Source organism: Hordeum vulgare, chromosome 2H (genome assembly GCF_904849725.1).
Source record: "Hordeum vulgare subsp. vulgare chromosome 2H, MorexV3_pseudomolecules_assembly, whole genome shotgun sequence".
Lineage (NCBI taxonomy): Eukaryota > Viridiplantae > Streptophyta > Magnoliopsida > Poales > Poaceae > Hordeum > Hordeum vulgare.
The window spans coordinates 643058038-643129580 of NC_058519.1; the positions used below are offsets into that span (position 1 = coordinate 643058038).

General features: G+C 44.1%; 4 protein-coding genes across 6 annotated transcripts; 3 read left to right on the forward strand and 1 right to left on the reverse strand.

Annotated features, from left to right (window-relative positions):
* Positions 1-7983: 7983 nt before the first annotated feature.
* On the forward strand, positions 7984-12425 carry LOC123428264 (G-type lectin S-receptor-like serine/threonine-protein kinase B120). Its single transcript, XM_045112455.1, has 7 exons — positions 7984-9310; positions 9859-9948; positions 10044-10225; positions 10494-10704; positions 10837-11074; positions 11691-11841; positions 11924-12425. The coding sequence occupies exons 1-7, from the start codon at positions 7996-7998 to the stop codon at positions 12224-12226; spliced, it is 2490 nt and encodes an 829-aa protein (XP_044968390.1). The 5' UTR covers positions 7984-7995; the 3' UTR covers positions 12227-12425.
* A 2237-nt stretch (positions 12426-14662) lies between these two features.
* LOC123428263 (putative G-type lectin S-receptor-like serine/threonine-protein kinase At1g61610) lies at positions 14663-18231 on the forward strand. Its single transcript, XM_045112454.1, has 7 exons — positions 14663-15916; positions 16323-16433; positions 16515-16696; positions 16794-17004; positions 17118-17355; positions 17452-17605; positions 17712-18231. Exons 1-7 carry the CDS (start codon positions 14683-14685, stop codon positions 18012-18014), a joined length of 2433 nt encoding a protein of 810 aa, XP_044968389.1. The 5' UTR covers positions 14663-14682; the 3' UTR covers positions 18015-18231.
* LOC123428261 (G-type lectin S-receptor-like serine/threonine-protein kinase B120) lies at positions 18092-23989 on the forward strand. 3 transcript variants are annotated; one of them, XM_045112453.1, is made up of 8 exons: positions 18092-18164; positions 20761-21696; positions 22109-22234; positions 22318-22481; positions 22611-22821; positions 22938-23175; positions 23251-23404; positions 23496-23989. In XM_045112453.1, the coding sequence occupies exons 1-8, from the start codon at positions 18092-18094 to the stop codon at positions 23796-23798; spliced, it is 2205 nt and encodes a 734-aa protein (XP_044968388.1). In that variant the 3' UTR covers positions 23799-23989. The 3 variants fall into 3 exon arrangements, with proteins under 3 accessions (XP_044968388.1, XP_044968386.1, XP_044968387.1); XM_045112451.1 differs by lacking the exon at positions 18092-18164 and having other exon boundaries at positions 19545-21696; XM_045112452.1 differs by lacking the exon at positions 18092-18164 and having other exon boundaries at positions 19545-21696; positions 22321-22481.
* A 13849-nt stretch (positions 23990-37838) lies between these two features.
* LOC123431159 (protein FLOWERING LOCUS T-like) lies at positions 37839-39484 on the reverse strand. The gene is made up of 4 exons (XM_045114996.1): positions 39284-39484; positions 39103-39164; positions 38447-38487; positions 37839-38065 (listed from the first exon to the last, which is right to left on the reverse strand). Exons 1-4 carry the CDS (start codon positions 39473-39475, stop codon positions 37839-37841), a joined length of 522 nt encoding a protein of 173 aa, XP_044970931.1. The 5' UTR covers positions 39476-39484.
* Positions 39485-71543: the final 32059 nt, after the last annotated feature.

Below are 71543 nucleotides of genomic sequence, written 5' to 3' on the forward strand. Positions count from 1 at the left end.
AGATGATGATGAGAGATCACTTTGTGTTGGATGATGATTATGATGATGACATGATTTGATGAGACTATTTGTATGTTTATGCGATGATTACATTCGTGGTCTTGCAGCCATTTGTACGTGTATGATGATGACATTTGTCTGTGCTAAAGATTCTTGTATAAAGCATGTTCATATACAAAACAAATATGCAATAAAAAACAGAAACTAATAAAGTTAGCAGTAGCGCGTGGAGTAAACTTAGCAGCACCGTGCCATTACCAGTAGCGCGGTCTACTACAAGGCACTACAGATATTAGCAGCAGTGTGCTGTTCTGGAGCTCGCTGCTGCTACGCATGTATAGTAGTAGCGCGGGCCAACACGCGCTACTGCTATAGGTTAGCTGTAGCGCCATATCAGTAGCGCGGGTTCCCGCACTACTGCTATATATAATACCCGCGCTACTGGTAGGCTTTTCCCTAGTAGTGATCGGGCACACATGAAAACACTCAACATGATATCAGGACGGGAGGCACATAGGTATAGAAATGAACCAATCATTGATTGATAAACTCTTTGATCAACGGGTTTGTCCTCCTTAGTCAGGTCAATATGTCCACTAGTAGGCATGGGAGTTCTCATACATTTGCACTCTTGCATACTGAATTCTTCATTAAGTCCTTAGTGTACTTGGTTTGAGAGATAAACGTACCTTCTCTTGATTGTTTGATTTGCATTCCAGGGAAGCATTTCATCTCACACATCATTGACATCTCATATTTCTCTCACATCAACTTTCCAAACTTATCACTAAAATGTGGGTTGGTAGAATCAAAGATAATGACATCCACATATATTTGGCATACAAATAGTTCGCCATTAACTCTTTTAGTGAATAAGGTAGCATCAATTTTACCAATTTCAAAACCCTTTTCAATGAGAAACTTTGTTAGGCATTTGTATCAAGCTCTAGGGTCTTGTTTAAGACCATATAAAGCTTTACGAAGTTTGTAAACATGACTAGGTTTCCTAGGGTTCACAAATCCGGGAGGTTGATTGACACAAACCTCCTCCTCAGCTTCACCATTTAGAAAGGCACTTTTGATATCCATTTGGTAAAGAGTAATATCATGGTGATTGGCATAAGCGAGAAGAATGCGAATGGCTTCAAGTCTAGCAATGGGGGCATAAGTCTCACTATAGTACATACCTTCGACTTGCGTGTACCCTTGGGCTATGAAACACGCCTTGTTGCGTACAACCTTTCCATCTTCATCTTTCTTGTTTCAAAACATCCATCTTGTACCAATGTTGTTTTGCTCGCCTTCGGGATTTTCAACAAGTGTCCACACTTGATTCCTCTCGAAGTTGTGTAGCTCTTCGTGCATGGCATTCACCCAATCCGGGTCTTGAAGGGCTTCTTCTACCTTCAAAGGCTCAATGCTAGAGATGAAAGAATAATGCTCACAAAAGTTAGCTAAACGGGATTTAGAGCAAGTGATTCTCCCGGTTTGTATGTCACCGAGGATTTGATTCAGCGGATGATCTTTGTCCACTCTTGCTCGAACTCGTGACAACTTCTTCTTGTTGGATGGTGGAGATTCTTCTTCATCATCTTCTTGCATGTTGTCATTGACGATGCCATCTCCTTAAGGTGGGGGTGAGGAAGGTTGAGGTGGATCATCATGATGTACTGTTGGAAGTATGCCCTAGAGGCAATAATAAATTGGTTATTATTATATTTCCTTGTTCATGATAATAGTTTATTATCCATGCTAGAATTGTATTGATTGGAAACTCAAATACATGTGTGGATACATAGACAACACACTATCCCTAGTGAGCCTCTAGTTGACTAGCTCGTTGATCAAAGATAGTCAAGGTTTCGTGGCCATAGAAAAGTGTTGTCACTTGATAATGGGATCACATCATTAGGAGAATGATGTGATGGACAAGACCCAAACTATGAACGTAGCATATGATTGTGTGAGTTTATTGCTACTGTTTTCTGCATGTCAATGTATCTGTTCCTATGACCATGAGATCATGCAACTCTCGGAAACCAGAGGAATACCTTGTGTGTATCAAACATCACAACGTAACTGGGTGACTATAAAGGTGCTCTACAGGTATCTCCAAAGGTATCTGTTGGGTTGGCATAGATCAAGACTGGGATTTGTCACTCCATGTGACACAGAGGTATCTCGGGGCCAACTCGGTAATACAACATCACAACAAGCCTTGCAAGCAATGTGACTAAGGAGTTAGGCACAGGATCTTGTATTACGAAACGAGTAAAGAGACTTACCAGTAACGAGATTCAACTAGGTATAGAGATACCGACGATCGAATCTAGGGCAAGTAACATACCGAAGGACAAAGGGAACATCATACGGGATTAACTGAATCTTTGACATAGAGGTTCAATCGATAGAGATCTTCGTAGAACATGTAGGAGCCAATATGGGCATCCAGGTCCCGCTATTGGTTATTGACCGGGGAGTGTCTTAGGTCATGTCTGCATAGTTCTCAAACCCGCAGGGCTGCACACTTAAGGTTCGGTGACGTTTCGGTATAGTTGAGTTATAATTGTTTGTGACCGAAGGTTGTTCGGAGTCCCGGATGAGATCCTGGACGACACGAGGAGCTCCGGAATGGTCCGAAGGTAAAAATTGATATTTAGGAAGTCCTCCTTTGGTCATCGGAAAAGTTTCGGGCTCATCGGTAGTGTACAGGGAGTGCCGGGAGGGTACCCGGGGACCACTCCTTGGAGGATGTGCCAAGGCAGCCTCCTCTCCCCTTCCTCCTATATATACTAGAGGTTTTAGAGGTGAGGGCTAACCCTAATTGCCACGTGCTCCCTCTACTTCATCTATATCGGTTTCTCCTCTAGTCTAATTCGGCGGTGCTTAGGCGAAGCCCTGTTGGATTAATTCACCACCACCACCACCACGCCGCCATGCTGGAGAACTCATCTACCTCTCCACCCCTCTTGCTGGATCAAGAAGGTAGAGATCGTCATCGAGTTGTACGTGTGTTGAACACGGAGGTGCCGTCCGTTCGGCCTAGATCGGGATGGATCGTGACGAGATCGCGGGACGGGCTGCGATTTGGATCGTGAAGATGTTCCACTACATCAACCACATTATATACTCTTCCTCTTAGCGATCTACAAGGGTATGTAGATTCACTCCCCCCTCTCATAGATGATCATCACAATGGATATGTATTGCGTGTGCGTAGGATTTTTTTTGTTTCCCATGCAATGTTCCCCAACATGTACTTATTCTTCTTTTTCATCATGTCGTGTACCGCTTGTGGATGCCGCCATGTCGTTTTGTGGTTCGCCTTGACGCGAAGTAGGAGCTTCCACTTGAGGTGATGAATTACTTTACTTCATCTCCATGGGACGAATCTTGCTGATAGGTAGATCTTGGATGGCTTCCGAAGGTTCCTTATCTCCTACATCATTTGGCAATTGTTCGACTTGTGAACCATTAGATTCATCAAACTTCACATCTATCGTCTGTTCAACTTTCTGAGTGAAGTTGTTGTAGACACAGTAAGTGTGAGAGTTCAATCTGTAACGAAGTAGGAAACCTTCATGAGATTTAGGAGCAAATTTAGCATGGTGATGCTTATCAAGAATGTAGCACTTAGAGCCGAATACTCAAAAGTATCCAACTTGGGGTTTGTTACCGGTGAGTAGCTCGTATGTCGTTTTACCGAGAAGCTTGTGTAAGTAGAGTCGGTTTATGGCATGGCAAGATGTTTCCACGGCTTCTGTCCAAAAGTGTCTTGGCATCTTGTATTCGTCAAGCATCGTTCTGGCCATCTCTATGAGAGTCCGGTTCTTCCTCTCAACAACTCCATTTTGTTGAGGTGTGTACGTCACCGAGAACTCATGTGAGATACCCTCTTCATCAAGAAAAGTATCCACATTCGTGTTCTTGAACTCCATTCCATTGCCCCTCCGAACCTTCTTGATCTTCACCTCAAACTGATTTTGAGCTTTCCGAGCGAAGTTCTTGAAGATCTGTTGTACCTGCGACTTATCATCAAGAAAGAATACCCACCTGAATCTAGAAAAAGCATCAATAATGACTAGACCATAAGAATTTCCACGGAGGCTCTTGTAAGCATTGGGACCAAAAAGATCCATGTGTAGCAGATCGAGTGGCCTTCTTGTAGTCATGATGTTCTTCACGGGATGACTTCCACCAACTTGCTTTGCTGCTTGACAAGCACTACAAAGTCTATCTTTGTCAAAGATAACATCTCTAACACTAAGAATATGATCACCTTTGATAAGCTTGTCAAGGTTACGGATACCTACATGTCATAACCTTCTATGCCATAACCAACCTTTAGAAGATTTTGCCATAAGACATGTACGGGGTTTAGATTTTTTAGTGAAATCGACAATGTATAGATCACCTCTACGGAAACCAGTAAAGACCATGTTATGATTATCACGGCGAAACACTTGGCAGTCAACTTCCGTAAATAGCACATTGAAATCAAAATCTGCTAGTCTAGATACGGAAAGCAGATTATAGCCAAGAGATTCAACAAGCACAACATTTTGAATAGAACTGCCATGAGATATGGCCACCTTACCGAGACCAAGTACCTTACCTTGGAGTTATCTCCAAAGGTCACATACCTTCGAGGTCCACAGTTTGGTGTGATCTCATGGAACATGCCTTTATCTCTGATCATGTGATCGGTGCATCCACTATCAAGAACCCATTCCTTTCCACCGACCATGTAGTCTCTAAGGTTAGCCATAAGACTAAGGTTCCTCATGGTCTTCTCATTCTCGATGCCAAACTCTTCATCTTCATCGTAGTAGCCATGCTCCACATTATCGTCGTGGACGAAATACCCTCGTCATAGGAAACAAGAATTTCATCATAATTTTGACTATGACAATGTTCATATTTATGCATGCGAATGGCTTCAACAATGACATTTTTAATGGTAATTACATCTCCTTTAGCACGCACGAGGTCAGGAAGCTCAAAAAGGCATTTATCAAAATTAGGATCGGGTGGCTTCATTTTGTGAAAGGCAATGCATTATGGAAAATGATCTCAAGATTTTTCAATGAATAATCGGGATATCTTTTCTCTAAGTCTTTCCACAAAGTGTGAGCACACTCCAAATTTTGCAATTGATTAAGCACATTACTTGGCAGTCCTCTAATGATTAGATTAACAGTTTTGAGATTACCAAGCATATCATGTTCTTCATCATGAGAAGGATGCAAATAATCAATGGGAGGCTCATAGGGATATTTAACATACTTGCGCAAATGGAATTTATCAAATATATCAAGAATTTCTTATTTTCATTGTCTAAACTATTCCCCATCAAGAATAGGCACTCTACAACTAATATTCCCCAAACTAGTCACATCCATCTTCCTCCAATGGCGATTAAACCAAGGTTTTGGAGACCTTGCTCTGATACCAATTGAGGGATCGATAGAAGAGGTGTCTAGAGGGGGGGATAGACTACTTGCATAATTAAAATCCTAGCCTTTTCCCAATTTAATGGTTGGCAGATTTTAGCGATTCTAAAAAGTCTAGTGCACCCTACACATGCTACTCAACAAATATGGCATCGGAAAATAAAGACTTTGCACATTTAGTAAGAAGTGGAGTTTAGGAAGATCAAACGCGAAGAGTTGACACGGTGATTTTTGGCATGGTTCCGATAGGTGGCGCTATCGTACATCCATGTTAGTGAAGACTTCAACCCACGGAGGGTAACGGCTTTGAGAGTCTGATACGTCTCAAACGTATCTATAATTTTTGATGGTTTCACGCTATTATCTTGTCTTCTTTGGTTGTTTTATGTACCTTTTATATATTTTTTGGGACTAACTTATTAATTCAGTGCCAAGTGCTAGTTCCTGTTTTTTCCGTGTTTCTGACTCTTTTCAGATCTGATTTTGGAACGGAGTCCAAACGGAAGAAAAACCCCGAAATGTTTTTTCCCGGACGGAAGAAGATCAGGGGGCCTTTGAGCCAGGCCAGGTGGGCTCCAGGGAGCCCACAAGCCCCCACTCCGCCACCAGGGGGAGGCGGCGGTGGGCAGGCTTGTGGCCTCCCTGGCCACCCCTGACCTAGGTATTTGGCCTATAAATTCCCAAATATTCCGCAAAAAACCAGGGAGCCTCGAAAATACTTTTCCGCCACCGCAAGCTTCCGTTTCCGCGAGATCTCATCTGGAGACCCTTCCCGGTGCCCTGCCGGAGGGGATTTGGAGTTGGAGGGCTTCTTCATCATCATCATCGCCCCTCCAATGACTCGTGAGTAGTTCACTTCAGACCTACGGGTCCGTAGTTAGTAGCTAGATGGCTTCTTCTCTCTCTTGGATCTTCAATACAAAGTTCTCCATGATCTTCATGGAGATCTATCCGATGTAATCTTCTTTGACGGTGTGTTTGTCGAGATCCGATGAATTGTGGATTTGTGATCAGATTATCTATGATATATATTTGAGTCTTTGCTGATTTCTTATATGCATGATTTGATATCCTTGTAAGTCTCTCCGTGTCTTGGGTTTTGTTTGGCCAGCTACATCTATGATTCTTGCAATGGGAGAAGTGCTTGGTTTTGGGTTCTCCCATGTGGTGACCTTTCCTAGTGACAGTAGGGGAAGCAAGGCACACATCAAGTAGTTTCCATCAAGGGTAAAAAGATGGGCTTTTATCATTGGTTTGAGATTATCCCTCTACATCATGTCATCTTGCTTAAGGCGTTACTCTGTTCTTATGGACTTAATACACTAGATGCATGCTGGATAGCGGTCGACGTGTGGAGTAATAGTAGTAGATGCAGAAAGTATCGGTCTACTTGTTTTGGGACGTGATGCCTATAGATATAATCATTGCATAGATATCGTCACGACTTTGCGCGGTTCTATCAATTGCTCGACAGTAATTTGTTCACCCACCGTCTACTTGATTTCATGAGAGAAGCCACTAGTAAACACTACGGCCCCTGGGTCTATTCACATCCATCATTTACACCTCCGCTTTTACTTTGCGTTGTTACTTTGTTGCTTTCAGTTCTCACGTGGCAAACAATCTATAAGGGATTGACAACCCCTTCATAGCGTTGGGAGCAAGCTTTTGTGTTTGTGCAGGATCTTGAGATACTCCTCCACCGGATTGATACCTTGGTTCTCAAACTGAGGGAAATACTTACCGTCACTGTGCTACATCACCCTTTCCGCTTCAAGGGAACACCTACGCAAGGCTCCAAGGCCACGGGGGAAATCCTTTACATACTTGCCTAGGAAGTCCCTTAAGGCGTAGCCGCAGCTGAAGATGAGAGGCGGGCAGAAGATGGTTTTATCTTCAACTCTGTCCTTCCAGGTGTATATGCTTGCAGAGCCAATTTCAAGCACGAATTTAAATGGCACTCACAGAGCTAAGAGGAACAAAAATACTCTTCATTTGAGGTTTGTGTCCTGGCTTTTCGTTGATAACTAGTCCAGCCTCCTTCAGTCAACCTTACTCTCATCTCAGTCTCTCCAGGCTTATCTCTTTCTCTGTTTTAGTCTTCCGTTCATTCTTTTGAAAATTATGACAGTAGTAAAAAAACGCAGTAGGGATGACTATATAATGTGGCACATCTGATCTGAGAGATGCGCTCGTGCGTTTGACAAAAGTGCAGTGAGGTGTCGCCTTCGCCGTCGTCTCACTCCAAAGTCCACCAAGAATCCCCAATGTGGATTCGTAGTAGCGGTTTTTTCTTCTATCTTGCATCACAGTTGAAGACTTGGAGCACCATTTGAGATTGTCAGCAGTGATTTGGTCTAGGTCCTTGCTGTCCATCCATTACACGCCAAAACATGAATCTGGACTTTGACATCCTATACATTTCCTATGTGATGAACTGATGATAGCAGGGTTTAGCATTTTGATTGAAAAACATCGGCTTGACTGACGGCTCCCAACTATACACCTAGGTACTTCGTGTCTAATCAAATCATGGTTGTATATGTATGTATGCTATTTTCTTCACTGGGGGCTGGCACACATAATGGATATGTCCTGCTTCCCCATTTTCATCCTCCTCTTCTTGTTTCCTTTCAGCAAATCTGATGACCAACTCACACAGAGCAAGCCACTCTCCCCTGGTGACATGCTCGTCTCCAAGGACGGCATCTTCGCTCTCGGCTTCTTCTCCCCCGCCAACTCCAACAGGAGCTTATATGTTGGAATTTGGTTCTACAACATCCCGGAGAGCAGCCACGCCATCGTATGGGTCGCCAACCGCGACAACCCGGCCACCACCACTTCACCTGCGACACTCGCCATCAGCGTCAAATCCGACCTCGTGTTGTCGGATTCCGAAGGCCATACACTTTGGATGACAAAGAACAACGTCACAGCCGATGAAGACGCGAGAGCCTTTGCGGTGCTGCTCGACACGGGGAACTTGGTTCTCCGGTCCCCGAACGGCACAGTCATGTGGCAGAGCTTCGATCACCCGACGGACACCATCCTTCCCGGCATGAGGTTCCTGCTGAGCTACAAGGGCCATGTGGTGGGGCGCCTTGTCGCTTGGAAGGGCCCGGATGACCCTTCCTTAGGTGATTTTTCGTTCGGTCTTGACCCAGACTTGGACATTCAGATGGTGACTTGGCACGGAGCCAAGCTGTACTGCCGCATCAGCGTGTGGAATGGCGCATCGGTGTCCGGCGGCACATACCCAGGCAGCAACAGCTCCGTCGTGTACCAGACCATCGTCAACTCAGGGGAGAGGTTCTACCTAATGTACTCGGTCTCCGACGACTCACCGTACGCACGCATCATGCTCGACTACACCGGCACCATGAGGCTCCTCACCTGGAACAGCTACTCCTCATCGTGGATAGCCACATCGGAGCGCCCCTCCGGCAGTTATGGCGTCTATGACTCGTGTGGACCGTTTGGCTACTCCGACTTCACGGGTGCTGTTCCAACGTGCCAGTGCTTGGATGGGTTCGAGCCTGACCCAGTGAACTCCTCGAGAGGGTGCCGGAGAGTGGAAGCGCTGAAATGTGGCAGCAAAAACCATTTTCTGGCCTTGTCTGGAATGAAGGTGCCTGACAGGTTCAGGCACATCCGAAACAGAAGCTTTGACCAGTGTGCGGCCGAGTGCAGCCGCAACTGCTCGTGCACAGCCTATGCTTATGCCAACCTGAGAAGTGCTGGGGCTCTAGGGGATCAGACAAGGTGTTTGGTTTGGACAGGGGAGCTTGTCGACACGTGGAAGACCAGCAACTATGGCGAGAACCTGTACATCCGCCTTGGGGACGACTCTCCTGCTGGTATGGACGACATTGCTGTTTCGGATCAATAGTTTTTCTTTTGTTTACTTGGATGCACCACAACTTCTTTCTTTTTTTCTTTGAATCATCCAGCAGAGATAAGTACGAAGACACAAGGGAGGTTGTGCTGGGAGACTGGTTTATGCTTTAGACTATTGTTGTGCCGTCTGGAAAATAGATATTAAATAGGGAAATTTTAGGCATAGGATAACTAGGAGAACATAGTACTCCCTGCTTCCCCTACATAATTAGCCAGTTCCATTTGTGTATGTAGAGTCAGGAAATGACCAAGTATTTTTTTTTATTCACGAAATGGCAAACAGCTTGCCTTTTCATTTATCATAGAGCTCTGTTATACAGGGAAACTGCAAGTATTTTGTACTACTGCACCCTCAGTTTTACCACATGCCTAGCAGTACCGCTCGAGGGGTTACTGAAACTAAGAATACCTAGGTACACAGAACAGTCATGGTACTTCAGCAAGTAACTAAATCCATACTCTTGCAAGTAATGCTTGATGCAATAAATTCTGTTGGCATACATTTCAGCTGTTCACAAGAATAGCCATTTGGTGAAGATTGTACCGCCGGTTGTAGCATGCCTGCTGCTACTCACGTGCATAGCCATTGTCTGGAAATGTGAGTACAAAAATAGAATAATAATTACCTTCCTTTCCTTCATACCAAGTTATTCTTCAAGTTCAAATCAGTTAAGTGGCAATGCCAATCAGCAGTGGTACAGCGAAAGAAGGAAATCAAGAAGAAACTGATGCTACGATACTTGAGTGCTTCTAGTGAGCTTGGAGGCAAAACTTTAGATTTTCCGTTTGTTAGTTTCAAAGATATCGTGGACGCAACGGATAATTTCTCCGACTCCAATATGCTTGGAATGGGAGGTTTCGGCAAAGTTTACAAGGTAACAATAAGCTTAATTAACATCGGCAAGGAGGGTACAATATGTCCCCCATAAATTGTGGTGTGATTTTGTAAATATGTTTTTTTTATTTCCTTCTTAATTGACATTTCACAACATAATGGTCCTGTCAATCTGTTGAAATTATCTTCAGTATAATATGTCAAAAAACGCAGTAGTTTCAGTGGAGAAAAAAAGTTGTTGCTTTCATTGTTTCTCAGTTCAGAATGATGGAATTGAGCACCTCACAAAAATGTATACAATTACATAGGGAATACTGGAAGGTGACAAGCAAGTTGCTATCAAAAGGCTTGGCAGTGGTTCTGGGCAAGGTATAGAAGAATTCAGAAATGAAGCGACTCTAATTGCCAAATTGCAGCACAGAAACCTAGTTAGACTTCTTAGTTGCTGCATTCATGATGATGAGAAGTTATTGATCTATGAATACATGCCTAACAAAAGCTTGGATTCCTTCCTTTTCGGTATCTTCCGACTTCTGATCTCATGTTGCAGAAAATTCTCAATGTTGACCATAAAGTGTTTTTTTGGTCAGATTCCGAAAGAACATGCATGATGACTAACAACAGGTTTTATTGAACTGTTCATGCTGCAAGATAATACAAGAAAAGATGTCCTTGATTGGCTGACACGGTTCAAAATAATTAAAGGGGTGGCAAGAGGCCTTCTTTATCTCCACCAAGATTCAAGATTAACAGTAATTCATAGAGATCTTAAAGCAAGCAACATTTTGTTGGATAAAGAAATGACTCCTAAAATATCAGACTTTGGTATGGCAAAGATATTTGGTGGAAACCAGCAGCAAGGAAACACTATTAGAGTTGTTGGAACATAGTAAGTAATTCATGTGCTGAGAAGTGTCTAGGATATTGTTTCAGTTTTAGGGGTAGAATCAAGTGGGCAGGGATGAACACCTTTACTCCCATTGCTTGGTACATTTTTGGTTTAGCTAAGTTCAACTTGTGTTCTCAATGCTAGTGAAATGCTTTAATGAGTTTAGTTGGGATACTGTTTTCGATATATCAATTCAAAAAATAAAGGCTGTTGTTAAAAAATGAGGACAGCTATGAGAAAATTTAAACAATTAACAAGATTTGTTGGATATCTTTGCTTCGTTGCCCTGTCGGATACAAGTTAGAAATTGGAATATTATGTTTGTTCAGAGATTCAGTAATTTACGATGATCTTAGATAAGAGCACTTTCACTTTTGTACTTTAATCTCTATTATCTTTGCAACTGCCAATTCCAATATAAGTCCCCCAAAGCCACAGATCTTCACTCGTGTTTGATTAGGATGTTTCATGCTTCCCTGCAAGTCATGAGAGAGATATAGATGGTTTTGGATAAGTGAAAACTAGACGATTTAATATTGTGATCAAACTGCCCCTTAGTAAGACCCACACTATTTTATTTAAAACGTGCACTGAGGCAAACTTAATGTTTAAACAGCGGTTACATGTCCCCGGAATATGTGATGGGTGGTGCCTTTTCTGTTAAGTCAGACATCTACAGCTTCGGTGTTCTTCTCTTGGAGATTGTAAGTGGCTTGAAGATCAGCTCACCTCAGCTCATAATGAACTTTCCAAACCTTACAACTTATGTAAGTATCATGGAATGCTCAAATTTTGGCGACCTTAACAAAACTAGAGTTAATTGGTTGAAACTTGAATTTATTCCGTCAGGCGTGGAGATTATGGGAAGATGGAAATGCAATGGAACTGGTGGACTCAACAATTGCTGGTAGTTGTCCAATTCATGATGTTGTACGGTGCATTCATGTAGGACTCTTGTGTGTTCAACACCATTCAAATGCTAGGCCAATCATGTCATCAGTTGTGTTTATGTTGGAGAATGAAACCGCTTTGCTTCCAGAGCCTGAGCAACCTGCATATTTTGCAACAAGAAATCAGGAAAATGGACATACCGGCGAAAACATGGATAATTCACCAAATACCATGAGTATCACAACACTAATAGGTCGGTAGATGTTTAATGTCAACTTTTACAATGTATTGGAACCCCATAATAGATGTAAAGTCTCCAATTCAGTGTACATAAATTCAGATTTTCAGCATAGTGGTGGTAGTAACCTCTGTTAGTTTACAGTTTGTAAAGCACCGAAGTGGACTTTACTGTATATGAAGAAAATGTGGATAATGGATTACTAGTGAAGGTTTATACTAATTGTTTCTCATCTTAGAGAAAGGTGTTTCTATTCGGATATGCTTGTGTTTATCTTCATTTGTTAAGAGTAATGTTTCCATCATACCATCTCAGTATGCCCTGCATCTCACTCCCTCCGTCCTAAAATTCTTGTCTTAGATTTGTCTAGGTATGAATTCATTCCAAAGATAATTTAAAAAAACGAAGATGGAGAGGCAGGGTGAACTGTTGTTTTTGTGAGCAAAATGAAACGATTAAACATCTTTTCTTAGAATGTCCGCTTGCAAAACTTCTTTGGCGCACACTACACATAGCTTTTAATATATCTCCACCTACATGTATGAATTCGTTATTCACAACGTGGCTCAATGGAGTCGACGGCAGAATATCGAAACTTATTAGAATTGGAGTATGTGCGTTATGTTGGGCTATATGAAATACTAGGAATGACATGATTTTTAATAGCAAGAATTTCAACAACTTTTTGTAGGTTATTTTCAGAGCAACGTCCTGGATCCGTATGTGGTCGTTACTCAGTCATGTGGACTCCAGGGATCTTATGAATATTGGGTGCAACCGATGGGAGACGGCCGCTCGGGTTATCTTCAACCGATTTGGATGGCGTGCTAATAATAGACTAGGTGTATAGGCATCGTAGTCTGTTATCAGTTGAGCCGGATGGGCAATTTATTTTAATTTTTGTACTCACATTCAGAGATTTGTGGACATCACATACTTTACGTTTATTTTTAATAATATGGCTGCATGCATCGATTGATGCAGAGGCCGGGGGCTCGGTTCCTCCTTTTCAAAAAAAAATGAATGTATCTAGTCATATTTTAGTATTTAAATACATCTATTTCTAGATAAACCTAAGACAAGAATTTTGGGATGGAGGGAGTATATCTTTACCCTGGGATTGCTCTGTGTCAGCTGTTTTTTTTCTTCTCAATAAAGGGTAAAGATCCAACCTCAGTGTATGACCAAGTGCCATCATTAACAGGGCATCTCGATGCTCCGTCCCTATTTGAAGGAAATACGTAGACACTTTTTCAAAATACATGAACCAATTTAATTTCCCCAAGTGCATGGTTTAAAAAATATATGAATATGTTTTTTGAGAGTATATGAATATATTTTTCATGCAGAGCACATTTTTTAACGTGAGATGAATATTATATATATATATATTCTGATATATTATCATTTTATATATTTTTTTAAATTCTCTCCACTTTTTAAACTAAAATATGAAATTACTTTTATAACTTATTAGCAAAAGAAAATACTCCTATATTGTTGATTCTTTATGGGAGAAACACATTAATGGGCCGCGATAGTGGCGAGCTTTGAGCGGTGCCAAGTAAACCTGCAGCCCGCTTGGTATTGGTATTACTAGATAGAAGGGCCCTAGCCCACAAGCAAGTAGCGTCCATTTGCGTTCGCTGGCTCGCCGCAGTACCCTCCACCCCCACTCCCGCCGCCGGCTCACCGCAGTCCCCACTGCCGCCGCCGGTCCGCCAATCATGGCGCCGCCTCCACATACGTCTCCAGCGCCTCGCCTTCCCCTCCCCTTCCAGGCGACCATAGCAAGCGGCCGGCACCTCATCGGGCCGTCGCGGCCACCCTCCCCTAATTTCCCCTGCCAGTCACCTCCAGCCGCGACAGCCCGCTCGCGCTCGCCGTCGGTACGTGCTCGTCCCACTCACTCGAGATGAAAAGTCGGGTGCTGCCTGATTTTTCTTTCTTCCCGAAGCAAACGGATGATGGATGATAAGGGGACAGTGTGCCGGCACGTCGCCGGAGCTCCATCTGACGGTAACCCGTTCCTATGCAGTTACTCCACGCACCTTTCGTCCAGCATCTACGGAGCACCTCCCAAGCTTCCCGCACAAGGGCGGCGAGTCGTCAACGGTGCTGAGATCTGGACATTAATTTCTGCACCATCCTGTTGCGGTGTTGCGTCAGTTTGTCTGATGGCGTGGCTCTGCAAGGTCCATGTCCCCGGACTACCATGGCACATTTATGCCGCGGACGACGACCTGGGTAAGATTCCGGTCACCAGATGGTTGCGAGTCGACCTCGGCTCCTCGGTGTGTTTGATGAAGTCAACACATCCAAGTCTTTGAAATGGAGCATTTCTTGGTCCTTTAATTCCCCACATAGGCCAGCAGGCGGCAGCAGTTTCATATCTGCAAGCAAGCAAGCAAATACAGACCATTTCACTCATACCATCTCATTACCTTGCTCTTCACAAGCATATGTGAAAAAAGGCTTGATGGGCATCACTCCGCTCCCCCTTTTCATCCTCCTATTATTGATTTGCTTCTGCAAATCCGATGACCGCCTAACACCCACAAAGCCACTCTTGCCCGGCGACAAGCTCGTCTCCAACAATGGCATCTTTGCTCTTGGTTTCTTCTCCCCAGAAAACTCCGCAAACTCATATGTAGGCATATGGTACCACGGCATCCCGGAGCGGGCATATGTGTGGGTGGCCAACCGCGACAACCCAATCGGCAGCGGTTTGTCCGGGAATTTGGTTCTCACCAACAGCTCTGACCTTGTCTTGTCTGATTCCAAGGGCAGTATCCTTTGGAGGACGACGATCAACGTCACCGCCGGGGGTGATGGGGCTGTGGCGCTTCTGCTTGAGGCGGGGAACTTTGTGGTCCAGTTGCAGAATTTCACGCAGATATGGCAGAGCTATGATCACCCGACTGACACCATACTCCCCGGCTTCAAGTTATGGGCGAACTACAAGACCCATACAGCAGTGCGCATCATTGCTTGGAATGGTTCTCAAGACCCATCCACCGGGAAATTCGTCCTCAGTCGTGACCCCAGCACGGGCCTCCAGATCCTCACCTGGCGCGGGACAAGGAAGTATTGGCGCAGCGGAATGTGGAACGGTGCGGAAGCCTCGGACGAGAACGGATACATGTTGTCCGAGAACGTCGATGATGGAAAAATGATCTACTCGACGTTCAACACTGGCAACAGCTCCTCCCGTAGAACGCACTGGAAGCTGGACTACACGGGCGACTTGCTGCTCAGGACCTGGAGTGGCCAGTCATGGGTGGTTCTGTTCAAGCGCCCAGATGATGGCTGCCGTCACTACGGCTCTTGTGGTCCGTTTGGTTACTGTGACATGCCCACCGGGGAGTGCAGGTGCCTTGATGGGTTTGAGCCTGCGGACAGCTTCAGCGCCAACTTCTCCAGAGGATGCGTGAGAAAGGAGGCGCTGACATGTCGTGACTACCATTTCTTGGCCTTGCCTGGGATGAAGGTGCCTGATGAATTTGTGTATGTGAGGAGCAGAAGCTTCGAGGAGTGCACTGCTGAGTGTGAGCGTAACTGCTCCTGCACCGCGTACGCTTATGCCAACTTGAGCAGTATTGTCGCAACCGGTGGCCCATCAAGATGCTTGGTCTGGACAGGCGAGCTTGTTGACTTAGAGAAGACAGGCGAACTTGGTGGCAATCTGTACCTTCGGCTTGCTGGTTCTCCTGGTATGTATTGTTCCATACTTCCATGGTTGCTTTAATTATTTTAATCTGCAGTAATAGTCTGCTTGTGAAACTAGGAACAACAACCTTTCCTACCTGGGACTTATAGTCGTTATCATTGAATATACTCATCAGTTAGCATTTCTTTCAGAATTGTGTCGGTAGGCTAGTTTTCCATCTCACACATTTGTAACACTAGTTAGCCACTTTTGGTTTCTGCAAATACTCATTTCTGAAACAAAATCTGTAATTATATCTGAGATTCGAGATGCATTTTAATTTTACTACCATCTTTCGTATTATATGCAAGTGAATCAATATCTTGTACTCGTTGAGAAAAAGTTAATGTGTACTCTCACAAGCTATGCTTGATCTTGATGCAGTATTCTTTTCATCGTTTTCTTCACAGGACACAACGGGAAGGGTGATGTTGGTGTTGTATTAAAGATTGTGCTCCCAGTTATATCATTCCTGCTGATACTCTCGTGCATATATCTTGTCTGCATATGCAAGCGAAGAGGTAGAATAAGGGACTCCAGTTTCCTGTAATATGATGTTCATGTAATAGTGCTGAGCGGTTAAGTTACTGATATTTCTGCAGGGAAACAAGTAAACAAAGAAAACCTGAAAAGACCGACCCTGGAACACTTGAGCACTTCGCAAGAAGTTTGGGATCAAAATTTGGAATTGCGTTCTATTAGTTTTGAAGAAATTGCTTCTGCAACAAACAGTTTCCATGACATGAACGTACTTGGAAAAGGAGGTTTCGGCAAAGTCTATAAGGTTGTAAAGCTTTGATCTTGTCAATTAATTACAACATTGGAAAATCTGTATAATTTCCTCCTTGTCAATTTGTTTCAATAATTATGAAATTACACAGGGAACATTAGAAGATGGAAAGGAAGTTGCTGTTAAAAGGCTTAGCAAGGGTTCTGAGCAGGGTATAGAGCATTTTATAAATGAAGTGGTTCTTATTGCCAAATTGCAGCACAAGAATCTTGTTAGACTTCTTGGCTGTTGTATTCATGAGGATGAGAAATTGCTTATTTATGAATACTTGCCCAACAAAAGCCTAGACAATTTCCTTTTTGGTATGTTCTAATCCCATACTCTAGAAAGCAATCTTGAATTAACCAAGCAAATTTACTTGCCTGAACAGCTTACTAGACGACCTACTTGTATTTACACATCCTGTTCTTGGCAGATAACGAAAGGAAATCCATGCTTGACTGGCCAAGACGGTTCAACATAATCAAAGGAGTAGCTAGAGGACTTCTATATCTCCACCAAGATTCGAGGACGACTATAATCCATAGAGACCTCAAACCAAGCAACATTCTCCTAGATATGGAGATGAACCCGAAAATATCAGATTTCGGAATGGCAAGGATCTTTGGAGGCAATGAGCAACAGGAAAGTACCAGACGAGTTGTTGGGACTTAGTAAGTATCCTGCACCAGCTCTTTGTCTCAATTTTATTTATGCGACTGAAAGAACTCAAATTACACATATACTTACTTGTGGGATGATTTAAACAGCGGCTACATGTCACCTGAGTATGCGATGGAGGGCATTTTTTCCGTCAAGTCTGACACCTACAGCTTTGGTATTTTGCTACTAGAGATTGTAAGTGGATTAAAGATCAGCTCACCTCATGATCTTGTGATGGACTTTTCAAACCTCATATCATGTGTAAGTGTTACGTATGGTGTTTTGAAATGCTTCAGATTCTGATAAGTCAACCACCAGAAAATAGTATTTGCAAATATAAATTACGAATTTCACCGTGATGTTTCAGGCATGGAACTTGTGGGCAGATGGAAGAGTGAGGGATTTCGTGGACGCAGCCGTCACGGAGAGCTATTCGCTCGACGAAGTGTCCAAGTGCATCCATGTTGGGCTCTTGTGTGTCCAGGACAGCTCCAGTGCTAGGCCGCACATGTCATCGGTCGTGTCCATGCTCGACAGTGAAGCCATGCCTCGCACAGCACCAGAGCAACCTGTGTATTTTGCACGGATAAACTACGAAACCAGCGAAGCGATGGAAGACACAGAGAACTCTGCCAATGGTATGAGCATTACGGCGGTAGAAGGACGATGACTCCCGTTAGCTGCTGCATGTATGTGACGGGAAGTAGGACAATTGAGTTGTCTCAATAAGGTGCTGCTTGATAGACAATGCTATCTGAGGGACTGCCCACCATAAGTAGATTATTGCACATATGTGGAGCGCTGCCATCCACGTCAACGGGTACAACTATCCCCCACCTTGACATCACTTTGCTCATCTAAACATCACATTAATCTTTTTTAGTTTATTTGTTTGTCTATTCTAGTGTTTATTTTGCGTTATAGTAGTACTTAGTTAAACTATCTCCTTTTACCATTTTCCCTAGCAACTGATTAGTGTAAACTATTCCCAAACTCAGGCAAATTAGGCATATACTTCACACGCGAATTGTGCCCCCCCCCCCCCCCCCCCGACAGCCGAGAAAAAACCCGCTCAAATGGACCCGTCAAACCCAACACAAACATATTGGTCGTCCAGGTACCCTCAAGCTCAACCCATATGTTGGTGGATTTTGGGTCGTCCAGACACACACGGGCGCGTCTGTCACATCAGACCGGCCATCGTGATCCTATAAATACCTTGTCCCTATGTGCACCCCTGACCAAACCTTGGCCATTTGCCATTGCACTTTCACTTCACTTTCATTCTGCTCCGCCCAACACCTCTCCGGTGATCTCCTGCCATTTCTGGCATGGCGGGCATTGGATATGAGCCCAACAACACTGGATCCAGCAACTATCCAGCGACTGGGATCTCGCCCCCTTCACAGACAAGGAGAGATAGTTGTCCGACTGGCTCGCCATCGGTCCTGGGAGGAGGCTTCAGGTCCGGTGGGGCTTAGATCCAGTGGTGGCAATGCGCCTGTCGGTGGCTCGAGGCATGTGCCCGCTCTGGATTTGGAGCAATGGTTGGAGGTATATGCGCACCTATGAGGACAGTTGCATGATATCCGAGTAACCCCGATGCTAGGTCCTTGTTCCCACGACACTGGGCTCTAAGCCTGAGGTCAATGGCTCCAATGTGCATGACCATGCATGCTCCGGATGCCCCAACTATAGCAGAAAAAGCGAGTCGTGACACGGTGTGCCCACCGTGAGAGGGCAAAGGTGTGCCGCTTCAGACAAGGTCATGGATGACCCCCGAGCCCGGATCCTTGTGAAGAGGCAAGCCCAGGAGGCATGTGCCTTCCTGCTGGAGCAAAGCTGGTCCGTCTGCGCCCTTGACACCCCCCCTCCCCAGAAAGAGGAGAAGAAGGACATCCGCCTCAAACCACTATGTCATCTTGGAGCACTACCATCGCGACCAAGAGGGCAAGGGCATTCGTGGACGAACTTGCTCTATAACCCTATTTTACTAATAGAACATGCCTAATTTTGATAGTCTGATGACGTGTGATGATGAACTACCGTATGCTATATGAACTATGTGCTACTCCCTCCGTTTTTAAATATAAGTCTTTTAAAGATTTTATTAGAGGACTACATACAAAACAAAATGGATGGATCTACACTCTAAAATTTGTCTATATACATCCGTATGTAGTCGTCTAGTGAAACTTCTTAAAAGACTTATATTTAGGAACAGAGGTAGTATGATTTATATGAATTATAAAGTACGTCTTTTGATCTATGTTGTATGAGATTATATGAATTTGAAGATTTTTTTGTGTGGAAAAGGCTGTGAAAGCTGGCAAATGAGAGATGGCCGTCGGCGGACTATATATTGTGGGCCAAATCTGTGAAGTGTGATCGTAGGTGTTGTTATCGTAGGTCTACGTAAGACTTGATCAATGATTGAAGACACTGCAGTGGCGAGCAGCAGCCCTAGAAATGACCTTGCAGCGTGTAGTACACTGGCGAGATGCAGGCTCTGGAGCATGCATTGATCAGGGTCAGGGTGGGGTGGTAGCTGTCTGTAAACTGTTCCTACTGCTATATGCATTCATATCACTGGGTGAACTCCTCTTGGAAGATAAAATTACTGGGTGAATTCTTCCGTGGCACATGTTGCTATTATTTGCGGCTCACCCTCTGCTTCTCTACTTCCTCTCCCATCGTCACTCTCCCTCCCGAGCTCTGCCCCCTTCCCCTTCTAGCCTCCGCCGCTCTATCCCGGCCATCTTCCCCGCCTCGCTGCGAGCGACTGCCCTGCCAGGGCTCCACCTGACGGTAACCCGTTCCTTTCGTCTTCTGTGTACACTTGTCAACTATGGCAAAATATTTCTGCCCATGACGACTTTGACGGACTCTGGTGTCCGGTCAACCCCATGGTTGAGAGCCGCAAGAACACAGTTCCTCGATCGGTTTATATGGTACTTCTTGATCTTTAATTCCCCACGGTTAATTTCTGCAGCTGTTTCCTATCCTTGAGCCTGAAATTACCTGCGCCAAAAGTGGTTGTAAAACTCATGCTGCTGTGAGCTTGTTACTTTGCTCTTTCACAAGCATATATGTGGAAGAAGTCTCAATGGGCAAGACCCTTCCTGTCATTTTCACCCTCCTACTGTTGATTTGTTTATGCAAATCCGATGACCGCCTAACACCGGCGAAGCCACTCTTGCCGGGCGACAAGCTCGTCTCAAACAATGGCATTTTCGCTCTTGGCTTCTTCTCCTCGGACCCAGAGAACTCTAGGGCCGCAAACTCTTACTTAGGCATATGGTACCACGACATCCCGGAGAGGACATATGTGTGGGTGGCCAACCGCGACAACCCGATCGGCAGCGGTTTGTCGGGGAAGTTGGTTCTGACAAACACCTCTGATCTCGTCTTGTCAGACTCCAAAGGCCGTGTCCTCTGGAGGACGACGAACAACATCACCACCGGCGGTGACGGGGCCGTGGCGCTGCTGCTCGAGGCGGGGAACTTTGTCCTCCAATTGCGCAATTTCACACAGATATGGCAGAGCTATGATCACCCGACCGACACCATCCTCCCCAGCTTCAAGTTATGGGCCAACTACAAGGTACACACAGCAGTGCGCCTCGTCGCTTGGAAGGGTCCTCAGGACCCGTCCACCGGGATGTTCTTCCTCAGTCGTGATCCCGGCACGGGCCTCCAGGTCCTCACCTTGCGCGGGAGAAGCAAGTACTGGCGCAGCGGGCTGTGGAATGGTGCGGAAGCCTCAGACAAGAACGGGTTCATGTGGTCCCAGATTGTCGATGACGGGGAGACCATCTACTCGACGTACAACACGGGCAACAGCTCCGCCCGGAGGTCGCACTGGAAGCTGGACTACAATGGCGACTTGATGCTGAGGATCTGGAGCGGCCAGTCATGGATGCCTCTGTTCAAGCGCCCAGATTCTGGCTGCCGCCGCTACGGTTCATGTGGTCCGTTCGGGTACTGCGACATGTTCGACAAGATCTGCAGGTGCCTGGATGGGTTCCAGCCGGCAGATGGCTTCGGCGCTATCCCCTCCAGAGGATGCGTGAGAAAGGAGAACCTGACATGCCGTGGTGACCATTTCTTGACTTTGCCGGAGATGAAGGTGCCTGACAAGTTTGTGTATGTGAGGAACAGAAGCTTCGAGGAGTGCACCGCTGATTGTGAGCGTGACTGCTCCTGCACCGCGTATGCTTACACCAACCTGAGCAGTATCGTCGCAACCGGTGGCCCGTCAAGATGCTTGATCTGGACAGGGGAGCTTGTTGACTCTGAGAAGGCCGGTATGCTTGGTGGCAACCTGTACCTTCGGCTTGCTGGCTCTCAAGGTATGTTCTATGTCGTTATCACTGAACAAACTCATCAGTTGCATTTATTCCAGAATTATGTCAGTGCACATTTGTAACTGACAAGCTAACCAGTTACTTTTGCTGTCTGCAAATTCTTACTTTTGAAAATAAATCTGTAATTATATTGAGAACAAAGGTTTAAATAGCAAGATATGGCGAATAGCGGCAGCCTCAGTAGCGCGCTTGATGTCGTTAGCGTGATGTCCCTCCAAACGCTACAGCGCCGAGATAGCACACTATTTAAAACTATGATTGATGTGCATTGGTGTTATATGCAACTGCAAGTAAATCCATATATTATACTCGTTGAGAAAAGGATAAATTCATACTCTCAGATGCTATGCTTGAATCTTGATGCAGTACTTTTTTTTTCCCCATCATTTCATTGCAGAACGCAGTCCTGCAGTAAACAACACGAAGAGCGGTGTCGGTGTGGTATTCAAGATCGCACTCCCAGTTATATTTGTCCTGCTGACACTCATATGCATATATCTCGTCTGCATATGGAAGCCAAAAGGTAAAACAAGGGACCCCAGTTTACTGTAATATGATATTTTCATGTAAAAGTGTTGAATATTGATGTTAGTGATATTTCTCCAGCAGGGATACAAGTAAAAAATGAAACCCTGAAAAGACCGGCCCTGGAACACTTGGATCAAAATTTGGAATTCCGGTCTATTAGGTTCCAAGACATTGCCACTGCAACAAACAGTTTCCATGACACAAACGTACTTGGAAAAGGAGGTTTTGGCAAAGTCTATAAGGTTTAAATTTTTGACCTTGTCAATTAGTCACAACACTGGAAAATCTGTATTATTATTTTTGATAAAGATTAGAAAATCTGTATAATGCCGTCCCTGTTTATTTGTTTCTATAATTATGAAATCACACAGGGAACACTAGAAGATGGAAAGGAAGTTGCTGTTAAAAGGCTTAGCAAGGGTTCTGATCAGGGGATAGAGCATTTTAGAAACGAAGTGGTTCTTATTGCCAAACTGCAGCACAAGAATCTAGTTAGACTTCTTGGTTGCTGTATTCATGAGGATGAGAAGTTGCTTATTTATGAATACCTGCCCAACAAAAGCCTGGACCAGTTTCTTTTTGGTATGTTTTAAAACTTATAATCCCATACTCTCGAAATTAATCATGAATTGACCAAGCACACTTGCTTGTCTGAACGGCTTATGCACTTATGTAAGTACCCACCCTATTCTTGGCAGATATTGCAAGGAAGTCTATGCTTGATTGGCCAAAAAGGTTCAACATAATCAAAGGGGTAGCTAGAGGACTTATGTATCTCCACCAAGATTCGAGAACGACTATAATCCATAGAGACCTCAAACCAAGCAACATCCTGCTAGACGTGCAGATGAATCCGAAAATATCAGATTTTGGAATGGCAAGGATCTTTGGAGGCAACGAGCAACAAGAAAGTACCAGACGAGTTGTTGGAACGTAGTAAGTACTTCTTTCACTAGCTCTTGGTCTGAAATTTAATTTGTAAGCCTGAAATAGCCCAAATTTATCGAACAGCGGGTACATGTCGCCTGAGTATGCGATGGAGGGCATTTTCTCCGTCAAGTCCGACACCTACAGCTTTGGTATTTTGCTACTAGAGATTGTAAGCGGATTAAAGATCAGCTCACCTCATCACCTTGTGATGGACTTTTCAAATCTCATATCATGTGTAAGTGTTACGTACCGTGTTACGAAATACTTCAAATTCTGATAACTCAACAAGAAATGCAGTATTTTTAAATCTCACCACGATGTTTCAGGCATGGAACTTGTGGGCAGATGGCAAAGTGAAGGATTTCGTGGACGCAGCCGTAATGGAGAGCTACTCGCTTGATGAAGTGTCCAAGTGCATCCATGTTGGGCTCTTGTGTGTCCAGGACAGCTCCAGTGCTCGGCCTCACATGTCATCCGTTGTGTCTATGCTCGACAGTGAAGCCACGCCTCGTGCAGCTCCCAAGCAACCTACGTATTTCGCGCAAATAAATTACGAAACTAGTGACGCGACAGAAGATTTGGAAAACTCTGCCAATGGTGTGAGCCTTACGGCACTAGAAGGACGATAACTGGCTCATCTAACTGTGCCATTCCCTATTAATTATTAAGATTTACTTATATTCTACGCAATGCACTTTATTGAAGATTTGCGTCCTTCTTTTCCTTGTTGGCTATGGCATTGAGCCCACTTATGTTGGGTTGTACTGTTGACACTGGTTGAGTACTTTTTGTCAAATTAATTGAGCGATAAATGCTTTTTTGTAATTTGGATTTGTTGTTTTATTTATTTATCCTTATATATAAATGTTCACCATTTTTTCCATTTTAATAAATTTCCAAACAATTCTTGGGGAAATGTTTTGGGATTTTTTTTTGCTTTTGCCAATTTTCTTTATGCCATTTTAGATTTTGACATTTCACTTTTGCCAATCTTAGCTTTTGATAGTTATCATTATTGCCATTTGGTGTCATAAACAAAAAAATTAGAGTGGCAATTGTGATTCATTGTCAAATTTAAGAGTGGCAAAACTGAAATAAAAATATTTTGCTTTTGCCACAAAATGGTAATTGTGATAATTGTCAAAAGCTAAGAGTGGAAAAAGTGAAATGTCAAAATGTAGAGTAGCATAAGGAAAATTGGCAAAAGCTAGAGTGGCAAAAACAAAATTTTCCCATTAAGGAATAGGGTCGCATAGAAGTTATCATGTTATCCAAATAAATTTTGGTTTGTACGAATTTCCTTTGGGAAATTAGAGTGTATTTCAAGTTGTTTCCATGCACTTGAAATGAATCTTGATTTGTATGAATTTGATTTGAATATGTAGAAATAAGAAAATGTTTGTAAGATGTGCCTTTCACCTAAAGTAGACCACACTAAATTTCTCTGCCATTGTTTCATGAATTTTAGAATGCTTTTGCTATATTTCATTAATATATTAAATTTCTAGCGATTTACATCAAATAATTCAAGTTTGAACTACAACTGTGTTCTAGGTTGGTGATGTAAAATCTCGAAAATAATTTTTAGCTTGCACATTAGGAATGTAAACATTATCCACAAAGAAAGGTCAAATTCTCAAACACTTTATATGATAAATCATCCATGTAATTTTGACAACAATTTGAAAAAAATAGGACATTGATAACCACCACACGTATATAACCCGACCACACGTCCCATGATCACAGATTGGGCCATGTCACCGCATGGAAGCACAAGTGATGGAACTAATGATGTCAGCAGGAATCTTTCACCTTTTTAGTTTTTAAAATATTTTATCTCTTAAATAAAAATCACGATTGAAAAAAATCGTTTTCACCATTAAATTCGTTGCGACGGGATCTTCGAAACTATATCTCATGTCGATATGTTTCAATAATTTTTTTGATTAAAAGTTGCCACATCTACTACACATAAATTACCATCATGATTAGACTAAAGTTGTCATGATATATTCCAACTACTTTTTCTTTTACGTTTAATGTAATTTTTGACATGTTATAAAAAAGAATTAAGAAATTAAACTTGCCATGATGAACTACTAAAATTTGCCATGATCAATGACACAATTTTGACATGGTTCATAAGTAAAAAGGAGATATGTCGCCAATTACTTTAAAAATGCATGGTCAGTGACTCATATTTGCCATGAACCATAAACTAAAATTGTCACGGCGAACTACTTAAATTTTACCATGATATATGCACTAAATTTTTTATGGTTCATACAAAAAATATTGTTCATGTTCAGAATACTAGAATAAACATGGTCAATATAATAAAATTTATATTTTATAAACTTAATTTGTCATGATGAATTACTAAAAATTTCCATGTTCCATGAATTAAATTTGCCGTCGTTAATTACTAAAATTTGTCACAGTCAATTAATAAAAATTGTTGTGAAAAGTAGTTGAAATACAATGATAGCTTTGAATCTAGAAGAAAAAACTATATGAAATATGTCGCGCCAACTTTATTGTAAACACTATGTCAATTTTAGTGTAAACATCGTGGCAACTTTTGGCTCAAAGGAAGGTCATGAAACATATCAATACTGGATCTAGTTTTAAAGAAAGTTGAGACAGATTTAATGATGAAAACAGAATTTTAATTGAATTTTTTGTTTAAGAGATAAAACATTGTAAGTCCAAAACACCAAAAACATTCCGCCGATGTTATATGTTTGACGTGGCAAGATGTATCATTATGAAGGCACGTGGACCATGTTTCCTCGTGCCATGTGTGTGTGCGTTATCACTTAGAAAAAATATAGAATAATGAATATAACTTAAAAGAATTGTAATTCTTTTGCATGTGGGCCTTTTATCTACAGTAGCTCGTGGGAAAAATGATGAACTCGCAATACCACAAACTTGAAAAACAATCTGTCATAAAATGGTATATCTCATAAGAAGATAAATGTATTTCAACCAAGATGACCATGCCAATGGGTATCTTCATGGCATAGTACATGATAACATGACCATTTTTGGAACTGATAAAGGATTTACCATTATGTTCATTAATTAAAAAAAATTAAGGTTTGGTTAAAAGAAGTTATTTTCCTTTTTTACTGCCCAACCTGACTTTTTTTAAGCAAGTGGCACAAATTAGATTGTAAAATGCGTCCTTCCAGTTTTCACCTAAACTAGACCACATGGGATTCCAACTACCATATTTTCATGAACTTTAGAGTGATTTTGCTATATTTCATTGATTTATTGAATTTTTAGCAATTTACATCAAATAATTTAAATTTGAACTACAAGCATGCTCTAGTTTTGTCCTACAAAATGTGGAAAATAATTTCATTTTCCACATTTGAATGCATGCAATAGCCACAAAGAAAAGTCAAATTCTAAAACACTTTATACGATTAGTCACCCATGTAATTTTTAAAACAATGTGAAAGAAATTATTGAAAAAATGGAAAAAAACTCAAAAATTGAAGTACTTTTGCATGTGGGCCTTGTATGTGCACTAGCTTGTGGGAAAACTGATAAACTGGCAATACCATAAATTAAAGGTTATTTCTCCTTTTTCTTAGTGCCCAAGATGACCTTTTTGGTGAGGCAAGTGTCACAATGTTCCCTTTCAATTTTCACTTAAATTCGACCACATGGGATTTCAACCGCCGATTTTTTGTGAATATCAGATTCATTTTCTATATTTCATTGATTTATTTAATTTCTACCAATTTACATCATCTAATTCAAATTTAATCTACGGGTGTGCTCTAGTCTGGTCCCATAAAATCAGGAATTTTTTCTAGCTTGCACATTAAGAATGTAGGCAGTATCCACAAAGAAAGGTCAAATTCTCAACCACTTTATATGACTAGTCATCCATGCAATTCTGACAATAATTTGAAAGAAATTATAGATAAAATAATAAAAAATTTAAATCCTTTTGCATGGGGCCCTTTTTGTGCACTAGCTTGTGGGAAAAATGATAAACTCACAATACCACAAACTTAAAAGAATATCATAAAATGGTCTATTTCATATGAGCATCTCATGGGCATCATCATGGCATCGTGCATGATAATGTGACCATTTTTGGCACTGACAAGGATTTTACCATTGTGATCAATAATTAAAGAAATGTTTGTAATTTTCGGTGAAAATGTCATTTCTCCCTTTTTCTAGTCACTAGTAGAAAACAGGGCTATCGTTCAGTCCTGACCAGCCTATTAGTCCCGGTTCTTCAAGAACCGGGACCAATTGGGGGTATTAGACCAGGTTCGTGAGCCCAGGGGGCCGGCCGGAGCCTCGTGGGCATTGGTCCCGGTTCGTGTAGAACCATTTGTCCCGGTTCGAGCCACGAACCGGGACCAATGGTCCTCGCTGCTGGCCCACAACCATTGGTCCCGGTTCGTGGCATGAACCGGGACAGAAGGGATGGCTTTAGTCCCGGTTCATGCCACGAACCGAGACAAATAACTTGCCTATATATACCCACCGCCGCGGCAGAGCACTACACAGTGCTTTGTTTTTTCAATCCGGCGAGGTTTCTAATTCACCTCCTATGCACATGAGGTGTTCACCTCCTATGCACATGAGGTGTTCGATGAAATGCCTGAGCCACACTAGTTAAGCTTTCTCCTCTCGAAGCTCGACCTAGGAGCTCCATTTTTTCGAGATTTGTCTAGATTTAGGGGTCTGTCCCGCCCCGTCCCCGTTTTCACCGCCGTTGATCGCCCGCGCCGATCTCGCCGCCGGCACCACCGTGGTGAGCCTCTTGTTCTTATCTTCTTTATGATACTTGTCTGATTTTCTTACTTTAGATAGATATTTGTCTGGTTTTCTTAATTTTGACACACATAATTATATGTAATGCACGCAGATGAACCGGCAATGGATGTATGGTGACGGACACACCTCCGAGCACATTAAGGGCGTGCATATTTTTCTCGAAGTGGCTGAGGCAAACAAGCAGAGTGGTTTTATGTGTTGTCCATGCAGTAAATGTGGGAATACGAAGTCTTACTCTGACCGGAAAATCCTTCACACCCACCTGCTTTACAAGGGTTTCATGCCACACTATAATGTTTGGACGAGGCACGGAGAAATAGGGGTTATGATGGAAGACGGCGAAGAAGAAGAGGACGATGACAACTATGTGCCCCCTGAATACGGTGATGCTACTGAAGATCAAGAGGAACCAGACGATGTTCCCGATGATGCTGCAACAAGGGAAGCTGCTGAAGATCAAGAGAAACCAGACGATGTGCCCGATGATGATCTCCGCCGGGTCATTGTCGATGCAAGGACGCAATGCGAAAGTCAAAAGGAGAAGCTGAAGTTCGATCGCATGTTAGAGGATCACAAAAAAAAAGTTATACCCCAATTGTGAAGATGGCAACACAAAGCTGGGTACCGTACTGGAATTGCTGCAGTGGAAGGCAGAGAATGATGTGCCTAACAAAGGATTTGAGAAGCTACTGAAAATATTGAAGAAGAAGCTTCCAAAGGATAATGAATTGCCCGACAATACGTACGCATCCAAGAAGGTCGTATGCCCTCTAGGATTGGAGGTGCGGAAGATACATGCATGCCCTAATGACTGCATCCTCTACCGCGGTGCATACGAGGATTTGAACGCATGCCCGGTATGTGGTGCATTGCGGTATAAGATCAGACGAGATGACCCTGGTGATGTTGACGGCGAGCCCCGCAGGAAGAGAGTTCCTGCGAAGGTGATGTGGTATGCTCCTATAATACCACGGTTGAAACGACTGTTCAGAAACAAAGAGCATGCCAAGTTGATGCGATGGCATAGTGAGGACCGTAAGAAAGACGGGAAGTTGAGAGCACCCGCTAACGGGTCGCAGTGGAGAAAAATCGAGAGAGAGTACTGGGCTGAGTTTGCACGTGACCCAAGGAACGTATGGTTTGGTTTAAGTGCGGATGGCATTAATCCTTTCGGGGAGCAGAGCAGCAATCACAGCATTTGGCCCGTGACTCTATGTATGTATAACCTTCCTCCTTGGATGTGCATGAAGCAGAAGTTCATTATGATGCCAGTTCTCATCCAAGGCCCTAAGCAACCCGGCAACGACATTGATGTGTACCTAAGGCCATTAGTTGAAGAACTTTTACAGCTGTGGAATGGAAACAGTGTACGTGCGTGGGATGAGCACAACCAGGAGGAATTTAACCTGCATGCGTTGCTGTTTGTAACCATCAACGATTGGCCCGCTCTCAGTAACTTTTCAGGACAGAAAAACAAGGGATACCACGCATGCATGCAGTGTTTAGCTGACACCGAAAGTATATACCTGGAAAGCTGCAGGAAGAATGTGTACCTGGGCCATTGTCGATTTCTTCCGACCAACCATCAATGTCGAAAGAAAGGCAAGCATTTCAAAGGCGAGGCAGATCACCGGAAGAAGCCCGCCATGCGTACCGGTGATCACGTACTTGCTATGGTCAATGATTTACATGTAATCTTTGAAAAGGGTCCCGACGGACTAGCTGTTCCGAGTGGCGCTGGGGGACACGCACCCATGTGGAAGAAGAAATATATATTCTGGGACCTACCCTACTGGAAAGACCTAGAGGTCCGCTCTTCGATAGACGTGATGCACGTGACGAAGAACCTTTGCGCCAACCTGCTAGGCTTCTTGGGTGTGTATGGGAAGACAAAAGATACAGCTGAGGCACGGGAGGACCTGCAACGTTTGCACGAAAAAGACGGCATGCCTCCAAAGCAGTATGAAGGTCCTGCCAGTTATGCTCTTACCAAAGAAGAGAAGGAAATCTTCTTTGAATGCCTGCTTAGTATGAAGGTCCCGACTGGCTTCTCGTCGAATATAAAGGGAATAATAAATATGGCAGAGAAAAAGTTTCAGAACCTAAAGTCTCATGATTGCCACGTGATTATGATGCAACTGCTTCCGGTTGCATTGAGGGGGCTTCTACCGGAAAACGTCCGATTAGCCATTGTGAAGCTATGTGCATTCCTCAGTGCAATCTCTCAGAAGGTGATCAATCCAGAAATCATACCAAGGCTAAGGAGTGATGTGGTGCAATGTCTTGTCAGTTTCGAGCTGGTGTTCCCACCATCCTTCTTCAATATCATGACGCACGTCCTAGTTCATCTAGTTGACGAGATTGTCATTCTGGGCCCCGTATTTCTACACAATATGTACCCCTTTGAGAGGTTCATGGGAGTCCTAAAGAAATATGTCCGTAACCGCGCTAGGCCAGAAGGAAGAATCTCCATGGGCCATCAAACAGAGGATGTCATTGGGTTTTGTGTTGACTTCATTCCCGACCTTAAGAAGATAGGTCTCCCTAAATCGCGGTATGAGGGGAGACTGGCTGGAAAATGCACGCTTGGAGGGGAGACAATAATATGCAGGGACGGATATTCTTGGTCTCAAGCACACTGCACAGTTCTACAGAACTCTACCTTGGTGACCCATTATGTCGATGAACACAAGAACAGTCTGCGCTCCAAACATCCGGAGGAGTGTGACGACTGGATTACATGTGAACACATCAGGACTTTCAGCAGTTGGTTGGAAACACGTCTCAGAGAGGAAAACACTGTTTGTGATGAGCTGTACTCGTTGTCCAGGGGACCATCTTCGACTGTTACGATTTGGAAAGGATACGAGATAAATGGGAATACATTTTACACGATCGCCCAAGGTCAAAAGAGAACCAACCAAAACAGCGGTGTCCGCTTTGATGCAGCCACCGAGAGGGGAAATGACACATATTATGGTTACATAGTGGACATATGGGAACTTGACTACGGAGTAGATTTTAAGGTCCCTTTGTTTAAGTGCAAATGGGTCAGTCTGTCAGGAGGCGGGGTACAGGTAGACCCACAGTACAGAATGACAACAGTGGATCTGAACAATCTTGGGTACACTGACGAACCATTCGTCCTAGCCAATGATGTGGCACAGGTTATCTATGTGAAGGACATGTCTACCAAACCGAGAAAAAGAAAAAATAAGGAAGCGAATACATCATACGATGAGCCAAAGCACCACATAGTTCTTTCAGGAAAAAGGGACATCGTAGGAGTGGAGGGCAAGACAGACATGTCTGAAGATTATGAAAAGTTTCATGAAATTCCTCCCTTCAAAGTCAAGGCTGACCCAAGCATCCTGATAAATGATGAAGATTATCCATGGTTACGGCGCAATAAGGAAAGGACACAAGCGAAGAAAAAGTGAAGACTTTCTCCACAACTATTATGATGATACCATGCCAACTTTCAACCTTTTTGTAGTTCATTTGAAATGCATGTTGTAACAGACAAGTTTCCGTATGAAATCCTGATACTTCGAAAGAGATTGTCCATTTTGTACACGAAGTGCATCTAGTTTTTGCCGTAACCCTCTCAACTTTCTTGCATATGCTATGTGGATGAAATGATGATACCATGCCAAAATAAAAGAGAGGCGCAATGCTCACATGCACGTTGCTTAGCTTCAGGCCAACGTGCAGGTGAGCACTGCACTTCTCCCTTCATCGTCTCTACACTCAGGGCTTATAAACCGCTGTGAGTGCCTCTCGCTTGGCGAGGTGGGACTAAAAAACAGCTGCAGAAAGAATCAACTAAAAAACCATTTTACCGGTTCATGCCACGAACCGGTACTAAAAGGTGCTCGTGGGGCCCCAGCCTTAAAACCTGTACCAAATAAAATGCCTTTGTAACAAACTTAGAACTGGTACTAAAGGAATCAACTAAAAATCTTTTATAAACCTCTAGTATTATTGAAACTAAAATTATATAGAATTTTGTTACAAACTTTAATAGCAAAAAGAATTATCATAAAAGAAAATAAATAAGTAATTAGAATTTTGTACAAAACATTAGAAGCAAAAAAGAATTATCATAAAAGAAAATAAATAAGTAATTAGAATTTTGTTACAAACTTTAATAGCAAAAAGAATTATTGTAAAAGAAAATAAATAAGTAATTAGAAACAAAAAAGAAAGCAAAAAAATTGGAAAAAAATTAAAATAAAGGAATCAACTAAAAAGTTTTTATAAACCTCTAGTGTTATTGAAACTAAAATTATATAGAATTTTGTTACAAACTTTAATAGCAAAAAGAATTATCATACAAGAAAATAAATAAGTAATTAGAATTTTGTTCAAAACATTAAAAGCAAAAAGAATTATCATAAAAGAAAATAAATAAGTAATTAGAATTTTGTTACAAACTTTAATAGCAAAAAGAATTATCGTAAAAATAAATAAATAAGTAATTAGAAACAAAAAAGAAAGCAAAAAACACGAAAAAATTAAAAAAAGTGCCACCTACAGGGCCACCACGGCGTGCATACGACTAGAAACCCATTACTAGGGCCAGGATGCAGGCCCGCAGTAGGCCCAATAGGCCCACAAGCACAGAGAGTGATTTTAGGCCCATAAGCCTGCAGTAGAGAGAAGCTCGAAGTGGTTGGTTCGGCAGGGCTTATAAACCACTTCGAGCCCCTCTCGGCTAGCGAGGTGGGACTAAACATAACACCGCACCACGCCAGCACACGCCCTTTGATCCCGGTTGGTGCCACCAACCGGGACTAAAGGGGTGCATTGGTCCCGGTTGGTGTCATGAACCGGGACCAAAGCTCTCTGTTTCCCGCCCTTTGGGCTGCTGAAAAGAGGCCTTTGGTCCCGGTTTGTGGCACCAACCGGGACTAAAGGTCTCTGTTTTCCGCCCTTTGGGCTGCTGAAAAGAGGCCTTTGGTCCCGGTTGGTGCCACCAACCGGGACTAAAGGGGTGCATTGGTCCCGGTTGGTGCCATGAACCGGACCAATGCTCTGCCTATATAAGCAGCACTCGCGAAAATTTGGTTCAGTTCGTTCTTCCCTGCCACCCGACGCCGCCAGACTGCCCGTCCGTCTCCGCCTCGCCGTCGCCGTCGTCGCCCCGTGCCGTCCCGTCGCCGCCCCCCGTCCCGCGCCCCATGCCCCGCGACGCCGCCGGCCCCTGCCCGTCGCCGCCCCGCCCCGCCCCGGCCCGCGCCGCACCTCACCGTCGACCGTCGCCGCGCCGCACCTCGCTGTCGCCGTCGCCGTGAGCAAAAATTTTGCTAATTTAATTTGATGTTAGTAGTAGTTAATTTAGATGTGTAGTATAATTTAGATGTGTAGTTAATTGAGTTAGATTTTGTTAGATTTTTTTTAGATTTTTTTGTTAGATTTTTTTGTAGTTCATAGATTTTTTTTGTTAGATGTGTAGTTCATAGATTTTTCTGTTAGATTTTTTTTTCATATTGTGTAATTAATTTGTTCATATTGTTTTATATATTTTTTCTGTTAAAATATTTTTTTATGATATTATTGTTGAATATGCATGTTTGTATGTTCATATATATGCAAAGATCGAATATGTCAAAATTTTATGATTTTTTTATGTTCATAGAATTTTTATGATTATTTTATGTTGCAATTTTGTTCATAGAATTTTAATGATTTTTTTGTTCATAGTATTTTCTTTGTCAATTTATGTATATGTTCGTATTGTGTATGTATAAGAAAATTGTGCATGATCAAAGTCATTTATGAATATGTTCATATTTAGAATAAAGGAAAAAGAAAAAAATAAGAAGAGAAAGTGTTTAATATAATTAGTTAGAAAAATAATAGAACTATAGTTAAACTAGTTTATTTTTACTAAGTACTACTTTATTTTATTTATAGTAAGCGCTTCGTATATAGTTGAACTAACTAGTTGATTTAATAAACTACTTTATTTTACTATATATAGAAGTAGTTTGTTTTTAGTAAGTACTACTTTATTTATTTATATTAAGTGCTTAGTAGTTGAACTAGTTGATTTAATTAATAAAACTACTTTATTTAACTATATATAGAAGTAGTTCCCGCATCGACGTCGACCATGCCTATCCCGCATCCTCGTCGTCGTCGACTCGGCGGTGGAGGCCTGCTTGATCAGGGCCATGTTCGGGACTGGGCTCCGCCGGGTTGGTATTGGGAGGTGCTACCTTCCGGGGGACGTAGGTTGGTGAGGAGGCAGCCCGTTGTTGACCCGATCCTTGTTTGGTGGCGGTCGCGTGGGCCAGTGACGGTGTCGAGGCTTCCGGACACCGCGGAGGTGGTACGTCACCGTGTCAGCAAGGAGGACGAGCACGTCCGTCGCTACATGGTTGCATTGGAGGGCAGGTTCAACAATACCTGGCATGTTCTTCAGGGATCTCACTGGAGCTATGATCCTGTGATGGTTCCTTATCTTTGGGTGTCCACCGCCCGCGACGATACCCGTCGGGCGCTACGGTTCTAGCTGTATTAGTTATGTTATATGTATGACAAGAGATGATGTAGTTTTGCTTATAATTGAATGCATGCTAATTTGAATACTACTTTATTTTACGATTTGGTTTTGCTTATTGAATGCTCAAATTAGAAAAGTACTCCTACTTTGAATGCTAAAATTGGAGAGCACTATGCAGAAATCTAGGAGCCCCCTCCATCATCCACGTCGTCGTCCCTGTCACCGACCCCCCTCCGACCTCGAGTGAGGGTCTATATTGTTTTATGCTATTTTACCTTAAAGAGGGTATTTAATTAGGTCCTACCTAATACTGATGATCATGTTGTTGTAAATGTTATATGACAATGTTGTTAAGGGTAGTAATTGGTCTCTTCAGCTGCTTTTTAGAGATGGAGTTCTTCACGATTATACTTGAGAAATCCTCCAGCGGGCAGGTGCTGCCGGACAATTTTGTGAAGATGCTGGACGGCCATCGGCCACAGAACATGAAGCTGAGGCAGGCCGACAACGGGCTTCACAAGTTGTGGGACGTGGAGGTGGTGTTCGACACCGATGGAAGCATGTATCTAGATCGTGGTTGGAAGCATTTCGTCCGTGCCTACGACCTGCGGAACGGGTACTTCCTTGTCTTCAGGTACGACAGCAACGCCACGTTCGCCGTGAAGGTGTTCGACACGACTATGTATCGGAGGCGCTACCAGGACGACGACGATGCCAGTATGCTCTGTCTCTTATTCCTCTCCATTAGGCTATGTCTCACACCCATTTTTAAAAAAACTTTTTTGCATTTGGCAAGGCAATGGGAGTAGGAGCAGCGAGTACTGACAATGTTGTAAAGGGTAGTAATTGGTCTCTTCTGCTGCTTTTCAAAGATGGAGTTCTTCAAGATTATACTTGAGAAATCCTCCAGCAGGCAGGTGCTGCCGGACAATTTTGTGAAGATGTTGGACGGTCATCGGCCACAGAACATGAAGCTGAGGCAGGCCGGCAACGGGCTTCGCAAGTTGTGGGACGTGGAGGTGGCGTTCGACACCGATGGAAGCATGTACCTAGATCGTGGCTGGAAGGAGTTCGTCCATGCCTACGACCTGCGGCACGGGCACTTCCTTGTCTTCAGGTACGACAACAACGCCACGTTCGCCGTGAAGGTGTTCGACACGACTATGTGTCGGAGGCGCTACCAGGACGACGACGATGTCAGTACGCTCTGTCTCTTCTTCCTATCTATTAGGCTATGTCTCATACCCATTTAAAAAAAACTTTTTGCATTTGGCAAGGCAATGGGAGCAGGAGCATCGAGTACTGCGACAGGTGCTATGTCTACGGCAGCAACGACTCTGGCTATAGCAAAAGTAGCAGCGACTCTGGGTACAACAAAAGTAGCAGCGACGATGGCCTCACGATGGTGATCCCACAGCTGGGCGACAGGGCCATGCCAATTCTGGTAGAGGAGTACATCCCACAGCCTGGCCTGGGGCTTCGCCGCTCTAAGCGCATCAGGATGATGAAGGAGAAGGTGAAGAAGCAGGAGTGAAGATCTTAAGAACCTGATGGACCTTTAATCTTCATAGTGTAAACCTTTTAAGTACGATAGTGTTGAACTGTTACTGCACTTTTAAGTATGATGGTGGTGTGCCTCATGAAATTTTGTGCATGCTCATGGATGCTCATTGATGAAAGATAAAATTATTTCTTTTTGTGCTTGCTCATGGATGCTCCTTGGTTGGTGTATATAACAACCTAAATTAACCCCTAAACCAGCCCTTTCAAAAAAAACTCAGCTTCAGCCAGGTGCTGACGCGTGGATGCCTTTTGGTCCCGGTTGGTGTCACCAACCGGGACTAAAAGGCCCCCCCTGCCTGGCCTGGCCGCAGCAGCCACGTGGAGGCCCATCTGTCCCGGTTGGTGTAAGAACCGGGACTAAAGACCGAGGGCATTAGTAACAACCTTTTAGTCTCGGTTCCAAAACCGGGACAGAAGGCCCTTACGAACCGGGACAAAAGGCCATTTTTCTACTAGTGAGTGCCCACGATGACTTTATAGTGAAGTGTGTGCGAGAAATTTCAGAGTGTTCTTGCTATATTTTTAGGTTGCACATTATTCATGAGGTAGCTTCCACATCCCAAATCCACAACATTGGAACTATTAAAGATAAACAAAACAAACGTCATTGCATAAGGTAGCATCTACATATCAGATCAACAACATTGCAACAATCGTCGGTAAACAAAAGAGATTTCAACAAATGACAACTGCAATTACACAACTATGAACGACCACATATCCTCCGGCTTCGCTGTGTACGTGAGAGCCCCTAAAACGTCATCGACTTTCGTCACACGCTTTACGATGAATGGCCACCTATCCTCCTCTGCATACTCATTCTCCTGCACCATCTGCTCGTCGACGATCAAAGCAGGCTTCGACAGCCGATCCTTGTCCTCGTCCTCATCCTCCTCCACCATTTGCTTGTCGACGGGCGCATGCTTTTCGACTGTCCTCAGAAATTCCGTCACATTATCAGTCGCGGGGGGGGGGGGGGGGGGGGGGGGCTGCACGTAGATCACCCCTGGTATACCAGCGACTCCATTACCTCACGCATCACCCTGACTTGACATGAAATTATTCGCCGGGTCTCATCCATCGTCGCATCTATCAACAATTGCACCGCATGCTGTGCCACAACTTTGATGCTTGAAAACCAGGAACAGATCTCCTTGCACTTATCTACTAAGGCAACATCACTGCCGTAGAACATCTCCAACGACGTTGTCAACACCGCCGACGGCTGCGGGATTAGGGGTGGGGGAGGTGGAGGATGGGCTGCTCGGGCTACCTGGGGATGCGAAATGAGAGATATTTCGCCTCCCTTTTTTTATTAACAAATGGCCCAGCCGTCCACTAGGCGGTCTCACTTGTTAGCATTTCAATGGTTCCACGCATGAGTACTGGGTGAAGTAACGGTCAGTGGCTTTAACCCGACGACAAGACACCGTTTGACCTTTTGCGAGGAATGGTAGATGGGCGAGGCAAATTAAGCGTAGCGCACAACTAAGAAAGGAGAGGCATAGAAACAGAAATATCATTAAAATAATAGAGGGAGCATTATTCATTTACCAACAATAGCACATATATTATGCTTCTTAAATGTTTAAACCATGCATCAAGTACACATTACATTCGTGTGCCAATCTAGATGGCGAGTATTGCACACTAGAATTTGAAGCACCTATATATCGCTCACACGTATTTATTCATTTATTTATTATTTATTTAGTGTGACGTCTGGATGGGGCGATCGCGCGCTTGTACATACGTGGAGCGAGCCAGCTTCTTCAATTCACCTGTACCTCCGGCCACCGCAGCTGCCCTCCCTCTGGCAGTTGAAGTAGGCGGCGGCCACCGGAGCGCCGAGGCCGTAGCACTCGGCCAGGTCTCTGGTGATGAAGTTGGAGCGCCACCCTGGCGCGTAGATGGCCTGCCGCGCCGCCTGCCGGAACACCACGAAGGCCACGCGGTGGATCCCCGCCGTCGGCTGCGGCTTCTCATACGCCATCACCTCAGTTCCTGCATGCAGCCATGCACCCACCCCAAAGTTTGATTATGACATCTTCAATAGTTTATATGTTGTTTTGTTAGTAAAATTGTTTATGTTAACAAGCAACAAGGGATCATACAAGTATTTCAATGGTTGCATCTAAATTATCCAATAAAAAAAGAGAGAATAAATGCAATTGCTCTCTCTTTAACCTTGAAGCTTGTGCAAGAGCTGTTGGTTAATCTATATACTCATCTCTCTCCTCATTTATTTGTTGACACATCATTATATATTCTAGATGACAAAGTTACCAACAATTATCTTACTAGTATAACTATTGAAAATGCCCTTAATGGTTCCCTCCGAACTATCTGTTTTTTGCTTGTATACTCTGTAAATTAACTTCTTACCACGGCTCATGTCACCTCCGTCTGGTATGTCTGTCACCAACCTATATGCAGGCGAGAAATAAGCTCAATTAGCTTTTTTGGGGAATAAGCTTAATTAGCTAGACGTAATAAGGTGAACTAATGGATGGTTTTTGTTTTTTTTGTCAAAAAGCATAGCCCACAAAGTGCATAATTAGCTTAATTCTCTGCTATACTATATATGTAGTCAAGAATTAAAGCGAAGCAATTAGCTTAATTATGGAAAGTCATGTTCAGCTCCCGAGCTCATTTGATCACAAAATGACATTCGTAGAATGTCGTCTAAAAAAACAAAATCAATACTACAAAACGTTATCGAAAATAACACTTTTGAAGCATCATTTTTTTTGCCACGTCTCCTACAAATGTTATTTTCTGAGAAAATTTTGTGAGCGCTGATAACTTTTGTCAACGTTTGCTCCAAAAAGAAATCAGAATTGTTTAAACTTTTTTGAATATTTTTCTATGGTACTGTTCACCCAAGCTCATTTGAGCTCGGGCTCAAAAATATCACGCCCCTTAATTCTCTGCTATACTATAGTAGTAGTAAATACACATACACTAATGACTTTATATTTTTCTGAGGAAATGCTTAGCAAAAAAGTGACAAAGGTATAAATTAGCGAGCATGCACGTACCAATGGAGGTACTCCCGTTGGGTAGGGTTGGTTGGGCTGGGTACATCCGGGTCGACCATCACCTGAAACATGGCATAACACATTCATGCAACGCATAGGCATGTTTAAAATAAACGACGCGCGTGCATGCTTTCATGATTTCATGCAACGAAATGACGTGCATGAACGTATGTCCACTCACGAGCGTGTAGAGTGACCCGCGGCGTCCAGTGATCCGCACCGTCGGCTGGTTCTCCACCTGCGACGGCCTCAGCTCGAACCCGTTGGTGATCTCGCGGTTGCTGTACAGCACCCTCAGCTGCGCCGCCATGTCGAAGTAATCGACCACGTCGCCGACGATCCTCCCCACGATCAGCGGATCCCTCGACGCCATGCTCGACTTAACTAACCTTACTGCTTAGGTTTAGGTTAGATGCTCGACGTACTGCCTTGCGTAAAAGCTTGCTGTGGTATATGCAGCGGCGTACGTACTCCTATTTATAGACCTCCCGGTGAAGTCCTCTCGCACGAGGTCTCAATGTGACCACGGCTCAAAAGATACGAGGTCTGGTGTACCTTTTCGCCAATCCTAGACTGATCACAAGTACCTGAAAGATACTGGACTGCAAAAGTGTTGACATGTGACATCGTTGAACTTGTGGCAGCTTCCTCTTTTCTGATCGGACGGCTGAAGTTTTGCCGCCAGAGAGTTTAGATTATGATCCGACGACTGGAAATCATTGCCGCTTGACACCAAGTGGTATAGGGGCTTCTTCTTGGAATCTGATAACTTTCTGCAATTGTCCATCTCAATCTTTTAGGCCTAGATAGCTAGTGGAAATGGGCAGCTTGGAGTTATAATCTGCAACTTTGACAAAATCCGAATCTACCCTGCCAGAAAAAAGAAAAAGAAATATTCTTTCTTCTTACATGATATATAAAATAGTACAACTATTGGAGTGCTCTGGAGTCAGCTACGGTACATCATATTGTGGCGAAAGGCTTGATATCATGGTCAACATTCTCCCGCTTAACATAGTGCAGAATACACTCTAGACAACAAACTAGCCCTAAGGGTCAGCATAAGCCGTGTGGTAGCTGGAATGCAAAAATAACGTTAGGGTTTTGACTCACAATTCACCATCAAATCTACTGTCCTCAAAACTGAAATATCGAGGAATCAATTATCACCGAGTCCATACAAACATATGTACTAACCTCTATGCTACTCCCTATGACGCTGATTACCCCGTTACATGTTACAGTTTTTCAGGCATGCCTATCTCATGCGACTGGGATTTCTCTAGATATTAGTGAATATATTAAAAAATAAAGCTTGCAATAACTATCAACAAATGATCCTTCATTATATGAAATTGGAGAGGGGTGGTCTCTCCTTTGCTCCAAAAAAAATCAGCAAATGATCCTAGCAAAATTCACAAAAATGGATCCAATGGCCTATGTACTCGACTGAGGTTTAGTAAGTTCTCACACAACTGAGAATTAGACATTATGTAGTGGTTTCAATGGTACATAAAATCGCAAGTTTTGACTTGACATTTTTAATGACCCAGCGTAACCGCCCATGATATATTTCTATCTAGAGTAAAATTCATCAACAGTCACTGAACTCATTCGTCGCGTGCAAAAACATCACTTAATTCAGAAACTGTATTGTTTGTGTTGATAAACTTGTTCCACGTCTGCACATACGGTCACCACGGACGTTTTCGTTCGTATTTTGCTTGTGTGGCATCGTCTTACTCAGAGACGGAGCTCCCTTGTAGGCAATGGGGTCAATTGACCCCAGTAAAGTTAGCAACTGCTTCACTGATTTAGCACTAGTCATTACTCATTTATAAAGGATGACCCCATTATCATAGACATTGACCGCATTAAACTTTTTTTCAAGCTTCGTCACTGGTCTTACTCGTCGTACGCTGCCATGTCATCATTTTAAGGACCGCAAAAAGAAAATTTCGGAACTGGAGGTTGGTTTGTGAGAAATGCCAGGGCAAACCGTCTCATCTGAAAAGTAAATCAGGTACTGTGATACTCCTTTCCAGTTTATTGGACACAGCCACGAGGGCGAGAGAAAGAAGCCGGACAAGTTTATTGATGTGATTTGTAAGCTGAACCCAATACATTAGAAAGGAGTATCTAACTATATTACTACATCATTTCAAATTTAAATTAGAAACATAGTTCAACATAGGGAAAATGATAAATCTCAACGTGAATAATAGTTAAAACAAATCGGGCAATGAAATTGACCCATTTCAAAAATAAATTATATCCAAAGAAAAGCATACATGATCAATTTTAACAAGGATGTGACTATAACATGTAAAAAAAGAAAAGTGAACAAAATAATTTACATGATCTAAATGCAAGATCTCGGAAATATAGCACGAACGAAGATATAAGCAAGTCTCAGTCGTCGACTAAGATTTAACAAGACTGATTTAATTAAGATAAAACTCAGGCTGGCTAGCCCACCACCCATGGTGGCCAGTGCTACCTAGTATGAAATGAACCCGGGTGACTGCTACATCTACCAGATTTTGTTTGCCCAGGAAGAGAGACTTTCTCTTGACCAGTGACCACAGTGTACCACACAAGATGTAAAGTTAATTTTGGCACCATGGCCAGGCCAGGACAGGACTGTTCCAATCGCCGCACATTCTTGAATATATCGCACCGCACGACCGAATCCACGACGATTTTACATCGTCCCTGCGTTGCCGACAGAAGCCCCGGACTGTACAGCACGTGCAAGCCATGCAAGAGGAATAAGCTCGAGCTCGACGGCGACCGGAGAATGATTGGGTGAGAGCTAGCGGCTGCAGAATGATCCATGGTCAGCCATGCAAAGTTGCCGCCCGCCGCAAAACAGAATTTATGCGTGATCCCGTGATGGGTACGTGAGGGCATGCAGCGGCAGCTCCCCCCGCTTGCTCGTGATTCGCCGACGGCGGCATTTTCCGATCGATGCACAGCCACCACTCTCGTAGGAATCTTGCGTGGTTGGGTCCCGTGAGCGAGAGAACTTGACCGAGGAATCTTCTTTCTCTCAGCGTTCAATAGCGCATTGGACCCACCGTTCTGAAATATAAGGTGCATAAAGTCTTCTCCAAAATCAAAGTTATGTTTGATTGATCAAGTTCATAGATTTCAAAATATAATATGCATAATTTTTGTGTGAAGTCAAAGTTGCGTAAGTTTGATCAAGCTTAGGGATAGAAGATTCCACGTCTAAAATACTCCCTCCGTCCCAAAATAAATGTCTTAACTTTGTATTAACTTTAGTATAAAGTTGTATTAAGCTTGAGACACTTATTTTAAGACGGAGGGAGTACATGATGAAAATACACTTACTGATGGATCCGTTGCTATTTATTTGATCACCCACAAAAAAGAAAAATAATATTAATTTGATGTTGTTGTAGATGATTATTTCTACAAAAATGGTCAAATTTACTAGCCTTATGGTTTAGAAGGGTGTCCATTTTAGTTTGGATGTAGTGTGGCTTCTCGTGGGCATGAAAATTACTGGGGAAAGAGGTATCACCTGACCTGGGTGCAGTATTTTTGGATCAATAGATGTGTTACGGTGTTCCATTTGTTGCAAGAGGTAAGATATAACTTGCACTCAGGTTTATCTCCTTCACACAGTGACAGTTATAGGGTCGTCATCGCATGAAGAGGAGATGAAGAAGGAAAAGGAGGTGATGTTGGAGGTTAACAAAAAGAACATTGAGGATGAGAAGAGGAATGGATCAGTAAGAGTTACAACCACGTCGTAAGATACATGGGATTGAGCATGAAATCACTAACAAATCTAGTAAAGTGTTGTATGCATTGTGTAGCTAAGGGCATCTCCAACGGCAACCCACTATTTCCTCCCACATTCGTCCATTGACAGGAGGAAACGGTCCGCGGACACACACGTGGGAGGCTGCCATCCAATGTTGTCCGCGTGCATTTCAAACACTTTGTGAAGCAACTGGACGAAATTCAGGCAAACGCGGGTGTATTTCATACAAATTGGATGACATTCATGCAAACACGACATATTTTCATTCGATTTCTAACATTTAGAACAAGAAACATGTTCCAACCCGATCCTAAACCTAACCTGTGATGTCCTCCGGCGTCGAAGCCCTTGTCGTCCTCCATCCATCGTCTACATGATAACCGGTGATAAGATTGATGAAGTCAAGTCGTGGTCTCTGGCGAGGAAGAACAGAATACAAGCGATGGACTGGCCTACATGGAGTACCAGACCATGTCGCCTGCCATTCCATACTCATCATCCTTGGAGGAGTTTGCGCCTTGTCCGTCGTCAGTGGACGTGAGGTCCACGATGGAGATGGTGGCACTATCGTTTTTTCATCGAACCGGCCCGATGATAGTTCATAAGCGGGGCGTAGGAGGCGCAATTGGTGTTGTTCTCGTCTACGATCGCCGGCAGTTGCGATTTCGTGGCGGCCGCTTCCTGGCGAGCGGCGACCTTAGTACGGAGGGCGTCGTAGAGCCCACGATGCTCTGCAACGAAGTTGGGCTTCTCCATGTACATGGCTACCATGGCCACCTCGCTCATGCACTCGCCGTCGATCTGGACAACCGCTAGTCGGTGTTGCTCCAGTGCCCGCTTGAACACCGACATAGGCGCCGGCGCAGGCTGCACATCTGCCATGGTGGCTTTGTAGTGTGCCTGCTCCATGATGAAACCGGGGTGCACAAGCGTAGGCGCAAGAGTAGTGTCGCCGGAGCCCGTCTCCATCGTGATGTCGTCCTCATCGTCAGAAACCCTGGGTGCGCTAGCTGGCAAACCGGCCTCCATTAGCTTGGCATGGCGGCTCTGCCAGGCGACAGCAAGGGTGGCCACTCGTGCTTCATCTCCATGAAAATGCTCTCCCACAAAGCTTCATTGCATGCGGTCATGGTGGATACGGTCAAGGGAGGAGAATGGGAAGCGTCTTGTGTTATGGAGTGGAGTTAATTAACCGGGTATGGCTGCCTTTAAATAAGGGATTATGGTTACATCAGGCGTTAATGCGTGGCTCGGAGTGGGTTTCTCGGCCGGCGAGCCTGCTTAATGGCGGAACACAGACGGACATTGAACGGGCGTGATAGATATTAGCCCTGCTTCGTCCAGTAATGTGTGGCCAAGATTGAACAGACACCGATACAGGGAACGCATCACAGGCGGCACCCTCGGCCGGCACGCCGCTTCAATAACGATGGCATGGAGAGGTCACTAGTGGGGACGGGGCCTTTAGCCCCGGCACGTAAGGGGCTTTAGTCCCGGTTCACCAACCGGGACTAAAGGGGCGGGACTAAAGGCCTAACCTTTAGTCCCGGCCCTGTTACAAGCCGGGTCTAAAGGTGCTCCACGTGGGCGCCTCGTAGCGCCCCAGGGACAGGACCTTTAGTCCCGGTTCGTTACACGGGCCGGGACTAAAGAGTTTTAGATTTTGCTTATTTTCGGGGTTTTTTTAATAAAATTATTTTTGGGTTTTAGGGTTTTAGGGTTTAGGTGTTCGGGAGATTAACGTGATGCCTCGTTTGGTGTTCGGGAATTAGTTTTCATATAATTTAAATAGAAATAATTATGCATATATATATAAGGTTAACTTATCTTACAAGCGAGCATATATATACAATTATATGGAGATCTGAATTATCGGAACTAGAGCCCGTCTATTCGATTACATGGACGAACATCAGTAATGGCCCCTAGCTACACTAAATCGTCCTTTGTCATCTATAGCTTACGTCCTCAGAAAGGTCGCAAGCTCCTCTGCAACAGCAATCGCGTGTTGCTCTGGTAGGACCTTCGTCCTCATGGCCGTGTGCTATATAAGAAGAGGAGATGAATATGAATATCAATCATGATAACAAAGAATGACGGGTAAAAATAGAGGTGTGAATGTTCATTGCTTACGTCGAATCTGTGATCCTTGTGCTCAGAGGTAAACGTGCGAATGGTCTCGCAAACATAGTATCCGCATAGATGCGTTCCCCGTGGCTGCTGGTCGCACTTTACGAGAATAGAATATATATATAATCAAAATAATAATCTAGCATCATAAATGTATTGAAAATAGAAGTATATCATACTACTACTTACCTGAGCCGCTCTAAAGGTCAGCTTCTCATGCTCGATACCAGGAGTCACGCACTTGAACCGCTTCCAAACCCTGCCCGACAAGGATAATGATTTGCTAAGTTTTTCATTAATTGATATATCATAAAATCATCGAAAGAGACCGATAGAGCGCAAGAATGATTGAAATTACCCTTGGAGCATGTCCTGCAGGCTTTGGAACTATTCCAAGGGTCTCGATAATGGGTCGAAGGCATCAACTCTTCCCTTATCAATTTGAATGTCCAACAGAATCCAATGGAAGCTGCACATGTATATATATCAATTACACTTATAAGTGAATGGACACAACAGAGTAAAGACCCTCACCTGAAGTTGTATGGAAACAGTATGTGGTCACATAAATTTTGATATGTTAGAAACCTTAGAAGGTTTTCCTCCATATCCTTGGGATAATTAGTTAGCGTCGCTATATGTATTTTATCTGGGTCAATAAACCCAATATTTATGATGCTCTTACATTTACAATTCAGAATCTTCATTCTGCATAATAGAGTACAAGTTATATATAGACAATGAATTAAAATAACTAAACAAGTTATATGTAGACAACGAATTGAAAAACTTACAAACAATAGCAACTCATAAGCGATTTGTCGAGGGCGTCGCCATTGTACATCTGGAAGAGTTCATCAAAGTCGATATGGATTTGTTCGGGGCGGCCGTAGTACTCCTGTGGAACACTCACCACGATCATCGTTCTCCCATTCTTTGATTCACTTAAGTACCATTGATGCAAATAACGCATATTTGTTGGGAGATCATCTTTGCTGACCAAAGGCTCACCCATGACAAACTGTGGCTTAGGGGCTACCACAGCCTTGGGTATCCTGTCGTCTTGGGAAGCCAGCAAATCTTCAACCGAGACACCACATGCAGCCGCCAACTGTTGGAATTATGCCCTAGAGGCAATAATAAATATAGTTATTATTATAATTCCTGTATCAAGATAATCGTTTATTATCCATGCTATAATTGTATTGAATGAAGACTCATTTACATGTGTGGATACATAGACAAAACACCGTCCCTAGCAAGCCTATAGTTGGCTAGCCAGTTGATCAAAGATAGTCAGTGTCTTCTGATTATGAACAAAGTGTTGTTGCTTGATAACTGGATCACGTCATTAGGAGAATCACGTGATGGACTAGACCCAAACTAATAGACGTAGCATGTTGATCGTGTCATTTTGTTGCTACTGTTTTCTGCGTGTCAAGTATTTATTCCTATGACCATAAGATCATATAACTCACTGACACCGGAGGAATGTTTTGTGTGTATCAAACGTCGCAACGTAACTGGGTGACTATAAATATGCTCTACAGGTATTTCCGAAGGTGTTAGTTGAGTTAGTATGGATCAAGACTGGGATTTGTCACTCCGTGTGACGGAGAGGTATCTCGGGGCCCACTCGGTAATACAACATCACACACAAGCCTTGCAAGCAATGTGACTTAGTGTAAGTTGCGGGATCTTGTATTACGGAACGAGTAAAGAGACTTGCCGGTAAACGAGATTGAAATAGGTATGCGGATACTGACGATCAAATCTCGGGCAAGTAACATACCGAAGGACAAAGGGAATGACATACGGGATTATATGAATCCTTGGCGTTGAGGTTCAAACGATAAGATCTTCGTAGAATATGTAGGATCCAATATGGGCATCCAGGTCCCGCTATTGGATATTGACCGAGGAGTCTCTCGGGTCATGTCTACATAGTTCTCGAACCCGCAGGGTCTGCACACTTAAGGTTCGACGTTGTTTTATGCGTATTTGAGTTATATGGTTGGTTACCGAATGTTGTTCGGAGTCCCGGATGAGATCACGGACGTCACGAGGGTTTCTGGAATGGTCCGGAAACGAAGATTGATATATAGGATGACCTCATTTGATTACCGGAAGGTTTTCGGAGTTACCGGGAATGTACCGGGAATGACGAATGGGTTCCGGGAGTTCACCGGGGGGGGCAACCCACCCTGGGGAAGCCCATAGGCCTTGAGGGTGGCACACCAGCCCTTAGTGGGCTGGTGGGACAGCCCAAGAGGGCCCTATGCGCCTAGAGAAGAAAATCAAGGAGAAAAAAAAAAGAGGAGGTGGGAAGGGAAGGAAGGACTCCCTCCCACCAAACCAAGTCCAACTCGGTTTGGGGGGGGGGGAACCTTCCCCCTTGGACTCGGCCAACCCCCTTGGGGCTCCTTGAGCCCCAAGGCAAGGTCCCCTCCCTCCCACCTATATATACGTGTTGGGGAACGTCGCAAGGGAAACAAAAAATTTCCTACGCGCACGAAGACCTATCATGGTGATGTCCATCTACGAGAGGGGATGAGTGATCTACGTACCCTTGTAGATCGTACAGCAGAAGCGTTAGTGAACGCGGTTGATGTAGTGGAACGTCCTCACGTCCCTCGATCCGCCCCGCGAACAATCCCGCGATCAGTCCCACGATCTAGTACCAAACGGACGGCACCTCCGCGTTCAGCACACGTACAGCTCGACGATGATCTCGGCCTTCTTGATCCAGCAAGAGAGACGGAGAGGTAGAAGAGTTCTTCGGCAGCGTGACGGCGCTCCGGAGGTTGGTGATGATCTCGTCTCAGCAGGGCTCCGCCCGAGCTCCGCAGAAACGCGATCTAGAGGAAAAACTATGGAGGTATGTGGTCGGGCAGCCGTGAGAAAAGTCGTCTCAAATCAGCCCTAAAACCTCCGTATATATAGGTGGGAGGGAGGGGAGGAGGCAGCCTCAAAACCTAAAGGTTTGGCCGAAATTGGAGGTGGAGGAGTCCTACTCCAATCCTACTTGGAGTAGGATTCCACCTTCCCACTTGGAAACTCTTTCCACCTTGTGTTTTTTCCTTCTCAAACCTTATGGGCCTTAGTGGGAACTTATTCCAGCCCACCAGGGGCTGGTTTATCTCTTCCCATAGCCCATGAGACCCCTTGGGGCGTGACACCCCTCCCGATGGTCCCCGGCACCCCTCCCGGCACTCCCGGTACACTACCGATGAGCCCGAAACTTTTCCGGTAATGCACGAAAACCTTCCGGTAACCAAATGAGGTCATCCTATATATCAATCTTCGTTTCCGGACCATTCCGGAAACCCTCGTGACGTCCGTGATCTCATCCGGGACTCCGAACAACATTCGGTAACCAACCATATAACTCAAATACGCATAAAACAACGTCGAACCTTAAGTGTGCAGACCCTGCGGGTTCGAGAACTATGTAGACATGACCCGAGAGACTCCTCGGTCAATATCCAATAGCGGGACCTGGATGCCCATATTGGATCCTACATATTCTACGAAGATCTTATCGTTTGAACCTCAGTGCCAAGGATTCATATAATCCCGTATGTCATTCCCTTTGTCCTTCGGTATGTTACTTGCCCGAGATTCGATCGTCAGTATCCGTATACCTATTTCAATCTCGTTTACTGGCAAGTCTCTTTACTCGTTCCGTAATACAAGATCCCGCAACTTACACTAAGTTACATTGCTTGCAAGGCTTGTGTGTGATGTTGTATTACCGAGTGGGCCCCGAGATACCTCTCCGTTCACACGGAGTGACAAATCCCAGTCTTGATCCATACTAACTCAACTAACACCTTCGGAGATACCTGTAGAGCATCTTTATAGTCACCCAGTTACGTTGCGACGTTTGATACACACAAAGCATTCCTCCGGTGTCAGTGAGTTATATGATCTCATGGTCATAGGAATAAATACTTGACACGCAGAAAACAGTAGCAACAAAATGACACGATCAACATGCTACGTCTATTAGTTTGGGTCTAGTCCATCACATGATTCTCCTAATGATGTGATCCCGTTATCAAGTGACAACACTTGCCTATGGCCAGGAAACCTTGACCATCTTTGATTAACGAGCTAGTCAACTAGAGGCTTACTAGGGACAGTGTTTTGTCTATGTATCCACACAAGTATTGTGTTTCCAATCAATACAATTATAGCATGGATAATAAATGATTATCATGAACTAAGAAATATAATAATAACTAATTTATTATTGCCTCTAGGGCATATTTCCAACAGTCTCCCACTTGCACTAGAGTCAATAATCTAGTTCACATCACCATGTGATTCCAACGAATCCAACACCCATATAGTTATGGGGTCTGATCATGTCTTGCTTGTGAGAGAGGTTTTAGTCAACGGTTCTAAAACTTTCAGATCCGTGCGTTCTTTACAAATCTTTATGTCATCTTATAGATGCTGCTACTACGTGCTATTCGGAAATGCTCCAAATATCCACTCTACTATATGAATCCGTTTCACTACTCATAGTTATTCAGATTAGTGTCAAAGCTTGCATCGACGTTACCCTTTACGACGAACTCTTTAACCACCTCCATAATCGAGAAAAATTCCTTAGTCCATTTGTTACTAAGGATAAATTTTGACCGCTGCTAGTGATTCAAACATGGATCACTCTCTGTACCTCTCAACATACTTTGAGTCAAGGCACACTTCAGGTGCGGTACACAGCATGGCATACTTTAGATTCTACGGCTAAGGCATAGAAGACGACCTTCATCTATTCTCTTTATTCTGCCGTGGTCGGGTTTTGAGTCTTACTGAAATTCACACCTCACAACGCAACCAAGAACTCCTTCTTTGCTGGTCTATTTTGAACTCTTTCAAAAACTTGTCAAGGCATGCATCTTGTTGAAACTTCTATTAAGCGCTTTCGATCTATCTCCATAGATCTTTGATGCTCAACCTTCAAGTAGCATAATCCAGGTACTCCTTTGAAAACTTCTTTCAAACAACCTTGTATGCTTTACAGAAATTCTACATTACTTCTGATCCACAATATGTCAACCACATATACCTATCAGAAATTCTATAGTGCTCCCACTCACTTCTTTGGAAATACAAGTTTCTCATAAACCTTGTACACACCCAAAATCTTTGATCATCTCATCAAAGTGCTTATTCCAACTCCGAGATGCTTGCACCAGTCCATTGAAGGATCACTGGAGCTTGCATACTTGCTAGTATCTTTAGGATCGACAAAACCTTCTGGTTGTATCACATACAATGTTTGCTCAAGGAAACCGTCGAGAAAACAATGTTTTGACATCCTACGTGCAATATTTCATAAATAATGCATCAACAACTAACATAATTCTAACAGACCTTTAGCATCGCTACGAGTGAGAAAGTCTCATCATAGTCAACTGTTTGATCTTGTCGAAAACATCTTTGCGACAAGTCGAGCTTTTCTTAATAGTGACTTATCACCATCATCGTCTGTCTTCCTTTAAAGATCCATTTTACCCAATAGTCCCATGACCATCAAGTAGTTCTACCAAAGTCTACACTTTGGTTTCACACATGGATCCTCTCTCGGATTTCATGGCTTCCAGCCATTTGTCGGAATCTGGGCCCACCATCGCTTTCTCCATAACTCGTAGGTTCACTGTTGCTCAACAACATGACCTCCAAGACAGGGTTACCGTACTACTCTGCAGCAGTACGCGACCTTGTCGACCTACGAGGTTTGTAGTAACTTGATTCGAAGCTCAATGATCACCATCATCAGCTTCCACTTCAATTGGTGTAGGCTCCACAGGAACAACTTCCTACGCCCTGCTACACACTGGTTGAAGTGATGGTTCAATAACCTCATCAAGTTCTACTACCCTCCCACTCAATTCTTTCGAGATAAACCTTTTCTCGAGAAAGGATCCTTTTCTAGAAACAAACACTTTGCTTTCGGATCTGAGATAGGAGATGTACCCAACTGTTTTGGATATCCTATGAAGATCCATTTATCCGCTTTGGGTTCGAGCTTATCAGACTAAAACCTTTTTCACATAAGTTTCGAAGCCCCAAACTTTCAAGAAACGACAGTTTAGATTTCTCTAAACCTCAGTCTATACTGTGTCATCTCAACGGAAATACGCGGTGCCCTATTTAAAGTGAATGTGGTTGTCTCTAATGCATAACCCATAAACGATAGTGGTAATTCGATAAGATACATCACATCATGCACCATACTAAATAGTGCGTGGTATGACGTTCAGACACATCATCACACCATGATGTTCCAGGTGGCATGAACTGTGAAACAATTTCCACATTGTCTTAACTGTGTACCAAAAACTCGTAACTCAGATATTCATTTCTATGATCATATCGTAGACAGTTCATCCTCTTGTTACGACGAACTTCACTCTGAAACAGAATTGAACTTTTCAATATTTCAGACTTGTGATTCATTAAGTAAATACTCTTGTATCTACTCAAGTCGTCAGTGAAGTAAGAACATAATGATATCCACTGCGTGCCTCAGCACTCACTGGACTGCATACATCAAAATGTATCACTTCCAACAAGTTACTATCTTGTTTCATCTCAATGAAAACAAGGCCTTGCTCATGTGGTATGATTTGCATGTCACTAGTGATTCGAAATCAGGTGAGTAAAGATCCATCAGCATGGAGCCTCTTCATGCAATTCATACTAACATGACTCAAGCGGCAGTGCCATAAGTAAGTGGTACTATCATCATTTAACTCGTATCTTTTGGCACCAATGTGTAACACTACAATCGAGATTCAATAAACCATTGAAGGTGATTATTCAAGCAAATAGAGTAACCATTATTCTCTTTGAATGAATAATCGTATTGCAATAAACACGATCCAATCATGTTCATGCCTAACGCAAGCACCAAATAACAATTATTTAGGTTCAACACCAATCCCGATGGTAGAGGGAGCGTGCGACGTTTGATCATATCAACCTTGGAAACACTTCCAACACGTATCGTCACCTCGCCTTTAGCTAGTCTCCGTTTATGTCGTAGCTTTCATTTCGCGTTACTAATCACTTAGCAACCGAACCGGTATCCAATACCCTCATGCTACTAGGAGTACTAGTAAAGTACACATCAACATTATGTATATCAAATATACTTCTTTCAACTTTTGCCAGCCTTCTTATCTACCAAGTATCTAGAGTTGCTCCGCCTCAGTGACTGTTCCCCTTATTACAGAAGCACTTAGTCTCGGGTTTGGGTTTAATCTTGGGTCTCTTCATTAGTGCAGCAACTGTTTTGCCGTTTCACGAAGTATCCCTTCTAGCCCTCGCCTTTCTTGAAACTTAGTGGTTTTCCAAACCATCAACTATTGATGCTCCTTCTTGATTTCTACTTTCGCAGTGTCAAACGTCGCGAATCACTCAAGGATCATTGTATCTATCCTTGATATGTCATAGTTCATCACGAAGCTCTCAAAGCTTGGTGGCAGTGACTTTTGGAGAACCATCACTATCTCATCTGGAAGATTAGCTCCCACTTGATTCAAGTGATTGTCGTACTCAGACAATCTGAGCACATGCTCAACGATTGAGCTTTTCTCCTTTACTTTGTGGTGAAAGAATCTTGTTGGAGGTCTAGTACCTCTTAACAAGGGCACAAGCATGAAATCACAATTGCATCTCTTCGGAACATCACTTATGTTCCGTGACGTTTTACAACGTTTTCGGCGCCTTGCTTCTAAGCCATCAAGTATCTTGCACTGAACTATCGTGTAGTCATCAGTAATGTGTATGTCGGATGTTCATAGCATCCACAGACGACGCTCGAGGTGCAGCACACCGAGTGGTGCATTAAGGACATAAGCCTTCTGCGTAGCAACGAGGACAATCCTCGGTTTTACAGACTCAGTCTGCAAAGGTTGCTACTATCAATTTTCAACTAAATTTTCTCTAGGAACATATAAAAACAGTAGAGCTATAGCGCAAGTTACATCGTAATTCGCAAAGACCATTAGACTATGTTCATGACAATTAGTTCAATTAATCATATTACTTAAGAACTCCCACTCAAAAAGTACATCTCTCTAGTCATTTGAGTGGTACATGATCCAAATCCGCTATCTCAAGTCCGATCATCACGTGAGTCGAGAATAGTTTCAGTGGTAAGCATCCCTATGCTAATCATATCAACTATACGATTCATGCTCGACCTTTCGGTCTCATGTGTTCCGAGGCCATGTCTGCACATGCTAGGCTCGTCAAGCTTAACCCGAGTGTTCCGCGTGTGCAACTGTTTTGCACCCGTTGTATGTGAACGTTGAGTCTATCACACCCGATCATCACGTGGTGTCTCGAAACGAAGAACTATCGCAACGGTGCACAGTCGGGGAGAACACAATTTCGTCTTGAAATTTTAGTGAGAGATCACCTCATAATGCTACCGTCGTTCTAAGCAAAATAAGGTGCATAAAAGGATTAACATCACATGCAATTCATAAGTGACATGATATGGCCATCATCACGTGCTTCTTGATCTCCATCACCAAAGCACCGGCACGATCTTCTTGTCACCGGCGCCACACCATGATCATCCATCAACGTGTTGCCATCGTGGTTGTCGTGCTACTTATGCTATCACTACTAAAACTACAGCCTAGCAAAATAGTAAACGCATCTGCAAGCACATATGTTAGTATAAAGACAACCCTATGGCTCCTGCCTGTTGCCGTACCATCGACGTGCAAGTCGATATTTCTATTACAACATGATCATCTCATACATCCAATATATCACATCACATCGTTGGCCACATCATATCACAATCATACCCTGCAAAAACAAGTTAGACGTCCTCTAATTTTGTTGTTGCATGTTTTACGTGGTGACCAAGGGTATCTAGTAGGATCGCATCTTACTTACGCAAACACCACAACGGAGATATATGAGTTGCTATTTAACCTCATCCAAGGACCTCCTCGGTCAAATCCGATTCAACTAAAGTTGGAGAAACCGACACTTGCCAGTCATCTTTGAGCAAAGGGGGTTACTCGTAACGATGAAACCAGTCTCTCGTAAGCGTACGAGTAATGTCGGTCCAAGCCGCTTCAATCCAACAATACCGCGGAATCAAGAAAAGACTAAGGAGGGCAGCAAAACGCACATCACCGCCCACAACACCTTTTGTGTTCTACTCGAGAAGACATCTACGCATGAACCTAGCTCATGATGCCACTGTTGGGGAACGTCGCAAGGGAAACAAAAAAATTCCTACGCGCACGAAGACCTATCATGGTGATGTCCATCTACGAGAGGGGATGAGTGATCTACGTACCCTTGTAGATCGTACAGCAGAAGCGTTAGTGAACGCGGTTGATGTAGTGGAACGTCCTCACGTCCCTCGATCCGCCCCGCGAACAATCCCGCGATCAGTCCCACGATCTAGTACCGAACGGACGGCACCTCCGCGTTCAGCACACGTACAGCTCGACGATGATCTCGGCCTTCTTGATCCAGCAAGATAGACGGAGAGGTAGAAGAGTTCTCCGGCAGCGTGACGGCGCTCCGGAGGTTGGTGATGATCTCGTCTCAGCAGGGCTCCGCCCGAGCTCCGCAGAAACGCGATCTAGAGGAAAAACTATGGAGGTATGTGGTCGGGCAGCCGTGAGAAAAGTCGTCTCAAATCAGCCCTAAAACCTCCGTATATATAGGTGGGAGGGAGGGGAGGAGGCAGCCTCAAAACCTAAAGGTTTGGCCGAAATTGGAGGTGGAGGAGTCCTACTCCAATCCTACTTGGAGTAGGATTCCACCTTCCCACTTGGAAACTCTTTCCACCTTGTGTTTTTTCCTTCTCAAACCTTATGGGCCTTAGTGGGAACTTATTCCAGCCCACCAGGGGCTGGTTTATCTCTTCCCATAGCCCATGAGACCCCTTGGGGCGTGACACCCCTCCCGATGGTCCCCGGCACCCCTCCCGGCACTCCCGGTACACTACCGATGAGCCCGAAACTTTTCCGGTAATGCACGAAAACCTTCCGGTAACCAAATGAGGTCATCCTATATATCAATCTTCGTTTCCGGACCATTCCGGAAACCCTCGTGACGTCCGTGATCTCATCCGGGACTCCGAACAACATTCGGTAACCAACCATATAACTCAAATACGCATAAAACAACGTCGAACCTTAAGTGTGCAGACCCTGCGGGTTCGAGAACTATGTAGACATGACCCGAGAGACTCCTCGGTCAATATCCAATAGCGGGACCTGGATGCCCATATTGGATCCTACATATTCTACGAAGATCTTATCGTTTGAACCTCAGTGCCAAGGATTCATATAATCCCGTATGTCATTCCCTTTGTCCTTCGGTATGTTACTTGCCCGAGATTCGATTGTCAGTATCCGTATACCTATTTCAATCTCGTTTACTGGCAAGTCTCTTTACTCGTTCCGTAATACAAGATCCCGCAACTTACACTAAGTTACATTGCTTGCAAGGCTTGTGTGTGATGTTGTATTACCGAGTGGGCCCCGAGATACCTCTCCGTTCACACGGAGTGACAAATCCCAGTCTTGATCCATACTAACTCAACTAACACCTTCGGAGATACCTGTAGAGCATCTTTATAGTCACCCAGTTACGTTGCGACGTTTGATACACACAAAGCATTCCTCCGGTGTCAGTGAGTTATATGATCTCATGGTCATAGGAATAAATACTTGACACGCAGAAAACAGTAGCAACAAAATGACACGATCAACATGCTACGTCTATTAGTTTGGGTCTAGTCCATCACATGATTCTCCTAATGATGTGATCCCGTTATCAAGTGACAACACTTGCCTATGGCCAGGAAACCTTGACCATCTTTGATTAACGAGCTAGTCAACTAGAGGCTTACTAGGGACAGTGTTTTGTCTATGTATCCACACAAGTATTGTGTTTCCAATCAATACAATTATAGCATGGATAATAAACGATTATCATGAACTAAGAAATATAATAATAACTAATTTATTATTGCCTCTAGGGCATATTTCCAACAATACGGAGGTTTTAGGGCTGATTTGAGATGACTTTTCCACGGCAGCCCGACCACATACCTCCACGGTTTTTCCTCTAGATCGCGTTTCTGCGGAGCTCGGGCGGAGCCCTGCTGAGACAAGGTCATCACCAACCTCCGGAGCACCGTCACGCTGCCGGAGAACTCTTCTACCTCTCCATCTCTCTTGCTGGATCAAGAAGGCCGAGATCATCGTCGAGCTGTACGTGTGCTGAACGCGGAGGTGCCGTCCGTTCGGTACTAGATCGTAGGACTGATCGCGGGATTGTTCGCGGGGCGGATCGAGGGACGTGAGGACGTTCCACTACATCAACCGCGTTCACTAACGCTGCTGCTGTACGGTCTACAAGGGTACGTAGATCACTCATCCCCTCTCGTAGATGGACATCACCATGATAGGTCTTCGTGCGCGTAGGAAATTTTTTGTTTCCCATGCGACATTCCCCAACAGTGGCATCATGAGATAGGTTCATGCGTAGATGTCTTCTCGAGTAGAACACAAAAGTTTTTGTGGGCGGTGATGTGCGTTTTGCTGCCCTCCTTAGTCTTTTCTTGATTCCGCGGTATTGTTGGATTGAAGCGGCTTGGACCGACATTACTCGTACACTTATAGAGACTGGTTTCATCGTTACGAGTAACTCCGTTGCTCAGAGATGACTGGCAAGTGTCGGTTTCTCCAACTTTAGTTGAATCGGATTTGACCGAGGAGGTCCTTGGATGAGGTTAAATAGCAACTCATATATCTCCGTTGTGGTGTTTGCGTAAGTAAGATGCGATCCTACTAGATACCCATGGTCACCACGTAAAACATGCAACAACAAAATTAGAGGACGTCTAACTTGTTTTTGCAGGGTATGCTTGTGATGTGATATGGCCAACGATGTGATGTGATATATTGGATGTATGAGATGATCATGTTGTAATAGAAAATATCGACTTGCACGTCGATGGTACGGCAACCGACAGGAGCCATAGGGTTGTCTTTATACTAACGTTTGTGCTTGCAGATGCGTTTACTATTTTGCTAGGATGTAGCTTTAGTAGTAATAGCATGAGTAGCACGACAACCCCGATGGCAACACGTTGATGGAGATCATGGTGTGGCGCCGGTGATAAGAAGATCGTGCCGGTGCTTTGGTGATGGAGATCAAGAAGCACGTGATGTTGGCCATATCATGTCACTTATGAATTGCATGTGATGTTAATCCTTTTATGCACCTTATTTTGCTTAGAATGACGGTAGCATTATGAGGTGATCTCTCACTAAAATTTCAAGACGAAATTGTGTTCTCCCCGACTGTGCACCGTTGCTACAGTTCGTCGTTTCGAGACAACACGTGATGATCGGGTGTGATAGACTCAACGTTCACATACAACGGGTGCAAAACAGTTGCGCACGCGGAACACTCGGGTTAAGCTTGACGAGCCTAGCATGTGCAGACATGGCCTCAGAACACATGAGACCGAAAGGTCGATCATGAATCATATAGATGATACGATTAGCATAGGGATGCTTACCACTGAAACTATACTCAACTCACGTGATGATCGGACTTGAGCTAGTGTAAGTGGATCATGAACCACTCAAATGACTAGAGAGATGTACTTTTTGAGTGGGAGTTTAGCAAATAATTTGATTAAGTTAAACTCTAATTATCTTGAACATAGTCTAAGTCCACTTTGAATATATTTGTGTTGTAGATCATGGCTCACGCGACAGTCATCCTGAATTTTAATACGTTCCTAGAGAAAGCTAAGTTGAAAGATGATGGAAGCAACTTTGTAGACTGGGCTCGTAATCTTAAGCTAATCTTACAAGCTGGGAAGAAGGATTATGTCCTTAATGCTGCGCTAGGAGATGAACCACCCGCTACGGCTGATCAGGATGTTAAGAACGCTTGGTTAGCACGTAAGGAGGACTACTCAATAGTTCAATGTGCAGTCTTGTATGGCTTAGAACCGGGACTTCAACGTCGCTTTGAGCGTCATGGAGCATTTGAGATGTTCCAGGAGTTGAAGTTAATCTTTCAGAAGAACGCCCGGATCGAGAGGTATGAGACCTCCGATAAATTCTATGCTTGCAAGATGGAGGAAAACTCGTCTGTCAGTGAACATGTGCTCAAAATGTCTGGGTACTCAAACCGTCTAGCTGAGCTGGGGATTGAACTCCCGCAAGAGGCTATCACTGACAGAATCCTTCAATCACTGCCGCCAAGCTATAAAGGCTTTGTGTTGAACTACAACATGCAAGGGATGAACAAGTCTCCCGGCGAGTTGTTTGCGATGGTGAAAGTCGCAGAGTCTGAACTCCGTAAAGAGCATCAAGTGTTGGTGGTGAATAAGACCACTAGTTTCAAGAGAAACGGCAAAGGCAAGAAGGGTAATTCAAAGAAGAGCGGCAAGCCTGTTGCCAATCCAACGAAGAAACCCAAAGCTGGACCTAAGCCTGAAATGGAGTGTTACTATTGCAAGGGTATGGGTCAGTGGAAGCGCAATTGCCCCAAGTATCTGGCAGATAAGAAGGCGGCCAAAGAAAAATCAGGTATATTTGATATACATGTTATTGATGTGTACTTAACCGGCTCTCGTAGTAGTGCCTGGGTATTCGATACCGGTTCTGTTGCTCATATTTGCAACTCGAAACAGGAACTGCGGAATAGACGAAGGCTGGCGAAAGATGAAGTGACGATGCGCGTAGGAAATGGTTCCAAGCTTGATGCAATCGCCGTCGGCACAGTTTCGCTTCAGTTACCATCAGGATTAGTGATGAACTTAAATCATTGTTATTTAGTGCCTGCGTTGAGCATGAACATTATATCTAGATCTTGTTTATTGCGAGACGGTTACTCTTTTAAAGTCAGAGAATAATGGTTGTTCTATTTCTATGAGTAACATCTTTTATGGTCATGCACCTAATGTGATAGGATTGTTCATATTGAATCTTGATAGCGATACACATATACATAACATTGAGACCAAAAGAGTTAGAGTTAACAATGATAGCGCCATATTTTTGTGGCACTGCCGCTTAGGTCATATTGGTGTAAAGCGCATGAAGAAACTCCATGCTGATGGACTTTTGGAGTCACTTGACTTTGATTCACTTGACACATGCGAACCATGCCTCATGGGCAAGATGACTAAGACTCCGTTCTCCGGAACAATGGAGCGTGCAAGTGACTTATTGGAAATCATACATACCGATGTGTGTGGTCCGATGAGCGTAGAGGCACGCGGCGGATATCGTTATTTTCTCACCTTCACTAACGATTTGAGTAGATATGGTTATGTCTACTTGATGAAACACAAGTCTGAAACATTTGAAAAGTTCAAGCAATTTCAGAGTGAAGTGGAAAATCGTCGTAACAAGAAGATCAAGTTCCTGCGGTCTGATCGTGGGGGTGAATATCTGAGTTTCGAGTTTGGTACTCACTTAAGACAGTGTGGAATTGTTTCACAGTTAACACCGCCTGGAAAACCACAGTGTAATGGTGTGTTCGAACGTCGTAATCGTACTCTATTAGAGATGGTGTGATCTATGATGTCTCTTACTGATTTGCCGTTATCGTTTTGGGGTTATGCATTAGAAACAGCTGCATTCACTTTAAATAGGGCACCATCAAAATCCGTTGAGACGACACCATACGAACTGTGGTATGGCAAAAGGCCAAAATTGTCGTTTCTTAAAGTTTGGGGATGTGATGCTTATGTCAAAAAGCTTCAGCCTGAAAAGCTGGAACCCAAAGTTGAAAAGTGCGTCTTCATAGGTTACCCAAAAGAGACTGTTGGGTACACCTTCTATCTCAAATCCGAGGGCAAAGTGTTTGTTGCTAAAAACGGAGCTTTTCTCGAGAAGGAGTTTCTCTCGAGAGAATTGAGTGGGAGGAAGATAGAACTTGACGAGGTTGTCAAACCTCTCATCCCTCTGGATGGTGGCGCAGGGCAAGGGGAAACCTCTGTCGTTGCGACGCCGGTTGAGGAGGAAGTTAATGTTGATGATCATGAAACTCCTGTTCAAGTTTCTGTCAAACCACGCAGGTCGACGAGACCACGTGCTGCTCCAGAGTGGTACGGTAATCCCGTCTTATCAATCATGTTGTTAGACAACAATGAACCTGCAAATTATGAAGAAGCAATGGTGGGCCCAGATTCCAACAAATGGCTAGAAGCCATGAAGTCCGAGATAGGATCCTTGTATGAGAACAAAGTGTGGACTTTGGAGGTACTACCTGAGGGCCGCAAGGCTATTCAGAACAAATGGATCTTTAAGAGGAAGACGGACGCTGACGACAATGTGACCGTTTATAAAGCTCGACTTGTGGCAAAGGGTTTTTCACAAGTTCAAGAGTTGATTACGATGAGACATTCTCACCCGTAGCGATGCTTAGGTCCGTCAGAATCATGTTAGCAATAGCTGCATTTTTCGATTATGAAATCTGGCAGATGGATGTCAAAACGGCGTTCCTTAACGGTTTCCTTAAGGAAGAGTTGTATATGATACAACCCGAAGGTTTTGTCGATCCTAAGAATGCTAACAAGGTGTGCAAGCTCCAACGATCCATTTATGGACTGGTGCAAGCATCTCGGAGTTGGAACAAACGTTTTGATGAGGTGATCAAAGCATTTGGGTTTATACAAGTGGTTGGAGAATCTTGTATTTACAAGAAAGTGAGTGGGAGCTCTGTGGCGTTTCTAATATTATATGTGGATGACATATTGCTGATTGGAAACAACGTGGAGTTTTTGGAGAGCATAAAGGATTACTTGAATAAAAGTTTCTCTATGAAGGACCTAGGAGAAGCTGCTTACATTCTAGGCATTAAGATCTATAGGGATAGATCAAAACGCCTGATAGGACTTTCACAAAGCACATACCTTGATAAAGTTTTGAAGAGGTTCAAAATGGAACAGTCCAAGAAAGGGTTCTTGCCAGTTTTACAAGGTACGAAATTGAGTAAGACTAAGTGCCCAGCAACTGATGAAGATAGAGAGCATATGCGCTCCGTCCCCTATGCTTCAGCCATAGGTTCTATCATGTATGCAATGCTGTGCACTAGACCGGATGTTAGCCTGGCCATAAGTATGGCGGGTAGGTTCCAGAGTAATCCAGGAGTGGATCACTGGACAGCGGTCAAGAATATCCTGAAGTACCTGAAAAGGACTAAGGAGATGTTTCTCGTGTATGGAGGTGACGAAGAGCTCGCCGTAAAAGGTTACGTCGATGCAAGCTTTGACACAGATCCGGACGACTCTAAGTCGCAAACCGGATACGTATTTATTCTTAATGGGGGTGCGGTAAGCTGGTGCAGTTCCAAGCAAAGCGTCGTAGCAGATTCTACATGTGAAGCGGAGTACATGGCTGCCTCAGAGGCGGCTAAGGAGGGTGTCTGGATGAAGCAGTTCATGATGGATCTTGGAGTGGTGCCAAGCGCACTGAATCCAATAACCTTGTTCTATGACAACACAGGTGCCATTGCCTTAGCAAAGGAACCACGGTTTCACAAGAAGACCAGACACATCAAACGACGCTTCAACCTCATCCGCGACTACGTCGAGGGAGAGGACGTAAATATATGCAAAGTGCACACGGATCTGAATGTAGCAGACCCGCTGACTAAACCTCTTCCACGGCCAAAGCATGATCAACACCAGAACTGTATGGGTGTTAGATTTATTACAATGTAATTCGCATGATGATGTGAGGGCTAGATTATTGACTCTAGTGCAAGTGGGAGACTGTTGGAATTATGCCCTAGAGGCAATAATAAATATAGTTATTATTATAATTCCTGTATCAAGATAATCGTTTGTTATCCATGCTATAATTGTATTGAATGAAGACTCATTTACATGTGTGGATACATAGACAAAACACCGTCCCTAGCAAGCCTCTAGTTGGCTAGCCAGTTGATCAAAGATAGTCATTGTCTTCTGATTATGAACAAAGTGTTGTTGCTTGATAACTGGATCACGTCATTAGGAGAATCACGTGATGGACTAGACCCAAACTAATAGACGTAGCATGTTGATCGTGTCATTTTGTTGCTACTGTTTTTTGCGTGTCAAGTATTTATTCCTATGACCATGAGATCATATAACTCACTGACACCGGAGGAATGCTTTGTGTGTATCAAACGTCGCAACGTAACTGGGTGACTATAAAGATGCTCTACAGGTATTTCCGAAGGTGTTAGTTGAGTTAGTATGGATCAAGACTGGGATTTGTCACTCCGGGTGACGGAGAGGTATCTCGGGGCCCACTCGGTAATACAACATCACACACAAGCCTTGCAAGCAATGTGACTTAGTGTAAGTTGCGGGATCTTGTATTACGGAACGAGTAAAGAGACTTGCCGGTAAACGAGATTGAAATACGTATGCGGATACTGACGATCGAATCTCGGGCAAGTAACATACCGAAGGACACAGGGAATGACATACGGGATTATATGAATCCTTGGCGCTGAGGTTCAAACGATAAGATCTTCGTAGAATATGTAGGATCCAATATGGGCATCCAGGTCCCGCTATTGGATATTGAACGAGGAGTCTCTCGGGTCATGTCTACATAGTTCTCGAACCCGCAGGGTCTGCACACTTAAGGTTCGACGTTGTTTTATGCGTATTTGAGTTATATGGTTGGTTAGCGAATGTTGTTCGGAGTCCCGGATGAGATCACGGACGTCACGAGGGTTTCCGGAATGGTCCGGAAACGAAGATTGATATATAGGATGACCTCATTTGATTACCGAAAGGTTTTCGGAGTTACCGGGAATGTACCGGGAATGACGAATGGGTTCCGGGAGTTCACCGGGGGGGCAACCCACCCTGGGGAAGCTCATAGGCCTTGAGGGTGGCACACCAGCCCTTAGTGGGCTGGTGGGACAGCCCAAGAGGGCCCTATGCGCCTAGAGAAGAAAATCAAGGAGAAAAGAAAATAAAAGGAGGTGGGAAGGGAAGGAAGGACTCCCTCCCACCAAACCAAGTCCAACTCGGTTTGGGGGGGGAACCTTCCCCCTTGGACTCGGCCAACCCCCTTGGGGCTCCTTGAGCCCCAAGGCAAGGTCCCCTCCCTCCCACCTATATATACGGAGGTTTTAGGGCTGATTTGAGACGACTTTTCCACGGCAGCCCGACCACATACCTCCACGGTTTTTCCTCTAGATCGCGTTTCTGCGGAGCTCGGGCGGAGCCCTGCTGAGACAAGGTCATCACCAACCTCTGGAGCGCCGTCACGCTGCCAGAGAACTCTTCTACCTCTCCGTCTCTCTTGCTGGATCAAGAAGGCCGAGATCATCGTCGAGCTGTACGTGTGCTGAACGCGGAGGTGCCGTCCGTTCGGTACTAGATCGTGGGACTGATCGCGGGATTGTTCGCGGGGCGGATCGAGGGACGTGAGGACGTTCCACTACATCAACCGCGTTCACTAACGCTTCTGCTGTACGGTCTACAAGGGTACGTAGATCTCTCATCCCCTCTCGTAGATGGACATCACCATGATAGGTCTTCGTGCGCGTAGGAAAATTTTTGTTTCCCATGCGACGTTCCCCAACACCAACTCCTTTGCTCTTTCAAAAGCTAGCCCCTGCACCGGAGGGGGAACATTCTCGGTTAACACCTTGAGGGGTGGGATCGACTGTTTGGCCTGTTGTCCAAGCTGAGGAACGTCTGATTTTTTTTCTTGCTTGTAGTTGAACTTGATTTGCTCCCACTTGCAATTGCACGTGATCTGCTCTTTTTCACTTCCTTCTACAATGTGCGTGTATAGTCATCAGGCTTATGGTGTAACTCATACTGTGATGGAAGGGTCGTGAAGTATTTTGCAAATGCTATTTGCTTCTCGGTGTATTCCGGGCGGGGCTCGGGTTCCTTCTTTTTCATCTGCGCATCATGATGTTCCTTTGCTATCCTGGCGTTTTCCTCGGGGGTACGATCATAAGGTCTGATAGGAAGATTAGCATGACGTACCTTTGGGAGGGGCGACCGTTTGCGCTTTAGGGTGCTCTGTGGCTTAGGAATCATCGGTGGAGCGTTCTTGGTGGCACGCTCCCGCTTTGTATCCGGAGCGGGCGGCGGCGGAGACGGACGACCCAAGTCCGGCGGCGGTGATCGAGATGGACTCATGTTGTGCTGGTCGACGTCATGTGGAGGGCTTGGAGGTAATGGAGGTGTAGGTGACCTGCGACGACTCGGAGGCGGTGTTGTCCTTGGGGCCGAGCCTGGAAGCTTGATGTAGTTCTTGTCCCATAGGATGACTCCACCCAGTACTTCTCCGAGTGTCCTCTCATCTTCGGGTCCAGCTATGTCGAGCTCCATATCATTAAACCCCGTCATGATTTCATCCACCCCGACTTTAGCAAAGCCAGCTGGAATCTCACGGCCATGCCAGCGTGCATCAGGGCCACAAGGTAAAGCTTGTCCGACGGCCACCTTCATGGTTATGTTCTTGAATTTTTGATGGAGTTCACATGATGTTGACTCCTTGATTCCATCCACGGGGTAGCCGGGACCGCCCTCTATCATTCTTCGTTCATCGTCGGGCGGGGCCTCAGATTCAGCCACGCTGCTTTTCCGCTTAGATGGGGCGCCGGTAATATCAAGTGCAGGATCTTCCTGGCGCGGTACTCCTCTAAGCTCATCAATCTGCTTCTGTTGCTCATTAATCCTGGCAAGCAACTGGTTGAACTTGTCATTCTCCTCATCCTGCTGCCGCTTCTTTGCTCTCTCTCGGCTTCTGTAAGTGTCTTGGTCTCTGGCAAACCCAAGCCACCACGGGTAAGAAGGACCGAAGCCTCCGTTCGTCCTCCATGTTCGTCATTGTCGAGGACCAGTGTGAGCAAATCTTTATCTCTATCTGCAGTGAACTTTCTTTGTCCCTCCTTAATTTCTTTCACTATCCTTTTCCAATTCTCCCTCGGTATCCTAAGATCGTCATTGCAGATGAGGTCCCCTGTTGTTTCGTCGTACGACCCACCATGCGCAAGGACCAATTTCTTGCTCTCAATTCCCACTCATCACGGAGTGGTTCAGGTACGATGCCTTTATCTATCAGATCTTGCTCTTTCTTATCCCACTTTGGGATGGCAGTATCATAGCCCCCTGGCCCCAGCTTGTGGTGATATTTCTTCTTGTCGGCATTTATCTTGTTCTTTTCTGATAATGCCTGGGCATCTTCTGACTCCTTGTACTCTTGAAATTCCTTCCAGTGATTCGTCTGCTTGGCTAGATACCCCTCGAATACTGGCACTTTCTTTGTCTTCAGATAGTTTTCCCATAGCTTCTTCTTCCAGCTACGGAACAGTTCAGCCATCTTATTTAGAGTCCACTGCTTGACTTTGGCCCTCAGTTTGTCTGCGGCGTCTTCATTCTCACATTCTGGCAGGTTGAAATGTGACATGAGATCATTCCAAAGATTATCTATGTACCTTTCAGCGACATAGTCACTATCGGCTGCCCCTTTGCGCTTGTTCCACTCCCGAACGCTGATCGGGACGTGATCCCTAACGAGAACTCCGCATTGCTTCTTGAATGTGTCAGCAGCATTCTTAGGAAGCTTGGGTTCGCCCGTAGGCATTATCACCTCAAAGGTGTAATGCGTCCATGCATCCAACTTTCTAGTCGGGCCTCGTTTCGTAGATTTCCTCTATGTGGAGGCCTAAGAGGGAGAAACATTCGTCAAATGAATGTATATGTATACAATATAGAGCTATCTCCAATATTTTTTACATATTACAAGTGATTGTCGAACTTCATATGTATACATCGCCGGACTTTATTATTTCTTCACCGGCTTCTCCACCGGTTTCTCCATCAGTGGAGCTATCACCTTCTCCGTCATTGGACCTATCTCCTGCCTCATCGGCTTCATCTTCATGTCGCTCGACCTCCATTCCATATCCGGAGTCGTTTAGATATGACGTCGGAGATTCAGCTGGTTCAACATCGGGGCCGTCTTTGATTATATCTTCGAGAAGTTCTTCCTCTTCGAGGTTCCTGATATGTGGATCCATAGTTCTGCAAAAAACGGACATTTTATTAACTAATAAACTAACAAACTATATAAGAGGGGTTGGAAACTTCGAAGTGTCGTTTTATATAGGAGGACCTTTAGTCCCGGGTCTTGGCTAGAATCTAAACTCTAAAATACCAGCCGGGCGGAGCCCAGTCCCGGACACTTAAGCATATACAATAAGAAAATTAAACTAGTTCTATTAATTTTCTTGCTAAAAATAAACTATTAACACTTAAGCATATACAATAGCAAAATTAAACTATTAACACTTAAGCATATACAATAGCAAAAATTAAGCAATAATCTAAGAAACACTATTAACACTTAAGCATATACACTATACAATAGCAAAATTAAATGACAAAAAAAAATTCTTCTTCTTGTAACCCTACACTAATTTTTCCTCTTCTTCTATTTCTCCTCTTCTTCTACTTCTACTTCTCCTCTTCTTCTACTACTTCTCCTCTCCTCTTCTTATATTTTTCCTCTTCTTCTCCTCTCCTCCTCTTCTTATTCTCCTTTTTCTTCTTTTCTTCTCCTCCTCTTCTTATTTTCCTTTTTCCTAATTCTACATATTACTAACCCTAATAATCTAGCACAAACCTAATAACAATAGGAATTAAATGATAAAAAAATATTTTTCTTCTTTTCTTCCCTTTTTCTTCCTTTCTTCTCCTTTTTCTTCCTTTCTTCCCTTTTTCTTCTTTTCTTCTCATTTTCCTTCTTTCCTTCTCCTTTTTCTTCTTTTCTTCTCTCCTTCCCTTTTTCTTCCTTTCTTCTCCTTTTTCTACCTTTCTTCTCCTTTTTCTACCTTTATTCTCCTTTTTCTTCTTTGCTTGTGCTGGCCGGAGTGTTGGGGATTAGGGGCGTGGGGCTTACCGGCCGGAGGTGTCGACGGCGCGCGGCGAGGAGGACGGCGGCGCCCGGCGAGGAGGACGGCGGCGCGTGGCGAGGAGGGCGACGCGCGGCGAGGAGGACGGCGGCGGCGAGGAGGACGGCAGGCGGCGGCGAGGAGGACGGCAGGCGGCGGCGAGCAGGACGGCGGGCAGCCTGACGGCGTCGTCGAGTTCGTCGCTAGCTGTGCCGCGCCGGGCAGAAGAACGAGAGGAAGAAGAAGAGAAATGGACGATTTGGGTTCGAAATTTTCTAACTCCCGCTTATACAGGTGGATCTTTAGTCCCGGTTCGGGGCTCGATCCGGGACTAAAGACCCCTTTAGTCCCGGATGGAGCCACGACCCGGGACTAAAGGCCCTTTTTCGGCAGACCAAAAGGCGGGAAGCAGGGTTTAGTCCCGGGGCGTGGCAAGAACCGGGACTAAAGGGTGTCTTTAGTCCTGAGTGGAGCCACGACCCGGGACTAAAGGCCCTTTTTCGGCAGAACAGAAGGCGGGAAGCAGGGGCCTTTAGTCCCGGGGCGTGGAAGAACCGGAACTAAAGTGTTGCCTATATAAACCCTCGCCCCTGCCCACCATATCCCCTGTTTTTTGGTTGTTGAAGTGTGACCATGCCATGCTCTTGCCACTCTAGTTCATGCACATGACGTGTTCGATGAAATGCCCGAGCCACTCTACTTAAGCTTTCTCCTCTCCAAGCTCGACCTCCAAGCTCCATTTTCCTTAATATTTGTCTAGGTTTGGCCGTGCACCAACTGCACAAGTGTTTTAAAAGGTTAGCTACTTCATCCTTTCATTTGTTACTGCTAGTGTAGCTCATTTCAAATGCTCAAATTAACTTCTTAGAGTTTGCACATGCGTAGGGTGTCGTCCCGTGCCCGTCCTCACCATTGTCGATCGCCCCGTGCCGATCTCGTTCTTATCTTCTTTTTAAAAGAAAAAAAATCGTACTTGTATGATTTAGATACATACTTGTATAAATTACTCACTTTCATTATTTTTTGTTATTATATAGTGCGATGGTTTTGGTATCCGCCTCCGTCGGCCCTCGTCCTGTCTATGATTCGGATGTGGTATATATTATCTTTTATAACTATTTGTTTTATTTAGTGTTTATGACAATTATGACGACCAACGTGACATATATTTTTTTAATCTAGGAGGTATGTGAACCGGAAATTCCAACCCACATAAAAATTCTTGTTGAGAAGTTAAATTTGGTTGAAAAAGAAAACAAATACTTGAAGAAAAAATTGAAAATAATTGAGGATAAGAATATGGAACTGGAGTTGCATGTCGCCGATGTCATCGATGATCGCAAGATGAAGATCGATGCGATGCGGTTGAAGGTGGATGCAATGCGCTTGAAGATGGATGAAATGCGCTTGAAGATTAGGAATATTAGAAAATATGCCATTGATAAAGAGGCTTGGTATCATTATGTTGTTGGGTCAATTGTTACCTTAGTTGCGATTTTGATCGCGTTTGTTGTTGGATTTAAATGTTTTACATAGTTGTATGTTGTTTTATGAGAGAACTTTATGTATTTATTTTTTGCAATAATAACATTTGATCACTACTATTCTTTGGCTTTAATGTGATGATGAACTTGTATTAATTTGGTCATATGTTCTGCAATGGTTTTTTGAGCTAGTTGACCCTAAAATTGAAAAGCACTACAAATGAACTCTGAAAATGTTGAAAGTTGGCATGCTATCAGAATTTCACCCACATAGCATGTGTTAAAAAGTTGAGAGGGCTACGACAAAAACTGGATGCACTTCGTGTACAAAACAGACAATCTCTCTCGAAGTATCAGGGTTTCGAACGAGAACTCATCTCTTACATGGATACTATGAAAATGAGAAGTGTTTGAAATTTAGTACATTCCATACATGCATTACATAAAAGGTTATAATACATTATTACATTATTGCACCAATATTCCTATCTATTATTTCTGTTTTCTTCTGGGTCGTAGCCTTGGAGAATCTTCATCATTCAGTAGGATGCTTGGGTCAGTTTTCACTTTGAAGGGCGGAATTTCATGAAACTTATTATAATCTTCTCACATGTCTGTCTTGTCATCTACTCCCACGATGTTTCTTTTCCCTGAAAGAACTATGTGGCGTTTTGGCTCATCGGACGATATCTTCTTTTGCTGATTTCTTTTCTCGTTTTTGTAGACATGTCCTTCACATAGAAAACCTGAGCGACATCATTGGCTAGGACAAATGGTTCGTCCATGTACGCAAGATTGTTGAGATCCACTGTTGTCATGTCGTACTTTTGGTCTACAACTACCCCGCCTCCTGTCAGCTTCACCCATTTGCACCGAAACAAAGGGATCTTAAAAGTAGGTCCATAGTCAAGTTCCCATATCTCCTCTATGTACCCGTAATATGTTTCCAAACAGTGCTCATTCTCGTCTGTTGCATCAAAGCGGACACCACTATTTTGGTTGGTGCTCTTTTTATCTTGGGAAACCGTGTAAAATGTATTCCCATTTATCTCATACCCTTGAAAAGTACATATAGTCGAAGATGGTGGCCTGGCCAAACAGTACAACTCATCTCCAACGGTGTCGTCATTCATGAGATGTGTCTGCAACCAACTGCCGAAAGTCTTCTCGTGTTCCCCTTTAATCCAAGAGTCAGCCTTCCCCGGGTTTTCGGAGCGTAGAATATTCTTGTGTCTCACGATATACGGAGCCACCACGGTGGAATTGTGTAGAACTGTGTAGTGTGCTTGAGAGAAAGAATGCCCGTCCATACATACTTTTGCTTTCCTTCCTAGGGTGCCTTTTCCTGTCAGCCTACCCTCATACCAAGATTCGGGAACACCAATCGGCTTAAGGTCAGGAAGAAAGTCCACACAAAACTCAATGACCTCCTCTGTTCCATAGCCCTTGGAGATGCTTCCTTCTGGCCTAGCACGGTTACGAACATATTTCTTTAAGACTCCCATGAACCTCTCGAAGGGGAACATATTGTGTAGAAACACAAGACCGAGAATTCTAATCTCTTCGACTAGGTGAACTAGGAGGTGTGTCATTATATTGAAGAAGGATGGCGGGAACAACAACTCAAAGCTGACCAGACATTGGACCACATCAATCTGTAACCCTGATAGACTTTCTCGATCGATTACCTTCTGAGAAATTGCATTGAGAAAATGCACATACCTTCACAATTGCTAGGCGAACATTTTCCGGTAGAATTCCCCTCAATGCAACCGGAAGCAATTGCGTCATAAGCACGTGGCAGTCATGAGACTTTAGGTTTTGGAATTTTGTGTCTTTCATATTTACGATTCCCTTTATATTCGACGAGAAGCCAGTCGGGACCTTGATACTGAAAAGGACTTCAAAGAAGATTTCCTTCTCTTCCTTAGTAAGAGCGTAGCTGGCACGCCCTTGAAACTGCCCTGGATGCATGCCATCTCTTCCTTTATGACGTTCCTGGTCCTCCCGTGCTTCCGGTGTATCTTTTGACTTCCCATACAAGCCCAGGAAGCCTAGAATATTCACGCAGAGATTCTTCGTCAGGTGCATCACGTCGATTGTCGAGCGGACCTCATGGACTTCCCAGTAGGGTAGCTCCCAAAATATAGATTTCTTCTTCCACATGGGTACGCGCTTATCAGGGCCGTTAGGAACAGGTTGGCTGCCAGGACCCTTTCCAAAGATTACTTTGAAATCTTTGACCATATCAAATACTTCAGCACCAGTAAGGATGACAGGCTTCCCCCGGGGTTCTGCCTTGCCATTGAAATGCTTGCCTTTTTTCTTTAAGGGATGCTTGGGCGGAAGAAAACGACGATTGTACGGATACACATTCTTCCTACATTTCCAGATATATACTTTCTGTCTGATCCAAACAGTGTGCGCATGCTGTTGGGAACGTCGCATGGGAAACAAAAATTTTCCTACTCGCACGAAGACCTATCATGGTGATGTCCATCTACGAGAGGTGATGAGTGATCTACGTACCCTTGTAGATCGTACAGCAGAAGCGTTAGAGAACGCGGTTGATGTAGTGGAACGTCCTCACGTCCCTCGATCCGCCCCGCGAACAATCCCGCGATCAGTCCCACGATCTAGTACCGAACGGACGGCACCTCCGCGTTCAGCACACGTACAGCTCGATGATGATCTCGGCCTTCTTGATCCAGCAAGAGAGACGGAGAGGTAGAAGAGTTCTCCGGCAGCGTGACGGCGCTCCGGAGGTTGGTGATGATCTTGTCTCAGCAGGGCTCCGCCCGAGCTCCGCAGAAACACGATCTAGAGGAAAAACTATGGAGGTATGTGGTCGGGCAGCCGTGAGAAAGTCGTCTCAAATCTGCCCTAAAAGCCCCATATATATAGGAGGAGGGAGGGGGACCTTGCCTTGGGGTCCAAGGGATCCCCAAGGGGTCGGCCGAGCCAGGGGGGAGGACTCTCCCCCCCAAACCGAGTCCTACTTGGTTTGGTGGGAGGGAGTCCTTCCCCCTTCCCACTTCTTCCTTTTTTTTCTTTCCTTTGATTTTTTCTCT

Excerpts from the sequence above, each read along its gene's own strand:
- LOC123428263 (XM_045112454.1), top strand. The coding sequence starts at position 14,683 with ATGGGCATCACTCCGCTCCCCCTTTTCATCCTCCTATTATTGATTTGC. Across the intron at positions 15,917-16,322 it reads TCGGCTTGCTGGTTCTCCTG|GACACAACGGGAAGGGTGAT; the intron begins GTATGTATTGTT and ends TTTTCTTCACAG. Across the intron at positions 17,606-17,711 it reads TTTCAAACCTCATATCATGT|GCATGGAACTTGTGGGCAGA; the intron begins GTAAGTGTTACG and ends GTGATGTTTCAG.
- LOC123428261 (XM_045112451.1), top strand. The coding sequence starts at position 20,451 with ATGGGCAAGACCCTTCCTGTCATTTTCACCCTCCTACTGTTGATTTGT. Across the intron at positions 23,176-23,250 it reads AGACGAGTTGTTGGAACGTA|CGGGTACATGTCGCCTGAGT; the intron begins GTAAGTACTTCT and ends TTTATCGAACAG. Across the intron at positions 23,405-23,495 it reads TTTCAAATCTCATATCATGT|GCATGGAACTTGTGGGCAGA; the intron begins GTAAGTGTTACG and ends ACGATGTTTCAG.
- LOC123431159 (XM_045114996.1), bottom strand. The coding sequence starts at position 39,475 with ATGGCGTCGAGGGATCCGCTGATCGTGGGGAGGATCGTCGGCGACGTG. Across the intron at positions 38,488-39,102 it reads CAACGGGAGTACCTCCATTG|GTTGGTGACAGACATACCAG; the intron begins GTACGTGCATGC and ends GCCTGCATATAG. Across the intron at positions 38,066-38,446 it reads CGGAGGTGACATGAGCCGTG|GAACTGAGGTGATGGCGTAT; the intron begins GTAAGAAGTTAA and ends GGCTGCATGCAG.
- LOC123428264 (XM_045112455.1), top strand. The coding sequence starts at position 7,996 with ATGTATGTATGCTATTTTCTTCACTGGGGGCTGGCACACATAATGGAT. Across the intron at positions 9,311-9,858 it reads TGGGGACGACTCTCCTGCTG|CTGTTCACAAGAATAGCCAT; the intron begins GTATGGACGACA and ends CATACATTTCAG. Across the intron at positions 10,705-10,836 it reads CTTGGATTCCTTCCTTTTCG|ATAATACAAGAAAAGATGTC; the intron begins GTATCTTCCGAC and ends TCATGCTGCAAG.